Source organism: Cricetulus griseus (assembly GCF_003668045.3).
Source record: "Cricetulus griseus strain 17A/GY chromosome 1 unlocalized genomic scaffold, alternate assembly CriGri-PICRH-1.0 chr1_1, whole genome shotgun sequence".
Classification (NCBI taxonomy): domain Eukaryota; kingdom Metazoa; phylum Chordata; class Mammalia; order Rodentia; family Cricetidae; genus Cricetulus; species Cricetulus griseus.
In genome coordinates, this window is record NW_023276807.1 from 84,222,492 (window position 1) to 84,294,580 (window position 72,089).

Here is a 72,089-nt window from a genome sequence, read left to right on the forward strand (position 1 = left end):
TACTAAACATTCTTCTCTTTGAGGCTGCACTATTGAGCAGTACATCTAATCTCTTTCAGTTAGAATATAAATAACTCAAGGCCAGGAACTAAGAAAGCCTTTAAAGATAAATCGATAATTCCACTCTCCTATTAGCCAAATGCAGGGCTATTGCAGTTCTGAAAAATTAAAGACAAGACCACTATTGGCTGAGTGGCTGAGTACTGCTTTTAGAGGTCTACATTTTTAATGTCTGAGAGCTAGCCTCGGTGTCTACATACTGAGGAAGGACAGCTGAGACACTTGTGACTGTGTGTATGGAAGTTCAGAAGCCACTGCCCACCCCACCCCATCCCCCAGGCAAGGGCTTCAGCTGTGGGTGAGCCTGCTTTACATTGGGCACATTGCAAAGACCAGTTTCCGGTATCTTTGGATTTTCACAGAATATGTGTTCCACAGTATCCTCTGGATTTTAGTTTTTCCCCAAGGAGCTCTGTCCTTTCCTGGATTTGGTTAGAATGCTCACACACTGATGCCTAAAATCATTTTCAGAAAACTAGAAATCTATGTGCCAAGATTTATGTGTGATTTAGCTTGTATTTAAACTCCAGGGACTGAGTATTTAAAATGCTTAAAGTTGGAGGTAGGGGGTGTGCTTTGAAATAATTTTTACCATGTCCAGCAAAAATTTTGGTTTTTACAACACAAAGTTTCCAAATAAGAGTTTTTAGAACTAGAATGGAGATTCACACCTTTAACAAGTGAGGACTAAGTGAGCCTCTCAAACACAGCAGTGCTGTCTGAACCATTGCGGTGACACCTTTGGTTAACTAACGAACGAGAGAGAGAGAGAGAGAGAGAGAGAGAGAGAGAGAGAGAGAGACAGACAGAGAGAGACAGAGAGAGAGACAGAGAGAGAGAGAGACAGAGAGAGAGACAGGGAGACAGAGACAGAGAGACAGAGACAGAGAGACAGAGAGAGAGAGTGAGCTGCCCCGTTTGCCTCATTGTTTCCTGCCTCCATGCCTATTCTACTATGCAAAAGCTTTATGTCAATTTACTTTTTGAGCTGTTTAAGACCAAACCAAATCATTCCTTCAGCACATCTTAAACAATCCCTTAAAGACCTCTTTTTCTTGGCTCTGTTTCCAATCTAGGCTTATCGCAATAATATTTCATGCTCTGTGCTTCTGAAGAAATTCAATATTGAAGAGCAAAGTAATCCAGAGCTTTGCTTCATTTCAGTTTCTTTATGTCCTAGGGCTGTCCCAACTCCATGACCCAGTTTTTATTGTCACATCTCACTGTCTGTTGCTGTGACCAGCTTGCCTAATCCTTTTCTCATCCCTTATCAATTTCCCCTTAATTCAAAAATCTTATTTTTTAATTCTTTGCTTTTCTCTTTTCTCAGCTTTTGGATTTTTTTCTCCTCCCCAGGAGACCCAGTATTCCTGTGGTGGATACTTAGCAATACAAAGACAAACAGATAACTGAAGTCTTTAAGGCTCTTGTCAAAAATTTCATTTATTGTTTTTAGAGTAATAGGATGTGGACATTATAATTTGACAATGATAATGGTTTATATCTGAGGCAAAATATCACATTTTCTCATATATGTATTTGGAGTTAACAATCTACATATGAGACAGTGAGTTAGCTTGATCTAACCAAGTAAGGGGGGTTTGAGAATTTGAGGGGGACTATTAGGTAAGGAAAGAGGACCAGTGCAGAAAGAGACAAGATGGGAAGAGTGACCGAAGGGACAAATATGAGCAAAGTTCAAGATATATATATATATATATATATATATATATATATATATGAAGATGTCAAACTAAAGCTCATTATGTGACAACCAAGCAAATTGATTAAAGAAGATATTTTAAAATGTGCATAATTTTGTATGAAGTAATATTACTTTTGGGAATCTGGCTTATTAATTATAAAGAACCCCCCAAGATAAGTAAAAATCTGTGTAGACAAGATATCCTTTATAATGCTACATAAGCAAAAGAGAAAAAACAATATAAATGTCCAACAATAGGAAAGAAATGTAACAAATTATAGCCCGTTTACTTGATGCAATAATATGTAACCATTAAAGGTGATGCTTACATGATTATTTAGTAATGAGGGTTGGAGGGTTTCTATTTATGTTTTCAAAAGAACAGAGTGCAAGATTGTGTTTCCGATTATGTATTTCTGATTTATTAAATGATTTGTTTGTTTGTTTTTTGAGACAGTTCCTCCCAGACTGGCTTAAAACTTTTAGTCCTGCTCTGTCTCTCTCCCCAGTGGTATGTAACAACTTCTCTCTCTCTCTCTCTCTCTCTCTCTCTCTCTCTCTCTCTCTCTCTCTTCTCTTCCATTCTTCCTCCCTCCCTCCCCCTTTCTTTCTTTTTTCTTTCTTCTCTTTTCTCCCTTCCATTCCCTTTCCCTTTCCCTCCCTCCCTCCCCCTCCTTCCCCTCCCTCCCTCCTTCCTTCCTTCCTTCCTTCCTTCCTTTCTTTCTTTCTTTCTTTCTTTCTTTCTTTCTTTCTTTCTTTCTTTCTGACTTGGTTTTTTGAGACAGGGTTTCACTGTGTAGCCCTGGCAGTCCTTGGGCTCACTCTGTAGACCACTCTGTAGCCTCACAGAGGTCCACCTGCCTCTGTCTGTGCCAGCACTTCCTAGCACTATTTATTTTAAGACAGGGTCTCACTGTGTAGCTCTGGATGGCAGAAACTCCCGGAGATCCATCTGTATCTGCCTCCTGAGTGCTGGGATTAAAGGTGTGTGCCACATTTTAAGAGTCGTTTTTGTTGTTGTTGTTGTTGTTGTTTTTGTTTTTGTTTTTTTTTTGAGATCTCATCAGAGCTGTATCATAAGGTCCTGCCTTCAGTTAACTTCTGCCTTCCATGTATCCTAGCACTTCTCTTAAGACCTCTACATTTGGGGGACAGGAAAGGGTAGAGGCTGGAATCCCAGGTGTTGGTCCCTCGAGGGAGCATTAACAGCCCATTACCATCACCACAGCTTTAGCTGTTTCTGTATTGTTTTGCCTATTTCATGTCCAGGACTCTGAGGCAGGCCTTCTACAGACTTCTCCTCCATGATGGCACGATCATGTCATGACCAGAGAAAAATTACTTTACCCCCAAATAAGGGAAACCTTCCAATACATATTTTGAAACAAAACACTGTTTTTTAAAAACCTTAGTTGTGGGCCTGGAGAGATGGCTCAGAGGTTTTGGACATGTACTGTGTGCTGCTCTTCTAGGACCAGGGTTTGGGTATTTATATAGTGGTTGCTATGCGCATGTGGTACTCTTGCATACAAGGGACCAAACACTCATATGCAAAAGCTAAAATAAATAAACCTTAAAAATAAATTATAACTTTAGTTAGGGCAGGAGGATGGGGTACTGATAGGGAATGTACTGTGTATGTTCATCTTATTGATTGTTGAATAAAATACTGTATGGCCAATGAGACAGAAAGTTAGACGGGACTGGAAGTCAGGGAGGATTCTGGGAAATGTAGTAGAGAAGTGATGATCTAGGCAGGAAGTGACATAGCAAGGAGACTCATATTTATTCGAAGGAGAAACAGGAAGGGCCCTCTTTTCCCGTTCCTGCTCCAGTGGCGGGATGTGATTCATCAGCAAGGAGGGACGCCAGTAAGGCGTCCAATAAGATAAGTCTCATAAAATATATAGATGTATGATAATTGAGACTGATCTAACAGATGGGAATCCTAGTCATTGGCCAAGCAGTTTTGTAACTAATACAAGTCTCTCTATGTATTCATTTGGGCCTAACTCGGGCAGGCGGCTGGCGTAAAGCTCACATATGGTGGTGGGGCTCAGGCAGCTTTTGGCGGAAAGATTTATCATAACAGGGTACAGCTACAATCCCAGTACTTGTAGGAAGATGGAGAATTGGAGACCAGCCTAGGCTGTGTATAGAGTTCTGGGCCTGAGCTAGAGAGACCCTGCTTCAAATCACTAGGGCTGGTGATGTGGTTCATATCAGGAAGTTGCTTTATCCAAATTCAGGGTAGCATACTTTAGATTCACTCCTTAGCATAACACACATACACACACACACACACACACACACACACACACACACACACACACACCATAAAAGCCCTCACAATTGTGTGTTACTTTATTTTCAAGTTTATTTTACCAGCACTTTCCAAGTATCTCTACTTTATTCTGTGCCATTTCCTCTTTTTCTATCAGTTGTACCAAACTGTGTCTAAACGTTTTTAGGATAGGAACCAGGACTCCAGGAGCCCTAACAGCATAGGCTTGGATGACTGTCCCAACATACCTACTGAGGAGATAACCACGGAAGAGAGAGGACATTTAATCAACACAACCACATTGGGAGCAGGAAGAGATAAAGGGATCCAGGTCATCTTTGATGTACTGACATGAGTTTGGGGTTCAAGCAGAAGGCAAAAGGTATAGACAGTCAAGCAGTCCTGGAGAGAGAGTGGTCCCTCCCATCATTGTCTCAGTCCCAGACTTGCAAGGTGGTCCATAAATTGCTTTTGTTGTTGTTATTGTTTTGAGACAAGGTATCACTGTGTAGCTCTAGAACATGATATAAACCAGGCTGGCTTTGAACTCACAGAGATCTGCCTGCCTCTGCCTCCTGGGTAGGTTTAAAGGTGTGTGCTGCTGTGTCTGCTAGGTCCATAAACTGTTCATTTACTAACCAGTCATCCGTAAGGGAGCCTGTTTGCTCACTACAAGTTGATTACTTCTGCTCATTTCATAGATAATTGTCCTTGTGGTGAGAGAGGGGAGTCCATCCTTCGAGATTTGACTTTTGGACTCCAAGGTGGCTCCAAAGTGATTTATCTCTGTGTCTTTGTATGGACTCAGCTTTGGGAGCCAGTGTGCTTAACCAAAACATCTTCTAAGTCCTCCTGTGTGCTCAAATATTCCTCAGCTTTGATAGAACTTTGTAGATTTTCTGATTCAGTGCAGTGGGGAGGTGAGGGCATGTGTGTGCCATGGTGTGTATTTCACAATACACACAAGACAAACTTTTGTGGAGTGATTCTATTCTGCTTATTGTTGGTTTTGAGACAAGGTTTCACATGTTGTTCAGGTCAGCCATAATCTCATTATTTCCCAATTCAGCCTCCACCTGCTGAGATCACAAGTGTGTGCTACCATACCAGACTGAGACTACAAGTGTGTACCACCATGTCAGTCTGACACAACAAGTGTGTGCCACCATGCCAGACTGACACACTTTGGATTCTGACAACTTTCCCCTCTGACTCTGAAAACACATGACTACATGTCATGGTTAGTTTTGACTACTCTTTATCCCTGGGATGACATCTGTCCCAGCTGGGCTGACCCCATTCAGGTGGGAGTGACAGATGACAGTGGTCAATTCTGGTAAACCCTCTTGGGCAAAATTCAATCAACTAAGATGAGTAGAGAGAATGGCTCTTAGGTTAAACTTACCTGGAGGCCATTCCCATGTCTAACATGGTCTTAGTGTGGTGGTTTGATGAGAATGGCCCCCAATGGCTCATGCCCAGTATTCTCTCTCTCTCTCTCTCTCTCTCTCTCTCTCTCTCTCTCTCTCTCTCTTCTCTCTCTCTCTCTCTCTCTCTCTCTCTCTCTCTCTCTCTCTCTGTCTCTCTCTCTCCCTGCTGCCTGTAGATCAGGATGTCCACTCAGCACCATGCCTGTCTGCTGCCCACCTTGATGATCATGGACTAACCCTGAAACTGTAAGCAATCCTCTTATTAAATCCTTTCTTTTATAAGTATTGCCTTGGTCATGGTTCTCTTCACAGCAATAGAAAAGAAACTAAAATACATACCGTCTCAAAAACATTGTTAGAAGTTGTACTTCCATAGAAGTACATGTTCTTCAGGTCATCTGCTGCTAAATTGACAGACAAGCTGCTAAATTCTGCCAGGAAATTATCAAACATAACTGGTAAGAGCATATAGAGAAAAAGCAGTTTTAAGAAGACAACACTTAGAAGAGCCACTTTCCATGGAAATGATTGTAAACACTTTGCAGAAATATCTGAGAGCTGTGGTTGACAAAAAACAGAATAGCTGTGGTTAAAAAACTGGAGAAAGTTTTTCAGTTGACAGCAGTCTGATCATTTTAGTTTCACAGGGCATTTTTGGATGATTATTATAATTGACAACATAATGTCAGGATCATCAACTTGTCTTAATTCTCTTTTCAGATAACAATTCATTTTGTTTCACTTTAAAGGATGGAACAATTTGTCAATAATGTTTTATTTATAGACAAATTCCCATTTAGTTTTGTCTTTTAAAATAAATTAAAATGTTTTCTAAATCAAACAGAATGTAGTTTTTTACATGAGCTCCCTAGATGAGCAGTGTCTCGTAGCTGTTAACTACCTCTGAGGCACTGCGTAGGGGTCCGGTGTCTAGGCATGTCTAATTATCTTTGCATAAGATAAAATTCATGTTATAATTAAGACCGTGCAAACACAAGCCTGGGAAAGGTTAGGACCACTAACAACTCCAGTTTTGGAGAACAGCAGCTTGGTGTTTTACATTTTAGCAGGCTTGAATACTTGAAGAACATGAATATTCAAAATATAAATGAGCCCACAACAATTAGTGTTCCATCTATACAGAAGTCCTTAATGTATCAACTCAGCTTCTACTTTTGAAACAAAACAGAACCTTTGACTTGGTAGGATGTTTGGTCCACAGCACTAGCCAAAAAAAAAAAAAAAAAAAAGAAAGACAAAGGATCCATATAGCTTCATGGCTCATTTGCCAATGCTCAATTGCATTTCAAGACTATCACAAGATTTTTTAACAAGATTTTAAATGTCAGAAATCCAGATATAATGTGCATGGGTAAAACTGAGCATTATTGTCCACTTTGCATGTGTTACACTCACAGGCCCTTTAACTTCAAACTTTTTTATGACATTTGTATAAGGGTTAGGCTCACACCTCTACACATTTCTGGTCACAGATATGTAGGCTATGAAATGTGCTGGAATCATCTTAATACTTGTTTATAAAGTGGTTATTCCATAAAGCTTTTATATAAATAGATATATAAGTAAACCAGGATTCAAATACCTGAGAAAATCAGCAGGAAGCAAGGAAGCCATGTTAATAAGACGAACTCCTTGTCCCTTTATACAGATTTCTTGTAAATGTTACTTAGAGTAGACCAAGATTTGGAGGAAGACCTTGCTGCTTTATGTAGACCAGGCTGGCCTCAAACTCACAGAGATGGACCCACCTACCTCTGCCTCCCTAGTGCTAGGATTAAAGGCATGCAGCACCGTGCTCAGCCTTGCTGCTTTAAACACAGAGAAGTAAGTTCCAGTTTTGTGCCAGGGCATTCATTTAGACATAGATTTACGCTTGACGCACTGTTTGACAAAATATTTTTAGACAAATGTATTTTTAATAAAATATGTTTTTTCATAATATTCCTTATTAACTAGCTAAATTTTTTGCTGCTATTGTAGCTCTGGCTAACATGGGACTTACTGTGTAGAGCAGGCCTGCTTCACACGCTCAGAGAAACAGGGCCTGCTTCAGATCCCCAGAATCCACACAGAAAGCCAGGTGTGGTGTTGAGAGCCATAGCCCTGTAGCCTGTAGCCCTAGCCCTGAGGTTTGGTGAACACAGCTGAAGCTCATTGTCTAGCCACATTGGACCAATGGGAGCCGCAGGTTCAGGGAGAGAGCCTATTTCCAAAGGTAGTGGAGAGTAGTCCAGGGAAGATGCCAGATGTTGACCTCAGGCCTCCTTACACATGTGTATGTGCACCCCTCCAGTACAGACAGCAAAGCAAACAAAATAAAACATAAATGATAAAGAAAAGAAAAAGGCTCCAAAGCTACACAGAGAAACCCTGTCTTGAAAAACCAAAAAGAAAAAAAAAAAAAAAAGAAAAGAAAAAGGAAGCTGCTGAGAGGAAATGAAGAGAAAGGACAGAGGGACTAAAAACTTGAAGTCCCAAAATGTCCCCCAAATGCTCACATTTGTATAGGTTTCAAGTTAAGCATCTCAAAAATAGCAGTTTTACCACAAAATGTTTCAGAAAATGTAAGAATGAAGTTATTCAGTTATTTTTCAGAAGTTGTGTGCAGGTTCCGTTCCGCCAGCGGTCTGACCCTCATGTGGTTGGAGAATTGTCTTGGTGGCTGAAACAAGTCTAAGCCAGAGCCATACTGGGGGTTAGATTTATCTCTCTTAGAGTTTCACCAGTGGGACAGATAGCTCCTCTATGTCTTAGGGGGCCCCAACCCAGGCTCATGGGATAGCTCAATGTGTGCGGTGACCAGCCTTTATGTGGACCCGCCAGACGGGCTACTGGAATTTCCACAAATTCAGGGGCAGAGTATGGTCTTCTTACAGGGTTTCTCAGGTGACTTCTAGATGCCTCGGGGTCATACATCCATGACACCTCCGTTAAGACCCTAGTCTAGTTGCCCTGAGTAATCCAGAGAGGGAAGAGCAGCCAGTGCTCTTAACTGTTGAGCCATCTCTCCAGCGCTATTAACCCATTTCTTAAGGCTGAATGTAGTATCGCCTCATTCTTCAAATGTGACGTGCCATCTTGTCCTGCAGAGCTTTCCAGATTCCTGTCCCTTGAGATGTTGCTCCCCTGTAAACCTCGGTGCCCACTCCACATTGTAAGAGTCCTGATTTGCTCGTTAATCCTTCCAGGCAGATAGTAAGCTTCTGTTCTACAGGCTAGCGGAGTGTGTAGCACCTCTAATGTCACTATTAACCTCTCCCTGCTGTGTGGATCAGGGTGAATGCTAAAGTAGGCTGATGAGGGTGCTAAGTGCTTGGACCAGTGTGCACGTCAAGGACTCCTCTGTGAGGTACGTGAAGGTTCGATGCAGCCACCTTGGTAAAGTTACAACCCCAACTTTGTCTGTGGGTTGTTGTGCAAATGTTTTACCTCCCAGGTCACACCCCTGAGAACTGAGAACCCATCTTGTCCATAAACTCTTGTATTTGAGGAAGTGTGTCAGGCAAAATCAGGAATGGCACGTGCAAGCAATTGTTTTTTTTGAATCAAGTCACTGAGTTTATGTCCATAAACAGTTTATGTTCTTTGTAAAACACACCCAGTTGACAATACCATCAATCAGGTACCCATTCCTCAAACAACAGACTTGTTCTTTCTAATACATGTAATTTCTGTTTATCTAGTCTATACCTGCAAGCATTTTTTTAAAAGTAAGCAATGGAAGAATTAATAAGGAAAATCAAGGATCTCCTCTGAGCATGAATTGCAGTAACAGAAAACTGATGTTGCACACCTTTAATCCCAGATTTTAGGAAGCAGAACTCTATGAGGCCAGCCTGGTCTGCACAGGGAGTTCCAGCCAAGACTACAAAGAAAGAAAGAAAAAAAAAAAGACCAGTTTTTAATGTAGTGTGTACAACCATTCCCTCAGCAAAATATATTACTTATAGGAAAGAAGAAAGCCTGAGGAAAAAAAACACTGTCCTTTAAACACTTAAAAATAATGTGTGGATATACGTAGGAAACTGTTTTCAGCCAAATTTCCTTAACGAGGTGCCTGTTATTCCCAAGGGAACATGCTCAGGTAGGATTGCGAGTGTAGTCCATTCAGCTGTCCTAACTGTCAATCTTAGCTCTCACTGTGTAAAACAAGGTACCATTGTCTTCAAACCAGACTTCAGATGACTCTAATAGCAGTGTAGCAGTTCTTTACAGAATGTGGCAAAGAGCATGAATGACCACAAAGTCAATGTGCCCACCATTGCTTGCTGTATAGTGGCTCTCCCATGTTACATCTCCAATTAAAAGAAACTCATGGGCTCAGTTATTAAGAACACAGCCTAAAATGGACAGAACTAGAAAAAAAAAAAAAAAAACATCCTGAGTGAGGTAACTCAGAACCAGAAAGACAAATATAGTATGTACTCATTCATAAGTGAATACTAGACATAAAGCAAAAAGATACCCAGCCTACAATCCACAACTCCAGTGAAGCTAGAACCCTCTTCCAGAAACAGATGGAAGCAGATGCAGAAATCCACAACTAACAGTTGGGTCAAGCTCCTGGAGTACAATCAAAGTGAGGGAGGAGCAATAATATAAACAAAGGAGTCAAGACCATGATAGGGAAACCCACAGAATCAGCTGACCTGAGCTTGTGAGAGATCAATGACTCAGATCTGACAAAGGGGGGACCTGCATAGGACCAAACTAGACTCCCTTAATATAGGTGACAATGGTGTGACTGGGACAATATGAGGCCACTGGCACTGGGTGCAAGATTTAACTCTAAAGCACAAACTGACTTAGTGGATGGAGCCCATTCTATATGGAGAGGTACCTCGCCCAGCCTAGATACAGGGGTGTGGGGGGTGGGGAGGTGCCTTGATCCTGCCTCAACAAGATATTGGGACAGACTTAGTAGACTTCTTAGGGGAGGCCTTACCCTCTCTGAGGAGCAGATGGGAGGTGGGGGAGGAAGTGGGGAGAGCGGGAGGAGAGGGGGGAGGGGGATCTGGGATTGGAATGTAAAAAATAAATAATAAAAAAAAGTTTAAGAAAGAAAATATTTGAATGTTTAAAAAAATTTAAAAAAGAGCACTGCCTATTTTTTCAGAGAACCCAACTTTGATTCATAGCACTCACATGGTGGCTCACAACTTTTTATAACTCTAGTCCTGGGGGATCTGACACCTTTTCTGGCCTCCATGGGCCCAGGCATGCACATGGTACAATTACATATATACATGCAGGTAAAACATACCCATATACATCACACACACACACACACACACACACACACACACACGTACACACATACATACACACACTCACACATACACACTCACACACTCACACATACACACATGCACACACACTCACATACATACACACATACACACACACACACACACACACAAGCCAGTTGTGGTAGTACACACCTTTAATCCTAGCACTTGGGAGGCAGAGGTAAGTAGATTTCTGAGTTTGAGTCTAGCCTGGTTTACAGGTCAAGTTCTAGGCCAGCCAGGGCTACATAGAGAAACCCTGTCTTGAAAAACACAAAACAAAACAAAACACAAAAAAATAAAGAAAAAAAAAGACAGTTAAAAAAGCTTCATAGTTGAAAAGAACTGCACAAGATAAGTATGCACTGCTGATACTTTAATATAAATAGCTTATGATCCATGGTAAAAACAGATGTCTCCATCACAAATACTGAAGCTGGTTTCATGTCAAAATATTTTGTAAATACCATAATATGCCTGCCTTCTTCACCTCAGGATAAACTCTGTAAATACCACAGCACAACCACCTCCCTCACCTCAGGACAGCAACTGAGAAGAGATTTGGAACTGAGCACTGGCACACCCCAAAATTTGTCTCAGTTAAAAATACCGTCTATTGCATGAGCATGCTGATGAGCAAGCATTTTCATATGTTCCAAGAAACCCAGAGCGGCCAATTAGATTGCTGAAAGTTTAAAGGAGATGTTACACATTTCTTTTTTTTTTTATTAAATTTTTTCTTCATACCATATATTTTGCATGTTTTCTTCCCTCTTTCCCAACTCCTCTCCAACGTCCTACCCCCTAACAATAAGATTAAACAAAAGCAAAATGAAATAAAAAATCCACAAAAATACCACTGAGTTTGTTTTGTGTTTTCCAACTACTCCTGGGTGTGGGGCATGTCCTGGAGTGTGTTGATATACCCAGTGAGATTCCGTTGACCCAAACTGATTTTTCCTGAAAATCTGTGTTTCTAGTTACAGATTACAGCTAGAAACATTACCGAAAAGGTGGTAGATTACAACTACCAATGGACTTACAAATAAATACCTGAAAAGTCAACATCAGAAACAAGAAATTTAGTGTCTGTTGGACATCCCCTGAGCTTCAGGGTTAATAGATTGCTTTCATGGACCACAGTGCATCTTAGCATTGTCGCCATGGGATTTCAGGGTGTATACAACCCAGAATACATGTGCCCTTTCTCAGGCCTGATCTCAGATGCTCTGTCATTCTCTCAGTCCTGAGTCGTCTTTCGGACGGACTCTTCAGTGTGGGGTCAGAGCTCTTCTGTAAACGGCCTCCTCCTCCTCAGAGCCGCACTGTTTGCTGACAGCCGGTCAAAGTCCTGGAGGTGGAAGCGGGCTGCTAGCTGATTGACCATTTTCTTCAGGGTCAGGAATGCTGAGATGACTTGGAAAGTCAGGAAGATGGTGAAGATGATGTGTATTGCTTTCTCCAAGGGTAGATTTCTTAGGCCGTCGTTAAGGAGCAAGAAAAGGATTAAAGGCAACTGCAGTAGAAGGCTCAAAAGCCAAAAGCCAGCCAACTCAGGAACCTGCAGTGATATACATCAAGAGTTATAAGATTAGTAAAAGACAGCTTTGTTTTAGTTATGCATACAGACAGGTACTCAGCACTAGAAAGAACCTACAGTATGGGCTCCATGAGTAATGCAGGAGTACACCACAGTCTTGTCCCCAGAGAACTGTCTAGATAGAAAGCCAGTGTAATGTACAACAGCTCACACTTGGTCAGTAACGGAGTGCAGTATTTAAAGGCACTGAGAAACTGCTGCAGAGTGTGGGAAAGGAAGTCTTCAAGGGTGTGTAGAGAGGGAGACCCCAACCCTGAAGCTCCAGCATGACTAGAAGCCAACACATCGGCCTGGCCTGGGTAGTTGGCTTAAAAATGGCCAGAAAAACCAAGAATTTCTGGGGGGGGGGCTATTACGAAGGGCTTAGCAAACCACAGAATAATGTAAAGACTTTAGAAACTAAATACTTAGGCAGGGTGATGATTCAGAAAACATGGGCCTGGCATTGGACATGAATTTATAACTTTTCTTAAGGTTCCAAACAGACATTTAAATGACCACTTTTTAAAACTATATACATGTACAAAATGGACTTTGGTCATATTCACTGCCATCACCTCCCTTGTCTCTCCCCCACTCTTGCTGACTCTCCTTCTTCTCTAGCACTGACCAAACATTTCCAAGACAAAGAAGTGAGAAATGTTACTGATTGTGAAGAGTTTGCTGTGTTTAGATAACTTCATAGCAGCCACTGCACTTCATCTCAGTAAACTTGTCAAATGTTACTTTCCTTGTCTGTAGAAGAAACCAGAGCTTAGAAGGTTAAGCAGTGACAGACATCTTCAAGCTGGAGATGCTGCTCCTTAACCCCAGGCTGGTGCCACCTCCACCCCGGCCATTGCTTTGGTCACATGAAACCTTAACTGTCTGCAGCACAGCCCTGAAGGATGAGAGATCTCACCTTCTCCTGCAGGTTCCCCATGCAGCCCAGGTACAGCCGGATAGCTTCGATCAAGGTTATGAGGACGATGACAGTGATCACAATGAATTTGTAGTAATCAGGCAAGACTGAATACTAGAAAGAAAAGGGAGAGCATGGTTGCAAAGTCTTTTCGTCAGGTAACATGTCCATGGGGTGTTAACCTTCTCAGGGATGTGAGGGAGCAGAGCAGCGGGGGTGGAGTGAACTCACCTTCATGTGGAGCATCACGATGCAGCTCACCCACCACAGCGGGAAAAAGTAAGAGTTGAAATACAGTGACATCTGCAGCGGCAAGCTGGAGACCATCTCATTATCTGTGGAAGAGGTAGAAAAGGAACAAATTTTAATCCTGGCCAGTGCCCTCATAGTCTTGAGCATTAATATTGCTTCAACAAAACTCTACATTCTAGGACTAATTATAATAAGTAACAGTATATTCATCTGTGAACCTTTGACTTCAGGCATTAGTTGCTTGGGGATGTGTTTCATGTCCTTCAAGGATTTGCCTCCACAGTCTGCTTGCATTTTGCAGACTGGGGGTTTGGATTAAGTATGGACTATCAAGATGGACATGGTGGCACATGCTTTTAATCACAGCACTTGGGAGACAGGGGATCACTGTGAGTTTGAAGCTAGCCTGGGCTACATAGTAAGAAAAGGCAAAGAAGAGAGCAAAGGACTATTAGCTGGAATGGTGGCACATTCTTGTCACCCTAACACTCAGAGACAGGGAAATAGCAAGTCTGAGGCCAGTCAGGGCTACAGATCTGACCTTGTCTCAGAAAAAAGTAAAATCCCAAAGAGCTATGTGAATATGAAATTCTATCGCCTCCTTTATAGGATTTCTATAAAGAGTTTTAAAATGAATCTCTTATAGGTTAGCTCTTATATAATAATCTCAAATTATAAAAACATCCCTCTTCCAGCAAATTCTAATCCTGTACATTACTTAATGCTTCATCTAGCGCCATTTCCCCTCCAAATCCTTCCTTGATTACATTCCTGAAGTCCAGTAGAAATCTTTCCCCTCTTGGCATTTATCACTCTAAACTGTGTATAAGAAGTGCTGGTTAGGGCTGGAGAGACAGCTCAGTGGTCAAGAGCACTTGCAGAAGGCTGGGTTCAGTTCCCAGTACCTACAAAGTGGCTTATAACCACCTGTAACTCCAGTTCCAGGACATCTGCTGCCCTCTCTGGACTCTTTGGGCACCAGGCATTCATGCAGTACATATACATTCAAGCAGGGACACAGTCATACACACAAAATAAAAAGTAAAAAAGAAATTCTGGCAAAGAAACATATTCTTCTCATCTAAGATGCAGTGTGATGTACTGAAGAAACCATGGGCTTTAGAAGCTGTGGTGATTAGAATGAAAACAGCCTCCACAGGTCCATAGGGGGTGGCACTCTTAGGAGGTGTGGCCTTGTTGGAAGAAGTGTGTCACTGGGGGTGGTGTTCCAAACTCTCAAGCCAGGCCCAGTGTCACCCTCTTTTCCTGCTGCCTGCAGATTCAGATGTGGAACCATCAGCTACCTCTCCAGCATCATGCCTGCCTGTGTGCCACCATGCTTTCTGACATGATGATAATGGACTAAACCTCTGACCTGAGCCCCAATTAAATGTCTTCCTTATAAAAGTTGTTGTAGCCAGGCGTTGGTGGTGCACGCCTTGGTGGTGCACGTTGGTGGTGAGTTTGAGGCCAGCCTGCTCTCTAGAGCGAGTGCCAGGATAGGCTCCAAAGCTACACAGAGAAACCCTGTCTCAAAAAACCAAAAAATAAAAAAAAAAACATAAAAAAAATAAAAGTTGTTATGGTCATGGTGTCTCTTCACAGCAGTAGAAACTCTAAGACAGAAGCCAAGAGAATCAGGTGCCAGAGTTGGGATATAATATTACATCTTTCTGAGCATTCATTTAATCGTCTCTGGAATGATAACACCACTCAAAGGCTGCCTGCCTGTAAGGTTATTTCACTCTTACCAGTGTGCCCATCATACTTAAGGCATACTCAACAAACAGAGCCTTTCATTTTCTTATTTGTATACACACAGTCTCAGTGTAAGCACAGATTTACACTTACATTTCCTATTCGGAATTTTGCTTTACACACTGTGAATACTATGCATGCATAAGCAGAAAGAACAAATTTCAAACGCATAATGACATACATATAGCCATTTGTGACACACAAATTCCATTTATCAGATTGATTACCCAATATCTTTGCTTTTGTATAAGGGAAAAGGTCCCACAACAAGAATTTGATTTTAAAATTGAGCCCTAGAAAACACATTATAAACTTAACTACATTCTTATTTTAAATCGGTTTCTCTAAATGTAATAATTTAGAAAGATACTAACATAAATTACTTTGTAACTTTTTTCCTTTTTATCTGCATAGTTTTTTTTTTTTTTTTTAATTGACATCTAATGCTTTTTGAGACAAGCATGGCCTCTAGAAGCAAAAGTTTCTGTAGCAGGCTTTCTTGAACCACCAGCCCCCAAATCATGACACAGAGATTTGTTATTAGTTATGAATGCTTGGCCTTACTTTAGGCTTGTCCCACTAGAGCCTGTAACTTATTTTAACCTGTTTCTCTTCATCTATGTTTTGTCTCAGTGATTTTTACCTTTCTTTCTATATGTCCTACTTTCCTGCTTCCTCCCTGTCTGCCTGACTGGTTGGCCCCTAGTGTCTCCTTTTGTTTCTCCCTCGTTTTCTTTTTCTTCTCTCTTGAGCCTAGATCCCTCCTCCTAAGTATTCTTTCTGCTCTCCAGCCCCACATATCCCTTTAATGCCTAGCTATTGGCCATTCAGCTTTTTATTAGCTCAATCAGGTGTGTTAGGCAGGCAAGGTAAAACAAATGCAACACATCTTCACAGAGTTAAACAAATATTCTATTCCACAAGTTTCCTTTAAGTTTTAAGGGAATGCCTGACTATTGTGGTCTGCTTTTACTTGCCTTAATTTCTTAAATTATCCCTAATATAGGAATAAAATTTTAAAATCTTTTAATTCTGAAGATTGTGGAGGAGAGGTGTTGTGGAGCTGAGGTGTTGTGGAAGTGAGATGATTGTAGATGTGAGGTGAGGTGGATGTGAGGTGAGGTGGATGTGAGGTGAGGTGATAAAAATTTTTACAGCCTAATATTAAACTCACTAAAAAGACAGGAAAATAATTATATATTGGTTAAGCTGACACTTTCAGAGCCTTTAGAGCAGAAACTAGCTAAATGTTTGCAAAGAAACTGAGGCAGGGAGTATTTCACATTCAAAGCCAGTCTGGGCTACACAGCAAGTTAGTTTCAGGACAGCTCAGGCACTTCTTGATTGCACTGTAACAACAACAACAACAACAACAACAACAACAATTTCGTCGTTGTTGTTTAAAAACCTATGGGGATATAGTTTGGTAGAGTGACTGCTTAGCATGCCAGGGCTTTTATTTTATTTTCTGTAGTGTCACATCCATACTTCAACACATCAAACTTAGGCAATTGAAAAAATCAGGCCAAAATATAAATGAGGCACAAGATGCAAATTCATTAAATTTTACAAAAGTTCAAGTTGAATTCTGTAATGAGATAAAATTAAAGCATTATATATTGGACAGGCAAATTTCACTAACCAATTAATTACCTGTCTTGGCAGAGACAGTGAATTAAACAGCTTTTCTCGAATTTGAATGGTTGGGAAAAATACTATATGATATATGAAAACCATATGAATTTCCAGTTTCTGGTCTTTAGCGATGTTGGCATCCAAACAATTAACACTACCTAAGGCTGAGGCTCTGCAGCCTACAGAGCTGCAGAACAAATAATTTCTCCAGTAACTGCACTCTGACCCCAGAGACCTCAGTGCAAGTTAAGGCTCTTAGAAGCATGGAAATCTAATTTTTCAGGTCGATGGGAAGTGGCTTTGCTTTTCAATTTTCCCTTTTAAACAGTAGCCAAAACCAATCTGGAGAAAGGATTTCTCCTTCCTTGAGTTCATTGGTGAAAACGTATGCTGTAGTCAAGATCGAGGAGGCTGACACTGTGGTCAACTCGACGGTGTTGACCCCAGTGTTGGATGGAGCCGGGAAGAAGGCGCAGGCCGAGGAAGGCCACGTTAGTTTGGCAGCCGCCAGTCGTGTGGACAGTGGTTTAAAAGGCTCATTCAATGAAAAAGCAACCCCCTTTTCTTCCCTGTACCCGGCTGGGAGGCTGGCTGGGAGGAACGAGCCTATCCTGCCAGGAGGGGTTTGACACAACAAAGCTATTGTCGGGGTGGGAGCGGACGCTCTCCCCTCAGCCTGGCCTGGAAGGCCCGGCGGGCGTCACGGAGGAACGCAGCGGGGGCCCGTGTCGGGAAGCAGGCGTTCCTGCTCTGTATTCCAATTCTCTCGGCGACAGCGCCCCCGCGGTTGAGGCTCGCGAGCGCCCGGGTGGGTCGCAGGCCCGCAGGCAGCCTCCCGCACGGGGGATGCGCCATGGCGGAAGCCGAGGCCGCCATTTTTCACCCGGGCACGGCCCGTGCGTCCGCCCGCGAGCCACACCCCCGCGCGGGCCTGCGCCCTCGCCACTCACCCGCCGCCTCGCTGGACTCCGGCCCGGTGCGGCTGGAGTCGCCGAACACCGTGAGGCTGAAGTTGCCCAGGCGCTGACGAACAGGGTCCGGCAGCTCCATGCCTGGCCTGCCCGGCCTCGCCCCGCACACACCCGCTAATCAGCCAGCGCAGCGGCGTGCTGCAGTTCCCCGGGCAACGGGGCTGTGCCAGCCGCTAGGGAGTGGGTGCCCGGGTTGCCCTGCACGGTCCAGAATCTTCCGGAGGCTTCCCTTTGGAGGGGCGAGCAGAGGCAGCTGGGCCTGCAGCTGAACGTAGCCTCGTGGTAATGCAAATGGCGGGTTCCTTAGTCCTGCCTTTTAAGCCGCGGGTCTTAAAATGTTCACATGTAACAAGCCATTCCAGCCTGGGCTGAGCCACAAGGAGTCCTCACACCATGCCACTTTGTTTGCAAAATTGGTGCTTCTTCTCTAGAGGGAAATGAAGAACGAGCACAGATCTTAAAGAATGCCCCTCCCAGAGATTCTTTTCTAAGGGTATATACAATCTGGGGTAAGACTAGGTTAGACCAAGTGCACCTGCTTCAGAAGGGAAGGAAGTAACTCAAAGTACAGAACAGTTGTTTCTGGATCATGGGTTATTTTAAAACTTTCAAAAAAAAAAAATCAGCCTTTTCTTGCTTTCACTTACAATGTATCATTTTTAGCTCTAAGGAGGATCCCCATTTTGATCTCAGCCTGGGCTACATTGTAAAACCTCAAAAACCAAACCAAAACAAACCCTTAAGTGTAATAGACATTACAGAAAAGCACAATCCAGTTGCATTAGGACCCGAGTCAGTCAGCCTTATAGCTACCTCTTTCAGTGGCTGATGGAACAGCTGGCCTACTTAATACTTTATAGTAGACTAATTGCATAGAAAAAGTTTAAGAAAAAACCTGACTCTGCCATCAACATTTTTATTGGTTTTCTTCCTATTTATGATCATACCAACAAGCTTATCAACAAGCTGTGGATATGAACCTGTGTATTTTGTAGTTGGGAGCAGGTATGGCTGGCACCACTCTTGGTGAAAGTGCCAGCGGGTAAACATACCCACAGGTATATGCTGAATGTGTACCCAGGAGTGGAGAGGCTGAGTCAAACAGTATGTAAAACCAGTTTTGTTAGGTTCTGCCATCACCTTTCCAAATTGTCTAACCTCCAGCTACATATGAACATCCCTGCCACTCTGTGTGTTTTACCAACACTTATATTCCATCCTTTAATCTTTCTGGTAAAGTGTGGTGGAACTGGAGTTGTTGAAGCTGTTACCAGCACTTGTAGTTCTTGCAGAGGACCCAGGTTTGATTCCCATTACCTGCATGGTGTTTCACAACCACCTGTGACTCTATCAGATACTGTGAGAGCCAAAGTTACATTTTAAGTTTTAATTATTATGCCGTAGAGATCCATGAAACAAAATGCCATTGATCAGCAATCCCCTTGCCCAAGGACAAATAGTTCCTGAAATGCTAGAGGCCACTGTTTATGGGAGACAACAAGCCACAAGTTTTTCACTCCCCCAAACAAATTTGTTTGACCCATCTACACCAGATGTGCTTGATCACATGTTGGTGGGAGGTTCACAGGCAGGAAATACGTCTAGATGATGTATGCTTGCTCCTGATTGGACCTGATGGGAAATATTTAGGCCACTGCTAACTGTGACTCAGGGCCATTTTCTGGAAACCCAGAGATGGACCTGGCCAGTATGTAATTAAAGCTTGCTTTAAATTTGGTTTTAAACTGTAGTAGTGGTCTTCTCGATCAGTGGGATTAGCAGTAGCTGACCTCCATGGGCACCAAGCACACATGTAGTCTACAAACAAAAATGTAGGCTAAATACACAGAAAATGAATAAATCTAATTCTAAAAATGAAAAGCATGTCAAGAGTATAATTACAAAACACAGTTCTTGTTCCAAAGGGAGTGAAAAGAAATTTATTCTGAACTAAGTATGAGTGCCCATAGCCTGGGAACATGGGATTTAGGTTGTCCTAATGCCCATCATCCAAATCTCAATATGAATTTATATTACCAAAATTATATTTATGGCAAGACAGCCATAAATCAATGCATCTTCTAAGTACATTAATGGGGACATCAGATAGGCAGGTCACAGCAAAACAGGGGCATCTCTGCTACAGGTCTCAGGCTGTATGAGGACATTCTTAGCTTTCTGGTTAGTGAAAGCCCACAATCAGCTAAACTAACAGATTCCAAAGGTTTTACCGGTTAGTTAGATAAGATACAGAGGCGAGTGGTAAACAGACATCAAGGGAACCAAGGAGAGCCCAAAAATAATTTTGGCTTTTGTTCTGCAACATTTCAACTAACAATCACAAAAGTTCAGGTCTATCAGTGTACACACTCTTTAATGAAGGGGTTGCTTTTCCAGGAGCTTTAGTCCGCACAATGAAAAGGGAAATTCACTTAGAGATTGTCAAGGGGAAGAGGTAGAAGAAAATGGCTTTGTAGTTAGGTTTTAAAAGTAATTCAAGAAGTGTTTGTTTTCATCAAGATACTTAGCCCAGTGAGACACCTGGAGGCCAAGGAGACACAAAGCCACAGTTTCTCTGGTCAAAGTCCACAGATAAATTCTAGCCAGGGATGACTGGGAGAAGCTGGCTAAATTTTGCTTCAGTTCAAGATGGAGCTCAGGCCCCAGTATCTGCAGAAAGGACTCCAGGACCTCCCTATAGCTAGATTAGCTGCTCAGCTCTGTGACAAAATCTCACACTTGCTTTGTACTAGCACTGTCCCGTCTGTCGTATAATTGTATGTTTATGTGTCTTTCATCTTAGGGTGTTTGGTTTAGAGTCAGAGAAGGGTAACTGAATGAATAAGGGGAGGTAAAGGCCTAATCACTTTCTCCACAGCTTCCCATCCCCAGTTCAACGACTTCACTAGCGTGTGTGTAAAGTTTATTCTGTAGAATCGATAATCCATGAATTAAAACCAGGTGGAGTCTAGCTATTTAAAATAAATGCGAACAACCACGAATCACTTTTTATCTCTTAAGTGAACCAAGATTTTTATAGAGGGGACGATGAAACTCAAGGCAGGATGCACTGCTACCTGGACTGTAATTTGGACAACCGCACATAGATAAGCAATTGGCAACATGTAGAAATAGCCTTGAAAAAACTGTTTCTATCTTGGGGCTGGAGAGATGGTGTTGTATGGGGGGTATTCAATCACAATTGCATGTGTGTTAATTAAATAAAATTAACATTGGGTTAGGAGGCTGAGTTAGCAACTAGTTGACAGAAAATAATCATAGCTCATCAGAAGGCATCTGGGAGAGGTAGAGAGATGCCCCAGAAGTGGTAGGTAGGGATTTGGAGTGGTGCAGCTTTTTTTGTTTGGCAGAGTAGAAGGACCATCTCTTTGGGAGATGCCAACAAAGAGAAAAGGCTAGCTAGTTGGGACCCAGCCTCTCTGGGCTAGCAGGTTTTCACCCCAGCCTTTGAATCTTAAGTCTTATTTATAAATAGAGCAATATAGATTTAGTGGCAGTGACAGAGCTGATGCCTGCAGGAACAGAATTCCCACCATGGCCAAGCGGTTGATAGAGAAGCAGGCTGGTACTGCAGAATCATAATTGCTAACTGAAATAGTATTAGATTAAGGCATATCTACCATGCCAAAGTTAAAACAACAAGATGATGCAGGGGTTAAGAGCCCTGGCTATTTTTCCAGAGGACCTGGGTTCAATTTCCAGCACACATATGGCTGCTCACAACTGCCTAAGGCCAGTCTGAGGGGATCTAACGGCCTCTTTTGTCATCTGAGAGCACCAGGCATGACTCACACATGGTGCACAGATTCCACACGATTCGCAGCTCACACAGGGTACACAGACACATATGTAGACAAAGCACCCATGCACATAAAATAAGTAATTTTTAAAAAGTGTTTCTATCTTTAATAAAATAATACAAAAATCAAGACTCTGCTTGTAAAAAATAATCACAGAAATAAAGTTTAATATACCTGCATTCTATTTTCAACATTACTGATGTGAATTTTGAAAAGAGGAGGAATGAGGATTTTAAGAGCTCTACCACACCACTGGATTGAGCAGATAATGATACCTAGGGTGGCATGGCAGCCTGTTGTGGAAAGAATGCTCTGGAAACAGAGGAGACAAGGTTCAAGCCCATTAAACTCCCAGAATCACCCAAGAACAATGAACTTCAGGTCTTTTCACAAAGAGGGAACGATGATATCTTGCTGTCATGAGTGATACAACGGTTGTATCTTTGAATGTATTCTATATACTTGGTAGTTATTATCTGCACCCCTGTTTATAAAAAAATGAACACCTAATGTGAAGTCAACGCTAGTGTTTAGTTTCCAAACTAAACCACTCTTGCTAAGTGACATGTCTACTGCTTTCCTAGTAAAGACCTTGAATGCAACTAACCGTTAAGGCATTCCATGTATATTAACCAAATTTACGTGAAGTCTGAATGGTTTTTAGAAAAGCAAACATGTTTTCTCTCTAACACTGAAATAGAAGTATTGTGAAATACTTTGTTCAGTTTATAATTATTTAATCAAAATCCAAGAGGAAGAAATTAACAAAATTGTGGGTATTTCCCCTTCTATTTTTGTTACTCAAATTTCCTAGGATAAACATACATTTTATAGCCTAGAAATACCATTTAAAATTGAGAGAAAGAAGCAAAGTTGAGTCAAGGGGCAGGATGTGAGGGGACAGCAGTATGGGCAGGGATAGTCCTGCACTGTTGATCTCACAAATAGTCCATATGGCTCAACTGTTCAGCACATGGCTTTGCTCGTTGATGTTCACAGTGTCTTATAGGTAGTCATACCTGAGAGTACTGAGCTACACAGGAAGACACCCATCCACTTTCAGAGAATCAAGAGACTTGTGGAATTTGGGTTTCCCATAATATAAGCCAACTACTCACTTAAAATCCCAAAAGAAGTGTTAATCTGTTCTTAAAACCATGGAATAATTCAAGCAAAATGAATAAAGTCTTGCAGAGGTCTGTAAACTTAAACAGTTCTTTAACAATTCGTTTACTTATTATTTTATGTGTTTAGATGTTTTGTCAATATATATGTCTGTTCATCACATGTATGCCTGTTGCTCTCAGGCTGCACAAGATCCCCCTGGGACTGGAGTTATAGATGGTTGTGAGTCACCATGTGGATACTGGGTTCTCTGGAAGAGCAGCCAGTGCTTTTAACCACTGAGTCATCTCTCTAGCCCCAGTTAGGTTGTTCTTATACCAGTGCTGTTTCAGAGAAACTCTTCCTCTTCGATGATTGCTTAATGCATATCATGGAGGTTTAATTACATATGTGGTTTACTTATTTATTTTCATAAAAATGTCAGTCTAATATGATAATTTGTTTCTCTTTTATAAGAGGCAGTGCTGTTCAGTATTACCGTATGTGACAAGAAACTGATTTTAGGGGTGATTTTTTTTTTTTAATTACTTCTTGTGGTAGAAAGATGTGAATTCTTTCCACTTGATTCTAACAAGCAGTTTAGCAGTGATATCTTAGGTGACTATGTCTCTCAAGTCATAGTCATTCAGTGTTTGGCTTTAAAATGTACTTGAAGACATTTCCAAGTGCATAGATAAATTTAAAAGATAAACTCATGCAATGTGTTTTTTTCTATCCTGCCAGCCAGCTCCCAAATAATGACACAAAGACTTCTCATTGATTATGAAAACTCAGCCTTTAGCTTAAGCTTGTTCCTAACTAGCTCTTATAACTTATATTAACCCATTTATGTTAATCTACATCCTATCACATGGTGTTACCTCTCTTCCAACTTGCACCTCCTGTTTTCTCTCCATGTCTCTTGGTGTCTCCCTTGAGTGCCTAGATTCCTCCTCCTCTTTCTTTCTCTCCCCAGAATTTCACCCATACCTCCTGATTAGCTATTGGCCGTTCAGCTTTTTATTATACCAATCACAGCAATATATTTTCACACAGTGTACAAATAACCCACAACAATTATATGCTTGGGCACAGTGTCTTCAGATATGATTCCATAAGAACATCCATATCAAAAGTCTTGCTCTAAATTACATGAAATCTGATTCTATAATCTTCCATTGTTAATGGACAATCAAAGCTTTCTGACTCCCTCACACAGTCTATTCACAGAACTTTTCAAAGGTTTATAAACAGAGTCCACTACGAGTTATGAGTTACAGGGAAATCAAGATCTTTTAAAGGAAATTTAGGCTATACGAAGGGATATTTCAAGGCTGACTAATATGTTGCCTTCAAACTCAACACCACTGAGTATTTTTATTAGAAAACACACACACACACACACACACACACACACACACACACAGTTCTGTGGCATTTCTCTCTGTGTCAGCCCACCACACCATCCCTCTGCTCTGTCAGATGCTGCTGCTCGTGCCACACTCTGAGAAATGGGAAATGTCAAGACAAAGGAAGAGACGGGAAAAGCAAAATCCCGTTTAAGGAACTCTCGGATCTGTCAAGTGAAACTGTGAGTCTGGGAGAAGCACTTGGTCATTTTAGTAACCGTGTCCTATTATTCATGGCGATAACCTAGCGCTATACCTTATCCATTGCACTGTGTGAAATATAAATCATGTTCTCTTTCTGGGAGAAAATTAATTTTTGCTGCTACTGACAGTAATAAAATATTGGTTTCCCACTAAATATTGATATATTAGTCCCTGCTCCCTCTGCTTGTTTTTCAAACATTGTGGTTCTTGTTTTAATTTCTTAAACAGTTTACTTTGCCTTCAATGGCATACTTTGCAATGCTTAGACTTGTTTCATTTTGATCATCCATCACATTAGGGCTGTGAGAGTAGAAACGCTGTCAATGGACAAGGTATATTAAAATGAGAGGCCTACATGCATGTAGAATTCAGGTAAGCTTGAAGTATTCATATTTCTGTTGCTGAATAACACAACTCTCTTGATACTTAAGATGTTTGTTTTGCAAAACAGAGATCGTTGCAATCTTCCACTGCATTGTGTTTTCAGTTAGTATGGAATTGTTCTTTCCCCTTTTCAACTCATGCTGTGGAGATGAACAAAAGTCCCTGGTGTCTGGGTCAGTATAGTAGGGCATCAGCAGGGACGCCCTAGGCCCTGGCTAAGGTCCAGACCGGTGAGCATGCCTTCCACCTACAGTCCCAGTCTTCTACCACGAAATGACAATTATGGGTAAGCAGCCCTGCCACAGACATCCCCTCCCCCATCTACCCTACTCAGACTCCCTGGAGTTTAAGCGTGGTAGGGAGGAAGTTAGCCCTTCCAATAAACACCCACACGGATATTCTACTCCCTGAAATCCATTCTCAGGCTAAGCAGATATCTGCACTTCCTCCCCTCGGAGTCTAGAGAGGGGCCACAAGAGACTGGCTCATAACATTTAGGGATGCCTAGTCCTCCTTGCTCTGTTCCAGTGGGAATGCTGACCTCCCAGCACTCCTGGACCAGGATGATACAGCTTGAATGGGAGCTGTGTCGTGTGCACCCCCACCCCCCCGCCCCGTGGGCTCATGCATTTGAATGCTTGGTCCTCATCTGGCAGGGTTGTGGGAGCTTTAGGGCTGTGGCCTGGCTAGCATAAGCGGGTTTCTGGGGTTGGGCCTTAAAGGTCGCATTTTCTTGGAATCTGTTATTTTAAAAAGAACTTTATTTTTATTTTATGTGGATGAGTGCTTTGCCAAATGTAAGCACACTGTGCCCCCAGAGACCAGAGGAGGGTGCTGGTCCTTAGAAGGAGCTATGGTTGGTTCTGAGCTACCATGTGGATGCTGGGAAACAAACCCAGGTCCACTGGTGGTGCAGCCAGTGCTCTTGGCTGCTGAGCCAAAGTCGCTCCAGTCTGATGTGCTTGTGTTCTTCTTTCTGATTTGACAAGATGTGAGGACCTATTCTGCCTCATGCTGCTGCTGCCATGGATCTACCGGCTCCCATTCTGGTGCCCTCCTTGGTGTGATGAGACTGTCCTCTAGAGATCGTGGAGGTGACAAGCCTTCCCCACTTAAGTTGTTTCTGTAAGATATTGGGTCACAGTGGTGAAAAAAGTAACTAATCCACAGGACGAGTAGGGGGTGACAGTGAGCGTGCCTACCTGTGAAGAGAGGCAAGGACCACAGTACTCCATTCTTGCAGAACAGAGGACAGAAACATTGGGCCAGGCTTCCTAGAGAAGCACCCTGTGAGGAGGGAATTATAGCCTTCTTAGGGGAAGCCTGTGAGACATGCCCAGCCCCACTCCTCCCACCAGTGTTGGAAGAACACACAAAGTAAAGGTAGAGCACCCAGCTCCCATCCACGGCAAACCACTGGTGAAAATAACCTGAAATTCAGTTTGAAGCTTAAATGGGAAATTAACACAACCAGAACGTGATGATTTTTAATAACTTGAAGATGTAGCTTTACTAATGAAATCAAGCAAAAAAATATTTTTAAAAGAGCTGACACCAGAAAGAACTTGGGTGTGGCTAACACAACTAGTCTCTGTGTGCTGATTTGAAGCTTTAGCCGGTTCATATTTTACTCCAATAAACTGGTCCTCAAGGAAATAACCACAACAGAGTCTGACCTCTAGAGGGCAATGGGATGGTTCTGAATAGCAAAGACTGATGCCAACCCAAACAAGAATTGACCAGTTACTTAGAGACAGGTTCTCTTGTAGCCTTGCCTTACCTACACCATGTTATATAGCCAAGGATGACCTTGCGTTTCTGATCCTTTTGCTCCCTCCTCCTGAGTGCTGGGATCCAGCATGCCTAGTTTTATGTGGAGCTGGGAATCAAACCCAGGGCTTCCTACACAAAGGCAAGTGACCTACCAACTAACCCACCCATACCCCAGCACTAGGATGGCTTCATTTTTAAAGAATTTTGTTTTTGCTTTGTTTTAATTGAAGTGTGACATTCAGACAGAAGAGTGCATGTCATAAGAACAGAGCTCTGTGGGTTTTAACCAAGTGGCTGGTCTGAATGATGATATGCATAGGCTCACATATGTAAAGCCTTGGTGCCCCTTTGGTGGAGCTCTTTGGCTGTGAACCCTTTATGAACCAGACCGTTGCTGGAGGAAGACAGGCACCATGGGTGGCCTTTGAGAGTCTGGAGACTCACTCTACTCCCAGCTCCTTCCCTCTGCTTCTTGCTTGATGGTGAAGATGTGATCTCTCAGTTTTCTGGTTGGCAGCTAGCCACCAAGCCTCCTCTGCTATTACGAATGCTCCCCTGGAACTGTAAGACAAAGCAAACTTTTTATTCCAGAAGTTGCTTTTGGTTATGCTACTTTATCACAACAACAGAAAAGTGACTGCCATGCCACCTATGTAATCAGCACTCAAAGAGGTGGCTAACCCTACAGCTGTGGTCCTCACTCTCCCTAACACTGCCACCATTTAATACAGTTCTTCATGCTGTGATGACCCCTGGCCATAATGATTTTCATTGCTACATCATAACTGCAATTTTGCTACTGCTGTGAGTCGTAATGTAGATATCTGATGTGCAGAATATCTGATACTCGACCCCTATGAAAGGGTTGTTCAACTCCAAAGAGGTTGTGGCTCATAGGTTGAGAATCACTGCTCTAGAACCAGTGTCTTAGAAATAAATACCTGTGTTGGTGTTGGTTAGTTTCTGTACATTTGACACAAACTAGAGTCAGCTGGGATGAAGGAACTTCATTTGATGAATTGCCCCTATCAGATTGGTCTGTAGGTAAATCTGCCTGGCATCTTATTGATTAATAATTAATGTGGGAGGGCCCAGCCCACTGTGGGTGGTGCCACTCCTGGGCAGATGGTCTTGGGTGTATAAGAAAACAAGTTGAACAAGTCTGTGAGTAGTGTACCATGGTCTCTGCTTCTGTACCTGCCTTCAGGTTCCTACCCGGGCATCCTTCAGTGATGGACCTGTAAGCAAGATAACCCCTTTCCTCCTCCAAGTTGCATTTGGTCAGTGTCTATTAGAGCAACAGAAAGCAAACCAGACCAGCACTTGCTTATGTTCCCTTTTGGTGGTCATCCCCCTGCTGACCCCAAGTCACTATTATCTCCATTTCCGTATCTGTATGTTAATTTTTGCCTGTATTTATTCATGTATAAAGGCCTATGCTGCATATGTATTGACTTTACTCCTTTCAGCCCACCATTACATTTATAAATTATGTTGTTTTGTGTAATAGTAGCCTGTTTGTTTTCCTTGTTGTTTTGCTGTTTGACTACACTATGAGTTTTATTACCACAAATGGTGGTGACAATTCATGATTTATAGGTTTTTTTCCCCCAGTTTGGACTATTACAAAAAAGAGCTACTGGGAGCTGGAGAGATGGTGCAGTGGTTAAGAGTACTGGCTACTCTTCCAAAAGACCCGGGCTTGATTCCCAGCACCCACATAGTGGCTCACGAATATCTGCTACACAAATTCCAGGGGATCTGAAGCCTTCTTCTGGCCTCCAGAACACATGTGCGACTACTCATATATACAATGCAGACACAATACCCATATTCATAAAAAAATCAAAGTGTGATGCTACACTTGATGGCTAATATTTCATTTATGACTTCTCTCTTTTTTGTTTTTGTTTTTTGGTTTTTTGAGACAGGGTTTCTCTGTGTAGCTTTGGAACCTATCCTGGCACTCGCTTTGGAGACCAGGCTGGCCTCGAACCCACAGAGATCCTCCTGTCTCTGCCTCCCGAGTGCTGGCATTAAAGGCGTGCACCACCAATGCCCGGCTTAACGTCTCATTTTTTGTTAGTGAGAGAGACTGACTGTATTTTCTTTTTTTGTGATGTTTTTGCCAAGTTTTTGTAACAGTGTTGCACTGACCTCAAAAATTTTTGGAATTTTCTCCATCTTTCTGTACTCTAGTTGACTTAGTAGAAGATTAGTAATTTTCCTGATAGAAAGAACTTTAAAAATGTGCTATAGAATCCATCTGTGCCTGTGATTTTCTTTGTGGGCAAACTATTTTTGTTTGTGAATGTAGGGCAATTCAAATTTCTGTTTCCCCCCTTTCCCCACTTTGATACAGCTGTGTATGTCTAGGAATCTGTCTGTTCTTGGCATGAAGTTGTTTATAATTTCCCCTTGTCACATTTTTAATGGGAAAGGATCTTAATTGGTCCTTTCCATTTCTGTCTTCATAGTAGTATTTGTTCTCTCTCTTTCTTGCTCCAGTATTAACAGGAATTTGTTAATTACATCAGTTTTTTTTTAAAGAACCAATATTTGGCTTTTTGCTGTTTTCTGACAGCTACTTTTTCATAGATTTCTAACTTTTCTTTCTGTTGTGATTATAATTTTCTGTTTTCCCCTGTTTGCTTATGACCTTTCATATGGATCATTGGCTTTTAGATTTTCTTTTTAAACTTAAAAAATTACTATAGTGTGCATGCATGTTTGAGTGTGTGTGTGTGTGTGTGTGTGTGTGTGTGTGAGTGAATGCATGCCAAGTGCACGAACAACTTTTAGGAGTCAGTTACCTCTTTCCACTGTGTGTAAAACTCACAATTTCAGGTTTAGCAAGTGCTTTTATTTTCTGAGCCATTGTGCTGCCCATTACAATTTTTTACACTATTTTTTACTCTGTGTGTGTGCGCGCGCGCGCGGAGTTAATGGTTACTTTGTTCCTAGTTCAATTCCATAAAGCTGTTACTTTATATTACTCCATTGAGCTGGTATTTGTTGAAACTCACCTAAATATCATCCATTTTTAAAATGTCTGCATTTTCTTGAAAACATGCTTGCTTCAGTTGTTAGATGTAATTTCTATGTAAGTTTAACTCAGTCATATTTATTAATGATGTTTTTCATTCTCTTGTATTCTGACACACACAGGCATACACACTGTATTCTACATGAATGTATACATATACAAGTATTTTTGTTTGTTTTTTTGATTGGTCGCAGAGGTCTACCAATTCTTCCATTCTCCTATCAATATTATTTGTGATATTCTTTTTGGAATTAAGTTATTTGGAATTGTTGTCCCTTCCTAATCATTGACCCTTTATATCATGAAACATCTTGTTTTATCTCTTAGGCTGGAAGTCTGGCTTAGGGGCAGTGTTGGTCTAACAATCTTGAGGATTGCATTGCAGGAGAGCAAAGTATCCATAGATTTGTGGTGCCAGAGACGCGTAAGTACACCCCCTTTTAAAAACTTTTCCTTGTGTTTTACAACTACTGACTTTTCCGTTTAAGTCCTCTACTTTTAAGTCCTCTGTTTCCTTAAGATGTGCTTTGTGCCCAGCATGCCAGTGTTTTTCAGTTACTTAGAAGATTTAGTGCTTTTATACTTTTAATGATGACTTAAATATTTGGGTCATTTTATGTCTCTGTTATTCAGCTCCCCCTTCTTTGTGATTTATTCTAATTATCCTTGTATTTATTGTCAAGTACACATTATTTTATTATTTTTTATAGTTCCTCTAGGGTCTGTGTGCAAACTAATATCATTCCACCTCCATGGCAACTCAATGGAAGTTGGATGTGCTACTTGCCCTGTTTGTTCTTTTGTGTAAATGTTGTTTTACTTCTACCCAGGGTTGAAACATTGTGACATGGCATTATTATTTTAGTTTCCATTTCCATTTTCCCTGGTTTTTATTCTTGTCATTTCTCTCAGAATCTTCCTGCATTTCAGAGTCTCTCTCTGGGATTCTGTTGCCCTGTGCTTCAGTTTATTAGCAACAGACCCTCTCAGAGTCTTTTGAAATACATCATTTATTTATTGTCTGGAATGTCTTCATTCAGTGTTCATTCTTGAAGAATACTTCACAGAGCATGAAATTCTAGGTTTATAGGAATTTATTTCTCTTTTATTTAAAGAAGATAGTCCACTGAGTTGCTCACATAATCTCTGATACAGTCAGCAGGGGACCTTCTTTCTTTGAAGGTAATGAATTGTTTTCTGACTATTTGGAGAGTTTTACTCTGCCTTTGGGTTTTGGTGTTTGGCTAGATGTCTTCAATGAGTTTTACTATGCATACAGGCTAGAGGGCAACCCCAGATGCCATTCCCCAGGGGCTGTCTTTTTTTGTGACAGTCTCTTAGCTGAAACCTTACTAGCAGGCTAGGTTGGCTGGCCAGGGAGCTCCAGGAATTTCCTGTCTCTGCCTCCGCAATGCTGGGATTGCAAGGGTGCCCCACGCCTTTTTTTATTTGTTTAAGCATAGGTTCTGGGGATTGAACTTGCATTTTCATGCTTGCAAGGCAAGCACTGTACTGACTGAGCCATCTTCCCAGCCCTAGGGCGTTTTCTTTTTGTTGTTGTTGTTTTTTGTTTTTTTTTTTTTTTTTTTTGTGTGTGTGTGTGTGTGTGTGTGTGTTTTAATACAAATCTCTTGATCTGCATTGTACATCTTGTGTTTTGATACATTTTTGGTTTTTGGAAAAATCCCAAATTCAAATGCTACTTCTTCCTCTATGCTTCGTTTCTCTGTTTATTTTTGGAACTCCTGTTATATTTAAAATTAAACCTTTTGCTGCATTAAATATGTCTGAAACTTTAAAAATGTATTTTCTCTCTTTTTTCTCTCCATCCGTGCTTTGGCAAAGTTCATGCTTAGAACAAATCCTGTCACTCTAACCTCACTTTCTCCCTTACCAGACACACTGCTGACTATACTCAATGTTTCTTTCTAGGTAAAAACTCCTTGCCCATAGCCCTCTGGTGAGGGGAGCAGCCCAGCTACTCTTTGTCCAGAGGAAGCCCAGCTCTCTGTGATTTGGAACAGGATAGTGTATGAGGACTGTCCAGCCAGCAACAAAGGCCAACACAGCAAACTCTAAATTAGGTACCAAGTTGGCAGGTTCAGAATAGCAATTAGCTAGGCTTTGTACAAGTGAGTTTGCCCAAATGGGTGTGGTCAGCACCACAGGTACATAGTAAGATCTCTCACTACAACAGATACATAAGAACCATGTTGTTTCTATTTGCACAGCTAAGGTAGCTGGAGGCTGTCTGCTATGAATACCACAGGCATTACAGTTAAACACTTGTCAGACACTCCCCACCCCTGTGCATCTCTAAGCCACATGTCTATTTCCAACAAGGATATCTGCTGCTGAACCTCTCTTTGATTCAGCTCTAAAACAGGCAAGAATAGAAAAAGAACTAGAAGTTTTAAAAGTAGGAAATTAAGTTGAAAGACCCCCGCCCTTAGCTTTCTCTTTTAAGTTTTCCCGCATGCAGCTGGCAATACATCCTCTCCTGCACCCCCTGACCCTTGATACCCACAGCTGCCGGCACTTCCCCGCCGCCGCGCAAGGCCGGCCCCGGCCCCCGCCGGACCGCTCCGTCCCAAGGTCTCCGCCCCCAAGGTCAGCCACCTGGGCGCGGAGGGAGGAATCAAGTCTGTTGTACCAGACACCAGACCTTGAGAATATGCTGATCTGGAATGGCTCTGTGCCTCATTTGAACCATCAAATAGAATCCCTGCTCCTAGCTTGCGCCTTTTTCCCTATATAAGGACGCCTTTCCCTTGGGGCGGGCGCGCTTAGCCACACAGAAGCTAAGTCGCCCCAGGTACCTGCGTCTCCAATAAAGCCTCTTGTTTTTTACATCCAGTTCGTGGCCTCGCTGATTCCTGGGTGTGTGGGTCTCCCTCTACGAAAGTATCCCTTCGGGGTCTTTCATTTGGGGGCTCGGTCCGGGATCGAGACCCGCCCAGGGACCACCGACCCACGTCTGGGAGGTAAGTGTTGTGCGGATCCGCTGTTTTGTCTTGTCTGGTCTGAGTCTGTCTTGTGAATTGCGCTGGCGTTTGTAGTATACAGCTGTGTACATTTGTAGGCGGATCCGAGGAGGGACTGACGGGTCCGAACTCCCGGCCGCGGCTCCAGGAGACGTCCTGGTAGCGTTTGGAGCCTCAGTGGGCTCATTTGTTTTCTGGCTAGGGTAGATGCCTTAGCGTTTGGAGCCTCAGTGGGCTCATTTGTTTTCTGGAATCTTACTTTCAGACTCTCTGTCGAAACCGCGCTGCGAAAGCCTGTTCTGTGTTGTTTGGTCTTTGTTTTGTAGTTGATGTGCATAAACGCAAATGGATTACTCTTTGTTCCTCAGAATGGCCAGCCTTTGACGTGGGCTGGCCGCGGGATGATACCTTTAACCCCCAAACTATATTTCAGGTAAAAGACACCCCAAGGGCCCCCCTTCCTTTCCCCCTCTAACCGCCCGCCGCCGCCCCCGCCAGAGGCAGAAGCGGCCGCCGCCGCCTAGGTCCCCTTAACCTCGGAGGAGAAACAGCTGCCCAATGAAATTGATGCAGCTTGCCCTCTTAAAAGACCTGAATGGGATTTTACCACTGAAGCAGGTAGGACGTCTCTATCACCGGGTGTTCGCAGCGGGTCTGGGGGGGGGGGCCGCTTTTCTAGAGAGACTAAAAGAAATATATAGGATGTATACTCCCTATGATCCGGAAGATCCAGGGCAGGCCACCAGCGACCTGGACAGGGATCAATGTGCTTTTTGCTATACTTCATGAAAAGGGGACTTTGACAAAATTTTTATATTGACTAAAAAAATAAAAAAAAAATTGTAGGAAACTTAAAAAAAAAAAAAAGAAAGCTTGTCTAAGAATGTCTAAGAGAGTCAGAGAAATGAACTAAAAGGTTATAGAAAATTAAAGCAAGCAAGTCATAGCAGAAAAGATTGTTATAAAAGGTTATAGAGGGTTAAAGCAAGTTGTTGGAGGTCACAGAAAGTTATGGAGGGTCAAAGCAAGTTGTAAAAGGTCAGAGGAAAATTGTTAAAAGTCAGAAAAAAGGTTATTATAAGTCAGAGAAAAATGTAAACTGTGCTATGGTTTCTCATGTCTAAAATTTTAACCATATTAAGCTAATTCTGTTTTATATATACTTGTTTTAAAATGTTCATATGACTTGACTGGTCGCCATTTTGCTAAAATTAAAAAAGGAATACTTAAACCGCCATCTTGACTAAAGATGACCGCATGGAAATTAGAGGTACCATCTTAGAAACAAGTTTTTCAATTGAGATTTACAATGTTAATGCTTCTATATATTACAGAAAGACCTTAAGGGAATTTAAATTTCTTTTTAAAACCAGTTTTTTTATGTTTGTTTTTATTAATGTTTGTACTTAAAGAGCTTCAATTTAAAATTATTTTTGAGCAAAGCCTGACAATGTAAAGTTTTTATTTTATAAAAGATGCTGATCTATTATAAGATATTACAGTTTATATTTTAGAAATAAGTTTAGGATGTTGATAACACACACCTTTAAGCTCAGGATGTTGGTAGCACACGCCTTAAGTTTAGAACATTGGGGATACACGCCTTTAATCCCACCACTCGGGAGTAAGAGGCAGATGGATCTTTATGAGTTCAAGGCCTGTCTGGTCCGGCAGATCGAATTCCAGGACAGGCTCCAAAGTCACAGAAAAACCCTGCCTAAGAAAGAAGTTAAGCTACTGTTTAAGGAATATAAGGTAGCTCTATGCAGTTTTAAGTTCAGCTGTGCTGTTTCAAACATCTTACTAAGTTAAAACCAGTTACAGTCAGACTAAAAATTATTTACAGAAATAAGACCTTACCTAGCCACCTGTATACTTAATGTGTGCTTAAGGCAAGTAATTAAAACAGACAAACAGACCTCTAATGCTTCAGAGATCTTCAGAATATGGCATTTAAATTGTTATCTTTAAAGTTTATAATGTCAGACAGACTGCCAGATCCTGACAATGACCCGAAGATTACAGGCACCTCAGTTCCTGCACCTGGACCAATGAGCAGATGCTCAGATATGAAACCTGCCGCCTGCCAGAACCTGGCCGAGACTGTGGACAAAGCTGCTGGACGCTGGAAAATTGATTGTACCCCTTTGCCTAGACAAAACAAGGTCAGTCTTTTCCATGTCCCTCTTCCACAGAGAGAAAATAAAACCTCTCACAGATAGGCCTGGCGAAGATTGTTGTTCTTTGAGACAGCTGCCTCCAACGGTAATGGAGAAACTTGGGTTTGGCTAACTGTATATGGACCTACTTCTAACTGGCTTCTGTCACTTTTTAGTAGATTCGGATAAAATATACCCTTCTCAGATCTCTGAAATATTACTGGTTGTCAGCTTGACAGCATCAGACAGTTAGATCCACTATAGACTAGTCAGTATGTTAGCTGATAAAATAATGACTATCTACTGTTCAGGCACAAGCTCAAGGTTTTTAAGTTTATTTTGGTTGTCATCTAAGTACAAACTTAAAGGGCTTTTCATCAGGCCAAAGGCACCCCTGTCCAATCCATACCTAGCTCTCTGGACAGAAGAAAAATGTACATGCTTATAGCCCAAATCTGTAGTTTTTGCTAGGACTCAAAGTTATAAATGTGTTCTTGCTGTTTGAACAGATATCCAGATATCTGCTTTTTCTGCACTGTGGGCTTCTATAAATAAGTTTTAACCTCTGTTCCTAGTTTAAATATGTCTTAAACAGGTTTCTGCTTCTGACAGACATCTGAGTACCAGTTGCTGACTTCAGACTGTTCTAAGTAGACTGCGAACCCTAGACTTGCTATGGATGTGAACTAGTCTGCTGATATGGACACCCCCTATCTCTGCAACAGTGTCTGCTAACCAGAAGCCCCTGATGGATTCCCCGTTGCCTAAATTCCTTTTTGTTTTTGACTAGCATTTCAACCTTCTGGGGTCCTTAACTTCGTCCCAAAGTCAGCAGGAAGCAGTTTAGAAAAGAATTTCGCCGTCCATTCTCCCTGGTTGAAATGCTAAGTCAAAGGGAACTTCCTTGCGAGGGGATGCCAGTACCTATCACTCCCTGATGGGGACACTAGAGACTGGGTCCTCCTACTCCCCCTAGCATACCCCTAGGCCATATGGGCTCACACCTTTTAAAAAAAAAAAAAAAAAAACTTATAAAGACCAGAGGGACCATCCTACCATTCCCCATTCCTACCAGATCGGGGACACTGTCTGGGTCCGGCGTCACCAGACCTCAGCGCCTACCAGTTGTAAAACTGCCATGCAGCACAAGCTCACATTGTCTGAGGTCTCAGGAAAGGGGCTATGCATAGGCAGTACTGGTTTGACCCCCTGCGTCTCTACCACTGTTCTCAACACCACCATTGACTTTCGTATATTGACAGAACTTTGGCCCAGAGTCACGTATCACCAACCTAAATATGTTTATAGGGTACTAGAGAAGTCAACCCGACATCAGAGGGAGCCAATGTCCTTAACTGTGGCCCTATTATTCGGGGGAATAACTATGGGAGGTATAGCAGCTGGCATAGGAACTGGTACGGTTGCCTTACAGGAAACTAGTCATTTCAAACTTCTACAGCAAGCCATGCATACCGATATCCAGGCCCTAGAAGAGTCAATAAGCGCACTTGAGAAATCCTTAACATCACTCTCTGAGGTAGTCCTGCAGAACAGACGAGGGTTAGATTTATTATTTTTAATAGTTAGAGACAGCATGGCCAAGCTTAGAGAAAGACTTAACCAGAGACCTCTGAATGAAAGATTCCATTCAGTTACAAGAGAAATGGGGGAATGAAAGACCCCCGCCCTTAGCTTTCTCTTTTAAGTTTTCCCGCATGCAGCTGGCGAATACATCCTCTCCTGCACCCCCTGACCCTTGATACCCACAGCTGCCGGCACTTCCCCGCCGCCGCGCAAGGCCGGCCCCGGCCCCCGCCGGACCGCTCCGTCCCAAGGTCTCCGCCCCCAAGGTCAGCCACCTGGGCGCGGAGGGAGGAATCAAGTCTGTTGTACCAGACACCAGACCTTGAGAATATGCTGATCTGGAATGGCTCTGTGCCTCATTTGAACCATCAAATAGAATCCCTGCTCCTAGCTTGCGCCTTTTTCCCTATATAAGGACGCCTTTCCCTTGGGGCGGGCGCGCTTAGCCACACAGAAGCTAAGTCGCCCCAGGTACCTGCGTCTCCAATAAAGCCTCTTGTTTTTTACATCCAGTTCGTGGCCTCGCTGATTCCTGGGTGTGTGGGTCTCCCTCTACGAAAGTATCCCTTCGGGGTCTTTCAAAGTCTTGGAAAGGTGACTACTCAGAGTTGGGATTTCATTCACACTTAACTGCTGCTAAGCACTGGGGGATTTCATAGGCTCTCACACCAGTTTTTAGGAATGTTGTGGAAATAAACTGATAGAGCTGTGTGGCAAGGAGTCAACTGGTGACGAGGGCACTTGGAAAACATGACCTCTCAGGAAAAGATTTTGAAATAGTTGACCTTGGGAAGACAAGATCGAGGCAGAGAGAATCAAACTAGCCTGTTTGGTCTGATGGAGAACTGTGGTGTGGAATGGGGCTAATCCCTAGGCTTATCCCTCTCAGGCTGGGAAGTACAGCCAGGGCCAAAAGAAGGATGTGAGAAGACAGAGAGGGAGAGCCAGGGTGACAGCAGAGTTCATTGTCACTGGGGGCTTTCAGCCAAAGGCTGGACCACATGCTGACAATGCTGGATCACATCTTGAATACTTGATCTGTGTGTCTACCAAGCCACTGAGTTACAGCAACACAAGAAATGCACTGTTTCTCATTTAGCAGTCAAAAAGAAGGATAGAGAAATGCAAAGAATTGCCTGTTACCACACAGGTGGTAAGTAGGCAAACCCTAGTTCAGGGCCACCAGTCTGTTTCAAGATCGCTGACTCAGCCGATGGTTTGAGTAACCATTAGTTTCCTGAGGTTGTGTGGAGGAGGGTAGGATCAATAGGGTTTACATTATTATACACTTTGCGGTGGTTCAGTGGCACTTTCTTCAACATCCAATCTTTAAGTTACCAACAAAAGTTACTGAAAAAAAAGCCTACCTATCGTTTCAAAACAGAAAACTGTTGGATATTCACATGTGTAGTAAAGTACAAACAGGTTGGTAGACAATGGCAGAGATCCCAGCCAGACACTCCTGGGGTTTTGGCATAAAACTAAGCCTATAAATACCAGATGTATTATGTCTTACAAAACAAATAGCAGCACTCTAAAGTATTGTGGCTTTGTTTTTTCTTCTTCTTCTAAGCAGAACAAGTAGTTGATCTTGTGTTATTTTAATATATTGTAGAAAATTATTTGATTTAGCAGTTTGCATTTATACCACTGAGTTACAAATTATTTCATAGCAGTCACAGGACATGCTTGAAGTCTGCAGCTGGGTGCATATGTATTTTGTGCATATATTTCCTTTAAATATAAAAACTAGATGAAATATGCATGGAAGTAATGTGTGTGCAAGAGATAAGTACAGAGATTGGACATATGCCTTTGTTATGAGGAAGGAAGACACACAGACTGAGAGTTTAACAAATTACAAATGCCAAGGAAGAAAGCAATGTGTCTGTGTTTGAAAAGACCATGCTATTTACTTGACAAGCTGTGCCAGGGTGAAGTTACAGCTGTGGCCCTGCTTTGGATCATTTAAACAGGCTTTTCTTGATGTCACTGACACTTGGGTCGCATCTACTGAGCTTTACCATTAGTAAATAATAATTATCATATAGAGAAGCTGACCTGCAAGCAGGGCCTGTGTTCATACTACACAACACTGTCAGACTCACTGGAAGAAAAGCATTGTGCCTTATAACTTAAAATCATGGTGTTATTTGCAAAGACAAGCATGTATTTGTGTGTGTATTAATAAAAATATGGACTTTATGATCTTTTAAATACTTCTATATTCTTCACATCTGAACACATCTTATAGCAGATCCTTTATAATCTACCATCCTTATGTTCATCTACCTCAGGAAACATGGGGCAGGAAGAGTCTGAGTTTGGCCTAATCATCTTTGCCTACTAGCTATGTTCTTTGGCTGAGACTATTAGTATGGTTGTTATTTTACAAATGAAAGGAAATCATGAATGCAAAGGTACTCTGTCACACCAAAGGCAGACCCAAGGGTTTAGTTTTTCTAGCTTGATGTTTGATGGAAAATCAAAAGATCTATATACTCTCTTTAAGTACAGCTAGACTTCAGGCCCATGGTATTGTAAGCAGTCAGAGATGACTGACTATTCTTAAGTACAGCTGGACTTCAGGTGTAGACCCATGGAATCCATGATATTGTAACCAGTCAGAGATGACTGACCATCTGTAAGTACAGTCAGTCTTCAGGTGTTACCATAAATCTTTCTGCCAAAAGTCGCCTGAGCCCCACCGCCACATGTGAGCTTTAGGCCAGCCGCCCGACTGAGTGAGGTAGGCCCAAATGAATACACAGAAACTTGTATTAGGTTCAAAGCTGCTTGGCCAATGACTAGGATTCTCATCTGCTAGCTCAGTCTTAATAATCATAAATCTATATATTTTATAAGACTTATCAGACGCCTTATTGGCGTCCCTCCTTGCTGGTGGATCACATTGTGCCGCTGGAGCAGGAACGGAGGGGAAAAGAGGCCCTTCCTGTTTCTCCTTCACTTAAATATGAGTCTCCTTGCTATGTCACTTCCTGCCTGGATCACCACTTCTCTACTACATTTCCCAGAATCCTCTTTGATTCCTAGTCACATCTAACTTGCTGTCTCATTGGCCAAACAGTATTTTATTTAACAATCAATAAGATAAACATACACAGTACATTCCCCATCATCTCCTCTTTTCTGTCTAAATAAAAGAAGGATAACTTATCTTTTATAATAACTGAAGAAAACTACAACCATAGCTATCTGTCTTCAACTCTATCAAAGACCAGAGAAGGATAATATATAAACTCTAGAATTGACAGAGACATCTCACTACCTGGACAGTCACCCAAAGTTCCTCTGTAACGTTGGGGCATCCATCTTCAGCCTATAGGCCAGTGTGTCTGGCAACTTCTCCATTTCAACAGGAACCCCTCAGTACTGTCTTGTTTTGTAAGTTCAGCAGTCACTTTTTTGTGGGTCCTGCATGTCCAGTTTATACAGCAACAAACAGTCCAGGAAAGAGCAGTTTCTTGCCCAAATGGCTATTCTTGCCTTGTTGAAAGCAAACTCCATAACGAGTTTCTTCGATGCCCATCCTCCTTTCTGACGTAATTGGTGTACCAGGAGCAGTTGTGTCTCACTGCCAAGATAAACCCTAAACCATTTAAATGCCATATTTCTGTAGGTCTTTGAAAGGTGTGAAGGATACCCAACCATCTCAAATACATCTCTGTAAATCTAGAAAACCTAACTAACCTAATTATAAGTTCTGACTATCATAGGTAAAAGATCTGTATAAACACAATACCTAAACAAGAGGAGCAAATACATATCACATATCACAAAATTGACCTTAAAGTTGTATCAATAAATGAAAATCTATACCAATGCAAAGTATTCATTCCTATATCCTATTCCCCTTTTCTTTCTTTAAAAAGAGATTGACTATGCTCATTATCATTTATAACTAACCTCATTTAAATGAAAACAAACATTTATAAACAATATTTGGGAATATGGGCATCGTTCTTTCTAAACTGCTTCCTGCTGATTGGGGACGATGTTCATATACCATAGGGATCATGATAAAACATAGAAACCTGACCAAGTCCTTGTTTTTGTAGTCTGTAAGGCTGTATCATCTCAGCTTCAGGGGGTCTTGCTTGATCAAACCATATTAGTCTGGAAGCCTGCCCCAGTCACATCCTCCAACAAGGCCACACCTCCTACTTCTTCCCAAACAGTTCAACCAACTGGAGACCAATTATTCCAACATGTGAGCCTATGGAAGCCATTCTCATTTAGCTCCCCCACAGTTGCCTTTCTTTTTATCTCCCTTTGGTTCCATCCTGGCCCCCAGGTTATGAGATGGTGCCAGTCATGTTCAGAATGGGTTTTTTTCTCTTGGTTAATCCTGTCTGAAAATGCCCACACAGACATAGTCATTTACTCTCCTAGGGATTTTTTTCGATCCAGTCTCATTGATAACTAAGGTTAATCATCTTAGTCATGTTTGTTCTGGTGAAACTCTCCATGGTTATTATTGTAATTGCTCTAGTGATATAAGAAATGCTAGGGGCAAATTGCTTGTAGTATGTGTTTTGTGGGGTAGATGGGATTCTCTATTGATATTGTAGCTGACATCTCAACACAGGAAAGGCATTAGCAAGAGGAAAGCATAGCAGGTCTGCTTTCACAGGAGACATGAATGTTCTGACTGAAGACATAAAGACACAGAAATCTCTTTGTGTTTATGTTTATATTTGATTAAATATAGACAACCATGTATAAATATGACTAGTCGACAGGAGTGAAGCATCATGCTAACAGACAGAGTGGAAAATGCAGCAAGTCCTGTCTGTCCAGATTCTTCTTGGCCTCTCTGTCCAGGAACCTCCGCTTGGGGTGTGGAGCTGGAAGCCTTCTGAAATGAGAGGCAACGTGATTTATTTCCTATCAGGCGAGAGATTACAGAATTTCCTTCTGACCTGTGCCACACAGCCAGCCAGGAAGGAGACTCACAGTTTTAGGTCTGTGTCTTACTTTGGGGGCCAGGATTCTAGTTTTGGTCATCTGCCTTAGGGAAGAGAAATTTTAGTGTCTATGTGTCAGATTATCAACAGCAGATGTAGAGAGACAGAAGGTGGAAAGAAAGAGCAGCTTGGTCTGACTTTAGTCCGGATCATGTTTATTCCCAGAGGGAGCATTTTTGTCACTGACAGGATGCCGACAGGGGAAGATGGGAGGCAACCCATTATAGTGGTAGAAATGACTTCTACAGTCCATGAGGGAAACTGGGAAATGTAGTCTTTCAGCAGGAAATTATCACTATGGCTTCCCTTGGGAGGAAAGAAGGTTGGAGGGCAAGGCTTCTGCTGCCTGGATACATGCGCCCCTGGCATTTACTTTGGGGTGTTTTGTTTATTTGTTTGTTTGTTTTTTGCTTCAATAACAAAGAAAAAGGAGAGACTACAACTGTGGGTGTGTTTGAAATATAATATCTGTCTGCACTTCCCATTATCATTATGTATAAATCTGGAGTAAGAAAGGACCTGGCAATTGTTTTAAGTTGTGATTTTTGTCTCTTTGGCTCTAGGCCCTACTGGAGTAGGCAGGGTATCAAAGGTTGGATGGAACCTCTGAAGCCATTTACTGCCTAAGCTTCTCTCAAGTCACACAGGGCCCTAGGGGAGGGGGTGGGGTGGGCCCAGGGTCCTGTGGGAAAATGGTCTCTCGAGTTTCTTTTCAAGATGTAACTAAACTTTCCGATTGCTTGGCTATAGCAAATTAATCGGGTTTGATTTCTTTTATTCCTATGTAAAAGGAATGCCATTTCCTTTACAGTCTTTGGGAGGGACAATTTTAGTTGTCCCTTGGGGTGGAAAACTGGATCAAATTTGAAAGGTACAGTACTATACTATGCTTTCACAGGTGTTTGGGAAATCTTTGAGGTCTGAAAACTCCAAGACAAGGAGACGCTGTTACCCAAGTGGCAGGTTCTCATGGAAGCAGGTGCAGAGTTGGGGCTGGGGAGAGAAGGCCTGCTGTTTGGTCTTGGAGTAGACAGTTGCTTGGTGTTACTCACCAGGAGTGCCTCTTTAATTCACTCTGTGACTTTAAAGAAAAACATCCTCAGGCTTTAACTTCACAGCAAATTATCAGTGTTGTTTGTTCTTTGTATGCATCTTTACAGATTTGGATTACAATAATTCCTCCCATTTGTATGAGGTTTTCCCATTTTTAAAGAACCTTATGCTTTAATCCTCACAATAAACACTCGTATGAGGGTTCAGATGGCTCCTAAACTCACAATGACTTAATACCTCTGCTTGTATGACCTTAATTATAAAAGTGACTATCCTGGTGTTGGCCAAATCCTATTTTAGTGTCTGACTACCTGACTCTCGTAGGTGATGAGAAATAGAGAGCTTCTTTGATGTCAGTTCTAGGAGTAAGAAGAAAAAACTTTAGGTCCCTGGATGCAGGCGAAAGTGAAGCCAATCCACATACCTCCTACTCTGGAACAACCTGGAAAGGGCTGGTGTGCATCCCTGCTGAAGATATGCTGTCTTTTGACATCAGAGGGCTTCCTTCCAAGAGCACCTGTGGGGTCACTTTTGGAAGATAGCTGGCAAAATAGAGATGGTTTGGGAAGAAACCATGAGAACCATTAGCATTCCACCAAATAATTTGCCATCAAAATAATGTGTCTGCTAAAAATGAAGCATACTATGTTGGAGAATATTATTTTAACTAGGTACAGACATCTTTGTTTATGCTGTGGAATATTTAACTATGTGAAGGTGTGTTGCATTTATTTATGCTGTATTTGTTTAATTATGTAAAGATGTGTTATTATTTCACCTTGCCTGCCTATGGCACCTGATTGTCTAATAAAAAGCTGAATAGCTAATAGCTAGGCAGGAGAGGGATAAGTGGGGCTGACAGACAGACAGAGAGGATAAGTAGGAGGAGAAATCTAGGTTGAAGAGAGAACAAGGAAGAAGAGAATGAGGAAGAAAGAGAGGGACAAACCATGGACCCAGAAGCCAGGTAGCCACCAGCCAGTCAGACACAAGAAGCAGGAAAGTAGGACAGAGAGAGAGAGAGAGAGAGAGAGAGAGAGAGAGAGAGAGAGAGAGAGAGAGAGAGAGAGAGAGAAAGTTATGAAGGAAGGAAGGAAAGTAAAAATCCCTAAGGCAAAATATAGATAAAGAGAAACAGATTAAAATAAGAGCTAAGGTAAGGACAAACATAAGTGATAGTAGTCTCCATGTCACTATGTCAGAGCTGGTTGGCAGCATGAAAGAAAGCCTGGTAACAGCACTATGTGCTATAGGCTTGTGTCTTAGTTAGTGTTTCTATTGCTATGAAGAGACACCATGACCACATCAACTCTTACAAAGAAAAACATTTAATTGAGGTGGTGGCTTACAGTTTCAGAGGTTCAGTCCATTGTTATCATGGCAGGGGGCATGGTGGCATACAAGCAGACATGGTGCTGGAGGAGTAGCTGAGAGTCCTACATCTTACAGACAACAGGAAGTCTACTGAGACACTGGGCGGCATCCTGAGCATAGGAAACTTCAAAGCCTGCCGGCACAGTGACATACTTCCTCCAACAAGGCCACACATCCTAACAGTGCCTATGAGATTATGGGGCCAATTACATTCAAACTACCACATTTTGCAACATGAATAAATCAAGAGCAGAGGTGGGGAGAGGATTAGGAGTACCAAGAGTGGAGAAAAAAAGAAACTACATCCATTGATGGGGTTTCAGCTTCCAGGGAAAGTTTTCTTTACTGCATCTACAATGGTGTTTCTTTTGATCATGGTTTGAAAATGTTTAGCACACTGAAGCATTTATTTGCTCCATCGAGATTTATTAGGAAAAACAAAAACAGAACAATTTAATTAGAATACCTTTGGATTGGCATTTTTACAAGCCTTAGCCAGTTGGTAAGGAAACACCCCCACAAGGGTTCCACACAACACTGGCCTTTTCCTTATAAACTTTGAAGATCATTGTAAGGAATTCCCCCCATGACTGATCTACATTTGGTAGTATAGAATTTGTCTTCAGGAACATTAGCTTCAATTTAGCCTTATAGGTAATAAAGCTTTAATTTATGGAGGCTCACCTTGTAACTACTGTGAGGAATAAGTTAGCTCCTACATGCCTATGATGTTAGTACCAGTCTACAGGTGAAGAATAGATCACAATGCAACAGAAAGGTTTGCTGTCCTGAAGGAGGCAGCTGAGGCCACACGATGCTGAATTTAACTCCCCTTCTCTCTCTAACCTGAACAACACATACTTCTCTCTGATCATTGAACAAATGCCCCATAACAACTGATGAGCCTAAACTTGATATCATGGCACATTCATGAACATTAACTGGTGAGTGACATACTATATTGGCTATTGAGTTTTATTGATGCTTAAGTACAGTTGAAGTCTACACATAAAGACAGTTTGGAGCAAGGGGAGCACTCCGTTGTTCTCTGAAGCCATCATTTCCTTCCTGCTTTCAGCTTGTGTCTAATCTGCTCACCCAGAACCCAGCCTTTCCTACCTGCTTTAGGTGCACATTCTCCATTTTCCCTCCTCCCCCACTTCCAACCTTCCTCTACCTAGATGCAGGGAAAGTTTTCTTTCTCTGCCCTTTATAACCATGTCTCAAAACAAACAAAACAAAAAACCCCAACCAAACAACACACACACACACACACACACACACACCCCAAAAACAAACAAACAAAAGAAACCCAAGAAACTAAAGAGAATGAAGACTCCGGGACAAGAAGTGTGGGTATGGTGGTCAATTGCTGTCGCAGTGACATAATGCCTGAACACAGAGAACTCTAGGGAGGAGGGAGGCAGTGTGGCTCACGGTTCGGAGGTTTCAGTCCTTGGATACTGGGCTCCATTGCTCTGGGATGAGGAGGACAGCGTGGTGGACAGCATGTGATGGAGCACATGACAGAATGAGCATGGGGCCCCAGTGCTGTATCCCCAAAGGACATGCACCAGTGTCCTACTTCCTCCAAGTAGGTCCCATCTCTGAGAAGTTCCACCCACCAATGATGACATCAACTCATAAATTCATCAATGGCTCCATCCATTGATGAGATCAGAATCCTTGCTCTCTAGTCATTGCTCAAAAGACTGTCAGCTGGCAACCAAGCCTCTAACTCATGAGTCTTTTTTTGTGGGACTTTTTGTATACAAACCACAACTCCAGGGAAGATGGAGGGAATTCTAACACAGCCTGCGAAGTACTAGATCCTATGAGATTAAAGTTGATTTATTAGTTTTAATAGCCCCTGCTGTTCCTTTTATTGTCCTTCCTGTGGTGGTTTGAGTAAGAATTAGGCCATAGACTCATCCATTTGGATCCTATGTTACCAGGGAGTGACACTATTTGAGAATAAATTGAAGACCTTGTTGGAATAGGTATCACCTTGTTGGAGGAAGTGTGCCACTAGGGGGTGGGCTTAGAGGTTTCAAAAGCCCAATCCAGTCTCTCTTGCTCTGCCTGCTGCCTGAGGATCTTTCTGAAATTAGCCTAATTCACCCAATATGATTTATATTCAGCTGTGGCCATTTTTCTATAAGCAACATAATTTATTCTTCTTTGTGGCTGAAATACAACTCCATTGTGTTTACACATCACATTTCTCTGTCCATTTTTCTGTTGTTGGACACTAGATTAGTTCCCTGATTTAGCCAACTGTGACTGGAGGTGCAATGAACCTGTTGTGCAAACATCTCTGTGACCGGCTGCCTCAGAGTCCTTCAGGGAAATACCTAGGAGTGAGGGAGCGAGTTCATAGGAAGGAGTGTCTGATTGTAGTTTTTCGGGAAGCTCCATTCTGACTTTCATAGTGGCTCAGTGACTAGTTTGCATCCCCACCAGCAGTGTATAAGGGGTCCTTTCCCCACATCCTCACCAGCATTTGCTCTCTTACTGGCTGCCTTTTTGACTGAGGTAAAATAGAAGGTGGTTTCGATTTGCATTTTTCTGATGGCTACTGAGGTTGAACATTCTTGTCATGTGTTTGTTAGCCATTTGTATTTCATCTTCTGACAAATATCTGTTCATTCTGTTAGCGCACTGTTGATTGGCTTGTTTGGTTTCTTGTTGTTTAGTTTTTCTGTGCTCTTTGTATATTCTGGATTTTAATCCTCTGTCATTATTTAGTCAGCAAAGATTTTTCTCCATTCTTCAGGCTGTCTCTTCACTTGATTAACCGTTTCTTTGGTGATACAAAAGCTTTTTAGTTTCAGCAGGCCCCATTTGCCGATTGTTGGTATTACTTTCTAACTAAGCATTGGAGCCCCATTGAGAAAGTCCTTGCCTATGCCTATACTTGGAAGTATTTTTCATTTATTCTCTATCAATTTCAGAGTTTCAAGTCCTACTTTAATATATTTGATCCATTTGGAGATGGTTTTTGTGCAGGATGAGAGATAGAGATTTTATTCTTCTCCACCTGGATATCTACTTTCCCAGAACCATTTGTTGAAATGTCTGTCTTTTCTCCCATCTGCATTTTTATATCTTGGTAAAAAATCATGTGACTATAGTTGTATGGGTTGTATTCCATTGGTCTATATGTTTTGTTCTAGTACCATGCTGTTTTTGTTGCTATGGCTTTGTAGTATAGCTTAAAATCAAGTATGATGATACATCTAGCAGTATTCTTTTTGCTCTGAGATGCTGTGGCTACTATCCCAGGGTCTTTTGTGCTTCCGTGTAAATTTTGTGATGATGATGATGATGATGATGATGATGATGATGATGATGATTTTGGTTTTTCGAGACAGAGTTTCTTTGTGTAGCTCTGGCTGTCCTGGAACCTTCTCTGTAGACCAGCCTAGCCTTGAACTCACAGAGATCCAACTGCATCTGCCTCCCAAGTGCTGGTATTAAAGTTGTGCACCACCACCCGGCATGATTATTTTTTATATTTCTATGAATATTGGTATTGGGATTTTGATTGAGATTGCCTTGTGTTTCCTTTTTCTTTTTAGTATGAATGCATGTATGTATGCTTGTGTGTGCAGGTGCATGTGAACATGTATGCGGGTATGTATAGAGGCTAGGGAGCATCTCTGGTATTATTCTTCTGGAGTTCTACCTTGGGCCTCTGTAGGTTCACCAGTTTGCCTATGCTGCATGGCAAGGGACCTGAGGGACCCCAGTCTCTGCCTCTGCAGCCCTGGGATTACAAGATGGTGTCACCTGGGGCTTTTTATGTGGGTGGTGGGGATCAAACATGGGTCCTTAGGCCTGAACGGCAAGCACTTTACCTACTGCGCTGTGGCCCCAGACTGTTCATTGGGATTGCACAGAATCAGGAGATTACTTTTGATAAGGGATATTCTTACAATATTAATTCTTCCAATCTGCTTTTTAATCCTTTGAAATACATTACTATGATAATAAAGAAACTTCAAAGGTCAAACATTAATACAAGCAGAACCCAGGAGATGAGCATGTACTTGAGGAAGCTTTTGCTGGAGAACACTTGTCTCAGTGAACACAATGGTCAAGATGGACACCAAGTCAGGGGTGACAGGGACGCATCTGCCCGAAGCTGAGTCTGCTGAGGATGGCAAACTTTGTGCAGGGATGAACACAAATGACCTTGTGCTTTTCCTTCATCCTGAAAACAATTACAAGAGAATTGCCTGTCCAAGAGTGAACAGGAAAGCTCCAAGGGGATTTTTAGCTAGCCAACTCCCTCCATCTTGCAGTCCAAATTTATGCTACAAGGACCCAGGGGTCCAAAAAGCTCAAGTCAAGAGATACATTTAAAGTAAACTTTAATTTGTAGTTTCCAGGAAAGTATCGGAACAAATGCAAGTATGTTCTGGGGGCGCCATTTTCAACAGAAGATTCCACGACTAACCATTGATAAATTCTAAAGAAACAAGAGCACATGGTCAAATCTGAAAACACGAAAGTGTCAGGAGCCAGCCCTGGTCAGATATAAAAGTCTCCTTTACAGAAGGCCTGGCGATTTCCATGCTAAACCGCCAATTTAGTCAAGCACCCCACCCCTTAGGTTAGTATTCGAGATAACCACAGGAAAGTTAGGGGACACCTGCTCAGGCCTGAGGGCATTTAACACCCATTCCTCCCTCCTCCCTTACTTCCTTTTTCTTTACTTCCTCCTTTCTCTTTAAAAAATCCCTTGTTTATAATCAATAAAATTAGACCTTGACAAGGACACTGCTTGGTCTCGCTTTTCTTTCTCACCCATTTATTTTCAGGCTCAGACCCCCTCGGACCCACAAATTACCAGAACCCCGCGGGCCGGGGCACAAAAGGAAATAAGGTGCCACGGAATGAGGAGGCACCAAATATAAAGTGTATGCTAACTATGCTGAAAAAAATAAGTGAAAATTGAAAATATCCAGAAAGCATGACCAGAAGGTTTGACAGACACAAGAAAAAAAAAAAAAAGCCTAGAAGTTTAAGGTATCATATGTGAATTTAAACACATAACAAGATGCTAGAGGTGTCTCATAGGTTAAGAGCACAGTCTGCCCTTCCAGAAGAACTGGGTTTGATTTCCAGCACCCACATGGCAGCTCACAACCATCTCTAACTCAGTTCTAGGGAATCTGCTATTCTCTTCTGGCCTCCACGGCTACCAGGCACAGAAGTGGTGGACAATCATGCATGCCAACAAAACATCCATGCACATTAAAACAAGCAAACAAGCAAACAAACAAACAAACAGTAAGAGCACACGAATGGGCTTAGCATCAGGATAACTGTGATGGGATTGGAGGATAGACTGGGAAGGACAGATCCAAGAAAATGTCCAGAATGCAGCCCCAGAAGATGGAAAATATGAACAAGATTTTATGCAACCTGAGATATTGTGAGAACCATCTAATTGCAGTTCTATCAGATGGGGAAGAGGGAAGAAGGCAAGCAGTAATTCAAGGGATAACTGAAACAACAAACAAACAAACAAAACAAAGGAAGGAAAGCTTTGAAGGTGTGTTCATATAGGAGTTTGGTGCCAAAGGGATCTGATGCCCTCTTCTGGCCTCTGCTGGTATCAGGTTTGCACATGGTGCAGACACACACACACACACACACACACACACACACACACACACACACACAGTGTATAATTTCTTAACAAAAAAGAAAAATATGAAAAAGTGGAGATTATAATAGACATACAAGTAGATGAGAACAGAGCAAAACAAAATATGGAAGATTTAAAACCCACTAAAACAAACCACAAAAAAATGAGGGGGTGGAGCCAATGTTAAAAATATCAAAAGTTTAAGCAGCTAGAGATAGATTGCAGCTCAGCTCTGAAGGAGTCAGAAAAAAAATTGGGACAAGACTGAGAAGAGGAGGAGGAGGAGGAGGAAGAGGAGGAGGAGGAAGAGGAGAAGGAGAAGAAGAAGAAGAAGAAGAAGAAGAAGAAGAAGAAGAAGAAGAAGAAGAAGAAGAAGAAGAAGAAGGGCAACCTCTATACTTTGTAGACAACTTCAAAAAAGTTGGTATTTCTAAAATAATACTGGACTAAATAGTGTCTAAAGCCAAAATTGTTCTGAGATAGGGAGCCATTTTCCTGAAGGCAAGTCAGTGTTTTGGGAAGACAGGAGAGGGCCCTCAATGCAGACAAACCTGGATGAAGCTGACAAACCAGTGAAAGGACAGCTTAGAAGAGCTGAAGTGACAAGAACACTGCCTCTCACCACAGGAGATGATTATACACCCTTTTCAGCTAACATGCAGGCTTTTTGAAAATATGCCCACATTTCTAAGATTATAAAGCCACCCACAGTAATTTTAGAGATTGAAATTACATAGACCAGAATTTCTGATCACTGTGCAATTAAACTGGAAATTACTAAAAAAGAGTGATGGTAACTCTGTATGGGGTAGCACTGTCCTCTCTAAATAACCTAGGGTCAAAGAAAAACATGATGGAGTTAGAAAACACTAGAAACCTGACAACAAAAGCATCATAAATGAAAATGTATCTGATGAAGCTAAAGTAAGATTTATTGAGAAGTTATAGCCTCAAATATTATTAGAAAACTAGAAGGCTAATAACTGATGAGCTAAGAAGTTAGAATGAGAATGAAATAGAAATAAAGATAGAAGGCAAATGGAAACAGAGGCAAGAATGAGCAGGGTATGTGACTTGCTCTGGAAACCCTTTTATTTATATGTGTTAGGACACACAAAAGGCCGTCACAGCCATGCTGTACACATTAAAATGTTAATACAATGGGTTATGGATAGTCTAGAAACCAGATAAATTTCTGAAAAAAATATCTAAATTTTCTCAGGAGGAAGTAGGAAATTATAGCAACAACAAAGAAAATGAGATTAAAACTGTCCCACTAGGTAAATTCCAGGGGCTGAAAAGATGGCTTAGCCGTTGAGAGTTTATGCTGTTTGCTCTTGGCAAGCACCTTGGTTGTTTCTGAGCACTTGCTGAGGCAGCTCACAATTGCAACTCCTGCTCCAGGATTTGATACTCTCTTCTGTCCTCTGTCGGTGCTGCCGGTAGACAGACCCACAGGCATGTGTGCATACACACACCCACCCACCCACCACCCACACACACACAGTTTAAAAAATTTTCTATCATACAAGACAAACATGTAATATATACTTGTATGAAAATAAAAACAATCAGAAAGCAAGCAAAAAGTTCACTATTTATAATCTCCATTCAATACATTAATAATAAAATGTATTTTACTAAAACATGTCAAGAAGTACTTTGTTGCAGGGACACTTTGTTGGCCATTGGTTTTCAGTGAGGAGGTCGCTGGGTGTCTAGTTTGTCATCTTCTAGCGATGGGCGCCACTGTCCCTAACTGACCAAAGTTGACCTGCAGGGTTCCTTTTCCCGTCTTCCTCCCCTTTTATCCCACATGCTCACTTCCCTAGACAGTTTTGTTCATCCCACCTGTTTTAGTATTTTCTACCAATTATCTCCTGAAGTAGACACTTCTGTATTAGTGTCTTACGAGTGCTAAAACAACTTTAGCAAGTGTTTGCTCATTTAAAACCATCTACATTTATTTTTTTGTGGTTCTGGAGGTTAAAACTCTGAAATTAGGCCCACTGGGGTAAAGCTGAGGTTAGAGCAGGGTCGATTTCCCTGGAGGCTGACCTTTCCTCCTCCCTATTCCTCAATGCTCCCTGCTTTCCTCGGGTATGCTCTCTTCCTTGTGTCACTCCACCCCATGTTTCTCTGTCACTGCACTGTCTATACTTATAACTCCTTCTACCTTTCTTGATAAAGACCCTTTGACACTTAGATTCTACAAGACCATCTATCTCAAGATCTCAAGTTTAGCCGGGTGTTGGTGGTGCACGCCTTTAATCCCAGCACTTGGGAGGCAAAGGCAGGTGGATCTCTGTGAGTACAAGACCAGCCTGGTCTACAAGAGCTAGTTCCAGGACAACCTCCAAAGCTACACAGAGAAACCCTGTCTTGAAAAACCAAAAAAAAAAAAAAAAAAAAAGATCTCAAGTTTGAAATTGAAGCTCAGTGGTAGAGTGTTTGCCTCACATGTACAAGGCCCTGCAGCACTACAAAAAAATTACACAATAAAAACATAAGTAAAAACTGAACCATAGTTGGCCTTCCACATCTGTGGGTCTCGCTTCTGTCCACATCAGTGATGTGTCACTCAGCTTTCTGTCTCTATGACAAAATACCCAAGAAAATCGTCTTCAAGGAGGAAGCAGGATTTGGGCTCATGGTTTCAGCCTTCGATCACTTGGCTTCATGGTTTCTGGGACTGTGGTGAGGCAGAGGATCATGCTAGGAACATGAGGTAGAGCAAAACTGTCAGTGCATAGTGTCCAGGAGAGAGAGGGAGGGAGGAGAGAGGGAGAAAGAGAGAAAGGGAGAGAAGGTGGAGCTTCCAGGGACCTACTTCTAACTAAGCATTGCCTCCTAAAGTTGTGCTTCCTTCTGGCAGCCCTTAAGCTTCATTTAAGTACTCACAAGGCTAAGTGCCTCTCACAGGAGCCACACTGAATGGTGCTGCAGTAGCAATCATGAGTTTTTGGGAGACATTTGAGATCTAAACCATTGCGTGTATATTCAGTCACAGATAGAACATATTTAAGTCGTGTCTATGCTGAATGTGGACTTTGGCCTTGTTAATATTCTTGGAACAGTATAGTATAATAACTATGTTAGAGCATTTAGATTGCACTATGGCTATAAGTTATTTCAAGAGGACATAGCTAAGCTTTATGCAAGTAATATAACACCCTATAAAAGGTACTTGAGCATCTGGGAACCAATCCCCAGCAGATACCAAGAGGCAACCTCATATATTTTTACAACGTATTTTAAGTTTTTATTAATGAATCACTATTACTCACATCCTCTGCAATTTTTTTTTGTTTTGTTTTTTTGAGACAGGGTTTCTCTGTGGCTTTGGAGGCTGTCCTGAAACTAGTTCTTGAAGACCAGGCTGGTCTTCAAGACTCACAGAGATCCTCCAGCCTCTGCCTCCCGAGTGCTGGGATTAAAGGCGTGCACCACCACTGCCTGGCTCCTCTGCAATTTTCTCCTCTGCAGAGACTTCACAAAAATATTTGCTTATGGTCCCATATATCTGAAGGGCAGTGCTGAATATTTGGATGTTTTTGCATTAGTTTTCAATTTGTTATCTAAGTTTATTTTTTCTGAAACATACTCAATATTTGGTAAAAGCTACTTTTCAGAGTAGGAAACATGCATACAGAAGAAGAGCATCTATCAGGGAGGCACGGTGATAGCTGGACCGCTAATGGGACTGTGCTCCATTGAGGGACAACAAGTGTTTCTGACTAACAGTGGATGGATGACCAGCAGGAACCTGAAGAGCTTTGGAGCAAGGAAGGTGACCCACTTCATCATACCATGTCCTGTGGGTTCTACACACTATGAAACCTGCATTAATTTAGACAGCCCTATTCCCAATACATCTAACATCATCCACAATACCAGCCAAAGGTAGTTATGTTCCAAACTAAAATCATCTCACAATCCCATTGCAAGCAAAGTTTCTGTGAAAAACATCTGTGTAAGCGTAGGGTTATGAAGTAGTCTGGGTGTCTTCTCTACAAGATCACCACTGTTTTGAAGCTATCTATAGTTTTACTTCTGCAGTAGATTACCTTTAAAAAATGTATTCTAATTTAAAGTGAGACCACGCAAACAAACAAAAATGGATGGTATCATGTTGCCCCCTTCACTTAGTGGTTGGACTAAGTGGCTACTTAGTTATTTTTGTGGTTGACTATGAACTTAACCATGGATGATAGTGATTTTTTTTTCTATATGATTTTATCTCTTCAATAGATTACCAACTCCACTTACTTCTTTTAAATACAAGGTAGTTGGACTTTAGTGGACTCTCACCTTTTATTCCTTTTTCCCAGTTGAGACTTGTTCTTAAGCATGCCAAGAGCTTTCCACTACAAAGCCATGCTCTCTACTATACCGGGGGAACCTCAGTAGTTTGGATATGAAATGTCTCTATTGCCCTGTTCTCCAGCTAGTACTGCAGCTTGGGAAGGTTGTGGAACCTTTGGAGGTGGGGGGCGGGCAGAGCCTTGCTTCAGAAAGTGGGTCACTGGGGGCAGGCCTTTGAGGTTGTAGAGCCTGTTCACACTACCTGCTCACTCTGCTTCCTGACTGCGGGTGCAGGGTGCAGTGTCATCAGCTGCCTCACTCCTGCTGCCATCATGAACTGTATCCCCTAAAACTGCAAGCTAAAGGAAACCCCTTTCCCTTAAGTTGGTGGTGTTGGGCATTATGTCAAAACAACAAGAAAAGTAACTAATACAATTGTAGTCTTTCAGTGCCCAGGAAGCCCCTCACTCCTCGGTCTGCTAGCTGGGATTCCAAACTTCCCTTCCCAGTCTTTGTGAATTCCCTTGTCTTTTCTCCCTCCATCCCCACACCTACCCACTCGTCTACATCCACACCCTTGCCAACTTCCTGGAAGATCCCTCAATTTTACCACTATCCAATTGTTTTCTCCCTCCTTTCCCCCCATTTTACTGTAAATAGAACTTATTTTGTTCATGATTAAATACTCCAGTACGTTCTGATCCAGTCTATTCAGAAACCTCATATTCTCCACCATGTGCCCCCCACATACCCCACAACTTCTCTGCCTTTCTTATGACTTTTCCCCATCAACATACAAGTAAACTAAGTCTTTCTTAGGACCAAACAAATGTAATGTATAAAAAACTCTTCCTTAACCTAGCATCCCTCTCAAAACCAGACTGCCAACCTGTGCTATGAATTACAGGCCCCCGGTAGGCACATTTATTGTCACCCTGGCAGTCTCTTAGGACTGAGCATTTTACACCCAAACTATGCCCTGTAGGAGCCCTCTCAAGTGACCCATTTGTCTCTTTCTGTGTAGTGACTGGAATAGTGACAAGATATGCTGGAATGCATTAGGAAAACAGCCTGGGACTGGAAAAACTGCTTCTAGTTTCAGTTAGGCTTATGATGGCTGTTGAAGCCCGTCATCTTTGCAGAGAGCTGTAGGGGTTTTACTATTCTTTGGAGAAAGAAGAATTGATTACACAATGTTTGAAAGCTGATACTACAGCAAGTTTTTGTAACCATTCCTAAGTTACTTTAAATTTGTGCTTTGGATCAAGGTCAGACTTTATATTGGCTAGGGTGTGTTCCCAAATCTCCAAAAAGCTTTGCTTGGGGCCTGCCAACTTCTGAACATCTTATCCTGTGACAGCATTATATTATATATGGAGGCTCTGATGCTTGCTAAATGCCTATGCCCTTCCAAAGAGCTCATCCTGAGTTCCATAGCTTTGTTAAGAAAGCATTCCTCCACAGGTAATGGCTGCTCTGGCACTGCCCATGCAGAAGAGAATTAGTCATCATTCAGTTGGGAAACCCACTGGATATGTGAACAGTCCTCTAGGATAATGAATGGCATCACAAGCACTTCTATTTTTCTTTGATGAAGAGAACTGAGCATCTCCAAGGATGCTAAAGTTCTTTATTCTGCTCTGGGATCAAGCCCATGACACACATGCTCAGCTTATATTTTGTATTCCAGGCCTGAGGACCACTCAGGGTGAAGCCCAGAAAACTGAGTTGATGATCAGCACCGGAACTGTATTAGGGCCAGTGTTCCGAGTGCCAGCGAAAATCACACCACTCTTGGAAACATCCACTGGCTTGGAGAGAAAGGGTTGAGGATGCATGGCAAACCAGCACTTGCTGCCTTGACAGCCGCTGTATTGTCTCAGTGGAACAACACCACATAGAGGAGGCACTGAGCTGAGGGTTCAAGCATTTGGACGTGAAATTTTCATGTCCCTCCCAAATTTGGGGGAGATGATGCTCACAACCCCAAACTTCCTGGCTTTTTTGTGCAACGTTAACTGACCAAACTCCTGTTGTCATGCATTTAGCAGTCTTTTGACTTGAGGTCAGATTTAAGGAGACAAAACTGAACAGCTAAAACTGTGTCCTTAAGGACACAGTTTATACAAATAAAACCATCCTGTGGCTGTCTGAAATGTCGAATGCTTCCTACTCGGGGCTCTCTGCATTGCTACCTGTTTTAGTGCTATCGAGTGACTTGGGGCTCATTTCAAGAATGCTAATTGCAGTGCTAACTGTAGTCAGAATTCCTTTCCCCTCTAACAAACACCAAGCATGGCAGCCTGGTGGGAGTCCACAGTATTCACTGAGCAGTGAAGGTTGGCAAGTCACCCAGGGAGGACCCCTCATGGGCAAAGTATGTCTTTCACTCTTTGTTTTTAATCCATTTTTTAAAATTTGAATTAGAAACAAGATTGATTTACATGACAATCCCAGTTCCCTTCTCCCTCCCTTCCTCCCCCCCCCCCCCCGCAACTAAAACCCTACCTATCACACATACTTTTTCTTCTAATCTACACCCGACTCAACCTTTCTGCTTTTCTTATTTATTTATTTTGTGTGTGTGAACATGCGTATCATAGCATACTTGTGGGTTCAGAGGACAACTTCTTGGAGTTAGTTCCCACCTCCCACCATGCAAATTCTGGGAATCGAACTCAGGTCATTAGGCTTGGCAGCAGAGCCATCTCACTTCTTGTGCCTCTTTAATCACACATGTGTACAGCACACTCGATGCTTACCTCCAGTGTTCTGAAATTTTTTTAGGTTAGTTCAACTGGTGGTTTGAATGAGAATGCCCCTCCCCCATAGGCTCATATTTTTGGTTCCCAGTTGGTGGAACTAGTTGGGAAGGATTAGGAGGTGTGGCCTTTTTGAAGGAGGTGTGTTGCTGGGGCTGGGCTTAGAGGCTTCATAGATCCACACTATTCCCAGTTCTCTCTCTCTCTCTCTCTCTCTCTCTCTCTCTCTCTCTCCTCCCTCTCTCTCTCTCTCTCTCTCTCTCTCTCTCTCTCTCTGTGTGTGTGTGTGTGTGTGTGTGTGTGTGTGTGTGTGTGTACATCAAGATATAAACTCTCAGCTACTGCTCCAGTGCCAGGCCTGCCTGCTGCCAGTTCCCCACCAAGAGGGTCACAGACTCTAACCCTCTGGAACTGTAAGACCCACACAAACTCTTTCTTCTATAAGGTACTTTGGCCATGGTGTCTTAGCACAGCAGTAGAAAAGTGACTAAGAGGACACAGAAAGTAATGGATTTCATTGTATGTGCCATGTTGGAATTCTGAAAACATACCGGGAACACGTATTTTTGACTTGCTTGTCTGATGATGCTCTTTTTCTGCTTGGATCCTTTAGCACAGTTGTTCTCAACCTTCCTAACGCTGTGACCTTTAATACAGTCCCTTGTGTTGTGGTAACTGTGGCCGGGACCCAGTTAGACTCCTCTTCACACTCACATCCTTGGTGGCTTTGGTCTAGCCACTGTGTTAGCCAGTCCCCTGGAAACACTTCATATCCCAACCATGAAGGGCAGCAAGTGAGCAACCGCAGTGTTCCAGTCTCACCCAGGACTCTTCTGGTTCCCTCCCAGAACCTTTCCCTCTTTCCTCATTTCCAGCTCATTTACCCTTAAGACTCAGCCTGCTGTGATCTGCCCCGAAGCCTCCCCTCAGGGCACTGGCTATGTTAAGTCTCTTGTGTTGACTACTACAGCAGCACACATCCTAGATCAGTCTCCATTTTCTTGCTGATTTCTGAGACCAAAAGTTAGACTGTAAACTTTCCAGTGAAGAATTGAATCGACTTGTTTTATAAATCCTTATATTCTGACTGTACTGATTATTAAGAAAATAGGCAAACAGTTGCTTCATCTGCCTCTGAAAAAACTCAATTTTTAATAACAAAATTATGTTGGGTTTACTAGGTGTCACAATAGATTAGAATGTAGCTTTTCCCCAGAGGCCCTAGTGTCAAAACTCAACTGTTATTACAAAAGCTCTTTCCTTGGTTCTTTCCTAATATTGTAGTTAATAAAAGAAAATGAAAATTTAATCATACTGTTGCCCAATCATGCTGTTGTTCCCTGATACCCATTAGATGGTTATTAAAATACTGGGGATTTTATTCATACTTCAAGCTTTGCCTATAGTCAAAATAAGCCTATTAATAAACTTCAAAAACATCCCCATTTTCCACACTAAATCATGAGGAAGCAGTTGCTTCCCAGATTTCAGGCTGAGAAGTCCACGGGTTCAAAGCCCTGAACATCTGAGCATGCAGGTTCAATTCCCAGAATGGCAGAGAGTATAGCGTCACCCAGCCCCGTGTGGACATCTATTGGACTTCTCTCCCAACCACTTCAAAGTTTGGAGTGGTTGGGATTTCCTGTTGACAAGTGTCCTTTTCATGTCTGCTTTTCTACACACTATTCTGTCTGGAGCAAGTCAGTTTCCTTTGTTAGGAAACACAATTCACAAGAGAAACTTTGTGAGGCAAAGAATCCTGAATTTCAGTTCTGGGTACATAAGGGAAAGTACCACAACAAAAGGCTTAGAACTCTCAATGTGTTGCTGAAGACACAGCTCAGTGGCAGAGTTTCTGTCACCTAGCATGCTCCCGGGCTGTGGAGTCAGTCCCCTCATCACCACCACCCAGAAGAATTTTCATATAGACTCTGGGCTCCAACGGAAGCAGCGAGCTCCAGGGTGAATCCTTGTACTTATCCTTGGGCAGAACCATCTCTCATGTATGTCTGTGCCATCACAGCTGCACTCTTTAATAAAATCTTTGAGAAAGTGTCTTTCCTCAGTATGCCTTAAAACAGCATCAGGGAAGTCAAATCAGACTTGCCTGATGGCACCATTTAGCCTCCTTATTTCTTTAGGGAGGAAAATCCTAGTAATAGAAGCACCTCATATTGCTTGTGTCATATTCCACGCCATGTGTCAAGTGCCATGACTGTGTCTGTGTGTTGCAGCAGGATTGTCTGGGTTAGTAGTTTGCAAATGAAGTTCTAGGTGTTCTCATGGTTCCTTGGTATCTCAAGATTGAGAGTGATCCCAAGACCCAGTTTCTACATGAGAAGCTCTGTTCTGGGGCACTTTATATAAATGTTACATAATGAAATCTAACACAGGTTTCATTTGGACAAACAGATTCTATTGCTTAAAGAGAAGATTAAAAAGTGGAAATGATGGCTGGGTCCTCTTACAGGTCAGTAGAATGTTTGCCTAGCAGAAAATGAAATGGATATGTTTTTTTTTTTTCTTCAGCAGTTAGTTTACATTGCGCACAAATAAAGTGGGGGTAGATTCCCACATTGCTGTTGTTTAAAGTGGTGGTGCACTTAAAACATTATTTATTTTGCAAATCTGTATAGAGCTCCTGCATGTTCATCACAGCGCTGAGTGCTGAGATGGGGCATGGACTACACAGGAAAGTGGGCAGCTGAGTGAATATTGTGGGCATTGTGATTGTCTGATGCTAGCCTTGGGGGTGTGCGGGGGAGGGAGTTAAGAAGTGTTTCTGGATGACGGTGAAGCAGAAGTAGGGAACTAAAATGTTCAGCAAGTAGGAATGATTGATGGAGAAGCCTATGAATGAGAAAGACCATGCTATTTTGAAGGACTGGAGAAGTGTATTAAACCTGGAGTACAGAATACAAGTCAGAAACCTTGATCCATCTCAACAATTCTGGATTTGTGTGTCAATCAATATTTTTAAAACAAATATACCCCTGACATATGATTATAAAAGGTAAAGTAAAAAATATCTTCTATCCTGTGATTCCATTTTATAAATGTATGTTTATTATTCTAAAGTAAATGCTACTCATGGATTTTTATGTAATAAGTCAATGTTTGATTAATGTTTTCTTTTAAAAATTGTTTGCTGTTATTTACAGTTTCACACATGCACCATTTGCATGCTGACTTCTCTCACCTTCCACCTCTCTCCCACCACTTTTCACCCTCCTGCTCTCCCACAAATATCTCTCTCACACATTCACTTCTATTTATTTTGTTTTATGACCCACTAAGGTTAACCAGGGCCATCTATTTGACTATGGGTTTGGAGCTACCCAACAGAATCTTGAATTTCTTAAATCTTAAGAGCCATAGAAATAGCAAGGGGAAATCATCACACTTCTGCTTGGAGGGAAACACCCACTTGGCTATGGAAGAAAGAGGAGCAGGGGAGGAAACTTCTAGGGTTTTTCAAGTGTGAAGGGGTTTGTCTAGCTAACAGAGCAGATGTGTACAGGAAGGGACATGGGCAAATTCCAGTGATGATACAGGGATGGAGCCAGCTGAGTCTGATGATTGATGGTTTGCCACTGGTATGGAAGAAAGAGAACCAAGACTATATAGTCTGGCTCTTGTCTGTCTTGGGCAGCCAAATCAGGAGGAAGCTTATGATAAAATGAAATTTGGTTTTATGTGTTGAGTTGTAGACCCCTGTGAGGTGTCCAGGTATGTGCTGAGTAGGCAGTTTCATAGTCTGGCTTAGAGGCACAGGTACCTTCTAAAGTCAGCATAGGTAGAAACGTTGGGCAACTCTTGAGACAATTCCCAGTAAGAAATTGTGGAAAGAAGGTGGCTTTGGAAAGTGGCTGAGAACTAGAGGACAAATAAAAGAACATGGTGTCACATAAGCCAAGAGGAGGAAGATGTTCCTGTATGGCTGAGTGAGAAATAGGTTAAATATTGCCGAGATCGAATCTGAAAAACATCTCTGGGGTACATGTCTACAGTTTCTCAGAGGCAATAGTCAGAAGCTCTCTGACCATCTATGGCCTAATAGAAAACTTTCACATACTAGCTTTGGAAAAAAGTCTCCCCTGTAATTGTACATAGTTAGTGCTAGATATGGTGGCTCACACCTGTAATCTCCAGCACTTGGTGGATTGTTATGAGTTCAGGGCCAGCCTAGGCAATATAGTGAAACCCTGTTTCAAAAAGCAAACAAAGAACAAGCAACAACAAGAAAATGACTAGGATGCAGTATACCCTCCATTTCCAGCTGACTCCTATACCATTGTTTAGTTTCTGTAACTACCAGAGGTTTATAGGCTGAACAGCTGAAAATTGCTATATCTTTACGGCAAGTAGTTGAGGTGCTGTCCAATGTGCTTTTATTAGAACTCCAGAAAACAAAAATAAAGGGTCTCACACGGGTTACTTTTTAGCTGATTATGGTTAAGATACAATAAGTACAACTTGGAAGGACCCAACCAGAGGAAGTAGGATGTACACACAACCTAAGTCATGTTAACTCACTACATTTTCCCTAAAGTTACTTTCATCTTCTGCCTGACTCTGCTTATCCTGTTCTTTGTCTTCTTTACCCTTCCCTTTTTGTGTTCATCTTATTGGAGGTAGAATTGCTGGTAGATATAATGAGCCTGGGATTCTTCCAGAATGGAAGGGTAGACTCTCACAGCTGTTTACCAGTCTCTTACTCATAGCTGTTTACCGTTCTCTTACCACATGGCTGGAAAGGAACCCAGGAATATCTAATTTACCGGCTTCCTCTTGTCGTTGGAGAAATGCGGATAGAAAGAAATTCAGTAGCTTGAGTAAGAAAGACTCCTCCAGGCACTTAGTGGGCAGTGGAGGAAGTCCACGTGCAGCCTGTCCTGTGTGGATAAACACAATACATCCTGGAGATAACAGGGAGAATTAGTTATGTTCTGTCCTATTTTAGATTCCAAGGGTAAATCTGTTCACACCGAGTTGCTAAATCATCTAGATACAGAATAAAGAAAACAACTAGTTTTGTATGTTTGGGAGACATTGTGAGAACTGGCTCACAATACTAATCCTCTTTTATTTCCAATTTACGACAGTTTGTTTAAACTTTGTCTTTAAAGAGATCAAAGATAGAGAGATGGACACTGATTTATTTTGTACTTATTAAATTTTGCCTTGACCAAATGTCTGTAGTTCCTTCCACTACACCACTTAAACCCTTGTTCACAGCAATACCTTGTCTCTTCTCTGAGAAGCCAGGAAGTATGTGGCTGCTTCAATAAGGCTGGAAATCCAACAGGAGCTATTCAGTCAGATGAAGCTGTTAAATCTAGCTATATCTGTGCCAGGCTACAGTAAAAGAGTGTCTGAGTTAGGGGTTCTATTGCTGTAAAGAGACACCATGACCACAGCAACTCTTATAAAATAAAACATTTAATTGTGGTGGCTTACAGTTCAGAGGTTTAGTCCATTATCATCATGGTGGGACATGGAAGTGTGCAGGCAGACATGGTGCTGGAGAAGGAGCTGAAAATTCTACTTCTTGACCCTCAGGCAACAGGAAGTGAACTGTCACACTTGGGTGGAGCTTGAGCATAGGAGACCTCAAAGCCTGCCCCCACAGTGACACACTTCCTCCAACAAGGCCACACCTCTTAACAGTGTCACTCCCTATGAGCTTATGGGAGTCAATTACATCCATACTACCATAGAGTTTCAGGAAAGGGCTTTTTGTAAATAATGCAACTCTGAGCTGACAAGAAATTTGGTGGGATGGTAGATGAGTTTGGGAACTCAAACTCATTAAAGATAATAGAGCATACAAAAAAAAAAAAAAAAAAAAAAGACCTTGGACTCTGGAGTCCCGGGCCTGCCTTAGGAGTCCAGCTGTGCCTCCTATTAGCAATAAGACTTCAAAGATTTATTTTAACTTCTCTAAAGAGCACTCCATTTTCTCATCTGTGAACTGTAGCTCTGAAGATACAGTGAAGAAATGAATGGAAGGACTCCACACAACACTGCCCATGTTTCATATTTTCTTTTTCCTAAATTCTTTGTTTCCCCCCCCCATCTCATGTCCTTTCATCAGATCCACATGAAACAATTCTTCTAAAGAAAGATTTAAGCTTTCTGCTGGACTGTCCTTGAGAAAACCCCCCTTGGAATTTGGACTCAGAATTTCAGCAGGAGTTGGCATGCTAAACCAACTGTACTGTGACAAGTGAAAAGATTATTTGTGACCGAGAAAAATGACTTGCAGTACATAATACCGAGCTGGCTCCAAAAGTCCTTTGTTTGCTGAACTGAATCGGGTGGGGTGGGAAGTGGAGGGTGAGGAGGGGCTGGGTGTATGAGGTGCAGAGTTAAGAGCCCACTAAATTGCTCAGTGTTAGAAAACCTGGCTGATGGAGTGGTCAATTACTGAGGATGCTGAAGGAGGGCAGAGTCAGATGAGACTAAGGAAGAACCAGAAGAATCAGAGAATGTAGGCCTTTTGTGTGGGCAGGATCCAAGGGTAGGATGGTATTTGGGGAAACTTGTTGTGGAGATCCTAGGTTTTAATTTCTATAAAATTTTGCCCTTGCTGTGCTTGATCAAGCCTTTGCCTGTATTGATCCATGAGATCTACAGAAGAAAAAAAAAATCAGTGTTTCTTTTTCATGTGTTGGAGAAAGTGAATTTGTTCTTGTTGAGAGATGAGAAGTGTTGAGTTCTACCTGAAGGCATTTGAGAACCCAAGAAAGTGCTGCCCAGGAGGCCCAGGCAATCAGGGTCCCATCCAGGCAATCAGGGTCCCACCAGGCTCATCAGGGTCCAACCCAGGCACATCAGGGTCCCACGACTTGGCATCTGCTCCTCCAGGTGCAGATACACACTTTTCAGAATTAGGAAGAAGCAGCCAGAAATCATTGCCACTGGACTAGGATGGCAGCTCAGTCCTGAGGGGCAAAGGTCTAGTTTTACCTGGCAATAGCACAGCAAGTCCAAAATATCTCACAACAAGTCTGAAATATCTGGGTATCCTCAACAACAGTCACCAAACCTCTGCTCCAAATCCTCTTTGTTCTTGATATGTAGCTGCAGCTGCATAATTTGTGTGACAAATCAAAGAAGGAAAGTGTCCCGTAAACCCCAAGCAGCTGAGAATTCTTTCCATGCTCATAAAAGCCAACAGCAGCCTCTCTCTGAGTTTGCCTGTGAAGTGGCCGGTCATGGCTCAGATTTTCAGAGCTTCCAGCTGAGCTTGTGGTCCCATTAGCACCACAGCGCTACCTCCCCACAAGCTGCTTGCTTTTGCACAGCGGAAGAGGGCCCATTAGCAAGCAAGAAGCCGCTTTTCAGAAGGTTAGTGAAAAAAAATAGCCCTTGAAAAACTGATAGGAGTGAAAACTGGATATAGAGAAGGATATTGGAGTCCAGGAGCGAACACAGTAGCATTAATGCCTGAGAGTGGTATGCAGTGTACTGCCTTGACACAATAGCTACTCAAATGAGTAGAGTCAAAGGAATTTGTTGCTGAAGCTTAATTGCTTCAAGCTTTTGGTGCTATGTCCAGAATGCTTACCATTTTAATCAGAAAATTGGTGTTTACAAAATGATTAACAGGTCTGAATGAGTGGATGATGCTTTCTTGCAAAGTAACAAAAGATATTCTCAAATATGAATATGCTATGGTGAGCTGTCCTGGAAATCAGCTCTAAGGACCAAGTCTTGTAATATAGAGAACAGGATAAGATTTACACATGGGAGCTGAGATTTACACAGAGGAAATGGCTCTGTTGGAAGGATGCTTGGCTCACATGCCTGAGGAACTGAGTGTGGATCCTTAGCACCCATGCAACAGGTTGAACACAGCAGCACACACCTGTGTACCCTACACTAGGAGGCAGAGACAAGCAAATCTCAGTGAGAAACCCAGTCTTAAATCAAACCAAACAAGCAGTACCACCTACAACCAACCATCTAATCACCACCTACAACAAACCAACCAACCACCACCACCTACAACAAAACAACCAACTACCACCTACAACAAAACAACTAACCACCACCACCTACAACAAAACAACCAGCCACCACCTACAACCAACCAACCAACCAACCAACCAATCACCTGTAACAAAACAACTCCAAAACCACTCTCCTCAGAAAACCACCAACAAAAATCACAAAGAAAGAAGTGGTGGAGATCTACAGAGGAAGGCACCTACACTGACCTCTGCCCTCTGTGTGCTCACACATTCTCAGTTTTCTAAATGCATATGAGAGCGCACACAGAAAGATTGCAGATGGACTCAAAGAAAACTCAAGCTCTACTCTTTGTCACCTATCCCATTGTAGGATATTCAGGTCCTCTGAGCCGCAATATCTATGAGATATTGTAGCTCCATAGGTACACTAGGAGAAAAACCAAACAACAATAAACCCAAATGAAGCCACTCTAAACTTTTTTTTATGATTACAAAGGCATTAATGTGTAATACAAGAAGCTTGGGGAACAAGAGAGAGAAGGGGCCTGAAGAGAGAGAGTTTTTTAACTTCTTCTCCATGTATGTACAACACACACACACACACACACACACACACACACACACACACACACACACACACTTCAAATGAAATGTAAGGTGAACAGGATGTCTTTTGTGGACCTTTTCTTATTCATCTTTTTTCTTTTTTTCTAATGGCTAGGAGGACCCTTGGGCCAGCACGTTTGGCCTTACATGTTTCTGCTTGGGTGATGACCCAGGGCTTCTGCAGAGCTGCTGCCTGTGCACCAGAGAGTTTCCTGTGGACAGGAGACTCTGCTGCCTGTCTGTTTCCTTTGTTCACCATCTTCTGCTTCCACGGAGAATATGAACAGTTTTTCTTTTTCCAGAAACTTAAGTCCTTAACTTTATTGATAAAATAGGTGCCTATGCAGTGTATACCTTCAGGTATAAATTCAAAGTTTTAAATTACTATTATTAATTTTAATTTATGTTTATGTATATGTGTGTCTATGTAAGTGAATGCCATGTGTGTTCAGGTGCCTTTACAGGCCAGAAGAGGGCATCGGACACATGTTGAAATAGATGCTAAGTGACTGTGTCTGTCTTGCCATATCAAACATTTGGTCCCTGTCAGCTAAGTAGTCACCTTTAAACTGCCACCCGAGAGGAGGAAGATTTTTTTTTAATGATCCAAAAACTATGATTTATTCTTTGAGAGAAGGAGTTTGCCTTTGTAAAAGTGTTCTATAAGCTTGTGTTTCTTCAAAAGTTGTATTCTTTTCTTTGACTCTTGAACTGGTGTTCCTAATATTTAAACCATTTGTGGCGGTTGGTTGCTAAATATTGGTTAGGGTAAATTTGCTCTAATTGAATTGCCTCTTTTACTAGAACTGGAGTTACAGATGGTTGTGAGCCACTATATGGGTGCTATGAGTCAAATCTGGTTCCTCTGCAAGAGCAGCAGGTGCTCTTAACTGCTGAGCCATCTCTCCAGTCCCTTTCTATTCCACTCTTAAGTCTTCCCCGTGAAGTTTCCAAAGCTTCCTTAATACCGGCCTTTCTCCATCCCAGGACACTACCAATTGCTTGTAACTGAGGGACCTCTAGTTGGCGTCTGTCACAATGGGTAAGTGCTCAGCTGTATCAGTTTAAAATATCTTGAACATCCCTCTTTATATATGGAACATCCCCAGTTCCCCGCTTCAGGATGCTTCCTGCTCATCACCAAGGCCACATCATTCTGCCTCTGGACTAGACCCTCTGGGGTTCATAAAACTGGAAGCACTTTGCAATCAACCATTTTTATCTATAATTACTTAAAAAATAGTCATGAAAGTTTAGTTTAAGACTCTAAAACAACAAGACATATGAATTTACCTTTCTGTTGTTTGTTTAAAACAGTCTCATTCTGTAGTTCTGTAGCCCTGGAATTCACTGTCCAGGCTGGCCTTGAACTTGCAGTGATCCTCCTGCCTCAATGTCCTGAGTGCTGGGATTACAGCTATGACTGGAATGTAACTTGTTTTAAGCTCCTTTATTTACTACTACTATTATTATTAGTTTGTCGGGGGAGCAGATATGCATGTGTCATAGTGTGCCTGCAAGTTAGAGGACAGCTTCCAGGAGTCAGTTTTCTCCATCTACCACGGGTTCTTGGGATCTAACTATTGTCAAAGGCTTCTGTGCCTTTTACCACTAAGCCATCTCACTGGCTTTAAAGCTTCTTTGTTGAGGTATAAATGAGATGCCATAGAGCCCACTGATTTCAAATGTACGTTTCAGGATATTTTAGTATCTTGGCAGAGTTTTACAACCATTGATAGAATCCAGTGTTTAACATTTTTTTTTTCTTTTCACACCAAAAGCTTGGATCCCCTGAGCAGACACTTCCCGTTTCTTTCCTCCTCAGCATTTAGAAATGTGTGCTCTAGCCACATGTGGTGGCACACTCCGTTAGTCCCAGCACTTGGGAGGCAGAGGCAGGTGATCTCTGAGTTCAAGTCCAGTCTGTCCTACAGAGAGAGTTCCAGGACAGCCAGGACTACCCAGAGAAACCTTGTCTCGAAAAACAACAAAAACAAAGGAAGGAAGGAAGGAAGGAAGGAAGGAAGGAAGGAAGGAAGGAAGGAAGGAAGGAGGGAAGGAAGGAAGGAAGGAAGGAAGGGAAGAAAGAAAGAAAGAAAGAAAGAAAGAAAGAAAGAAAGAAAGAAAAAGAAAGAAAGATGTGTGTGCTCTTCTTTGTCTTCACAGAATGGCTTCATGCGGTTGATGGCACTTGACTGTGTCACATTTTGTCCTCAGCATCAGGAGTTCATGAGATGAGCAGAAGAGGTGGGTCACACCTGCTGGCTTCCAGTAAAGACTCCTCCATCCTGTGAGCCCTGGAAAGCTAGTGTGGGTGATGAGTGGAGAGGGGGTATGGTCAGATGTAGCTTTTAGAGTGGACGATTGTTCCTGAACATAAGGCTAAGACATGGACTCTTGCCTCATCTCCCCAAATGCTGGACAACTGACCCGTGCACTGGTGCTGTGTAGTTCTTGGCTTCTTCTTCTTCTTCTTCTTCTTCTTCTTCTTCTTCTTCTTCTTCTTCTTCTTCTTCTTCTTCTTCTTCTTCTTCTTCTTCTTCTTTTTTGTGGTTTTTCGAGACAGGGTTTCTCTGTGTAGCTTTGGAGCCTATCCTGGCACTCGCTCTGTAGACCAGGCTGGCCTCACAGAGATCCACCTGCCTCTGCCTCCTGAGTGCTGGGATCAAAGGCGTGCATCACCAACGCCCAGCCCAGTTCTTGGCTTCTTAATGAGGTTAATTAGGATGTGAGACAGATGACTGACTCAGTGGTTAAGAGTGTTTGCTACTCTTGCAGAGGACTTGAACTCAGTTCACAGCACCTACACTGCATGGCTCATAGCCACCTGTAATTCAGGTTACACACACACACACACACACACACACACACACACACACACACACACACACACACATCCCTAAGTATAGCCTTTTTGGTCCATATAATGTTCGTTTGTATGTATGTTTTCAGGGATGACCACTTGGTATTAGATAACCAACTGGTGTGCTTTAACCTGGGGAAGACTATTTCTCCTGCTCTTGGCATTCCTTAGTTGCCTGTAGTTCTTTGTGTAGAGTTGAGGCCTTTTCCCCCATCTACTTTGGCATGTCTGTTGTCCTTGTTCAGCTCATGTCTAGGCAGTCACACTGCTGAGATGTAACTTCTGACATTAATAGGACACAAAGTCTCACAGCAAATGCTCTGATCCTCTGGCTCTTACATTCTCTCTGCCCCCTCTTCCACAGTGTTCCCTGAGCCTTAGGTGTGGCAGTTAAACACATAGTTTCTAGAAGTCAGTCCTCAAAGAAACAGCGAAATAAATGTTCATGGTCTGTATTAGTTAGGATTTCTATTGCTGTGAAGAGATATCATGACCACGGCAACTCTTGAAAGGGAAAACATTTAACTGGGGCTGGCTTAGAGTTTCAGGGGTTTAATTCGTTATCTGTGGTCATGTCTAGAAGCATGGCAGCATGCAGACGAACAAGGTTCTGGAGAAAGAGCCAAGAGTTCTACGTCTTGATCTTTAGCAGCAAAAGCAATTCTGTGCCACATTGGGCCTAGCTTGAGCATAGGAGACCTCAAAGCTTACCACACAGTGACACGGTTCCTCCTACAAGGTCACACCTACTCCAACAAAGCCACACCTTTTAATAGTGCCACTTCCTATGGGGACCATTTTCACTCAAACCGCCACATGCCCCCAATATAGAATTGAGCATATTTAAGAGGTAAGTAATCCCCCAAAGTCACAGTTTATTGTGTGATCCAGGAGACAATCTGTAATCCGTAAGGTCGAGATATCTTTATTGAGATAAATACCAGCCAAACGCAAGCCAGAGCGGCGAGGCCAGGGAAAGGAGAAGAAGAGGCCTTCCATGTGCTCGAGGTTCCTTAAGAGCCCATCCCACGTCATCTTGACCTCACCTTGACCACGCCTTGACAGGTGTGGTCAGGCACACCTGTAGCCAGCCCTTAGGAGGCGTGGTTACGGTGTCTCCCTACAACAGTTACTTAGTTTTAACCAGGATTCAAACTGGGTGTGGCTGACATGATAAAATGATCTCTGTGTGGATACTGGGAACTGAACTCAGGTCCTCTACAAGCTTATTATGTGCTCTTAGCCACTGAGTCACAGCTGAAATCATCCATCTTACACTTTTAATGTTTTTGTTTCTATTTATTGTATTTATTATAAGAACCACAGTCAATGTTAATTGCTCAAAATAAACCCTAGTTAATTTTGTCTATGTACTCTGAGCCGTAGTTTATTTGTCCATGTATTCTGTGTATAAACATGACTTATCTAGATGACTGTAACACTAGCAAACTGAAGCTGGGCATCAAGTCAGCAGGTCAAGTGTTTTAGCTCCACTTAGAAGAGCCTGCATAGCAGCTCGGCAGTGAAACATTTGGTTATATTTATTCTGTTTTTCTCTTGGCATGAAATAAGCTTGATTAAATAGATTTTTTTCATCTGGATGTTTTGATAAAAATCAGACAATCAGAATAGGGAAGACATATATGCAAATATGTTTTTGAGGTGGAATTGCACTTGGAGTCTCCAACCAGCATGGAATTTGGCTTCTGAGCTTTGAGCTTCGTGAGCTTAAACTTACAGGAAAGAGTCAAATATTAGAAATTATAAATTGTTAAGTGTTTCTACTTCCTCACACCAAACTTAAGCCAGTTTTGATGAAAAAATTGTATAATATAGAAGAACAAACAGTCTTCTTTTAATAACATGAGACTTAGGAATTAAACATAGCAGGCAGAAGATCCTGTAGGAATTCCAAGTGATATTTTCCAGTGGTTCACTAAAGGGTGTTTTAAGTCGTGGCTTGTAGAGCATGCTACTTTATATAGTATTCTTTATTCTTGAGATCTCTGCAGGAGAAGATATTATATTGATATACATAATCATCTTTACTTCCTTCACAGCTGGCCACTTGGGGAGGGAATAAGCAAAAATTAGTGTCCAGCTCTTGGAAGAGGTAAGGAAAAAAGTTTACAAAGATAAAAGACGAGCATAAAAAGGAAACGGGAAGTAGTGATATGCTATGGATATCCCAAATGACAGATACAAGCCTAAAATTTACTGAATTGATTTAACTTTTAGAGAGTTTATAACTTTATGACCTTTTCAAGGAGACATCTACCATATTTTATAATGCATCATCAAGGGACTTATATTCATTTATATTGTAGTTTTAAAAGTTGTATAATTACTGATTATGTATATGCTGAAGATTGAAGGTTTTTACACTCAGATTACTTACCTGGGGTTTGGTTGGAGGGGTCAGCAAGACAGAAGCAATACAATGACAGTGAGTCATTGAGGAGGTTCTGCTAGGGGTACACTGAGAGAAGCAACATCTCCACTGACTTCTAGAGAGGAAGAATCCACAATGGAAATCCTCTTGACAAGACAAGCACTATAAAGAGTTTGCCCCACGGTTGGGAAGAGTTGAAAGACAAGACTAATGGAAGTAAGTAATGAGACATTCTTGGTGCAGATCAGGGCCAAGCATGTAGAGATGAAGAACTGAAAGAGAAGAAGGGTGGTCTGTGAGGTAAGGCGGAGATATAGCATCAAACCACAATAATGTTTGCTGTGTATTTTGAAATTGTTTGCTTCCTTGGAACCCAAATCCTCCTGCTTCCAGCATGGCACAGTATGTTGTCTACACCGAGTTCTGTTTTTTAGCAGAATGTTTTAGTGGAGTAGTTAGCTGCTGTCATGTGTGACTACCAATGAAGAAGCTAGACTGCATGGATGGATCTGGGAGAAGGTACCTGGGAGAGCAGGAGGCAGAGAGGATATGAGGGCCTGTTGTGGGAGCTTGATTTAATTAGCCAATGACATTTGGGGTGACTAGCCATATGGGTTTTTCCCTGATATGTGACTGGTTAAGATGACTAGATAATTATAGCTGCAATCCTCTTGTATCTTAGTTAAGGGCATATTAGGTACAAGACTTGGACTCTTCAGGATAGGACAGCTATTGGAATGTTACCTATGATCTGGACATGTAGTATGTGTTTCTTGCTTGATGTTTTTGTTGGTTGTAGCTTCATTTTTGTTTATGTTATTGCGTTTCCTTTCATGTGGACAATACTTGGTAGTTCTTACTGTGTATAGTTTATATTAGGATTAGAACCTTCTTTATTAGAAAAAAAGGGAAATGTGGGAGATTGATTCTATTAGCCAATGACAATTGGGTGACTAGCCATAGGGCGTGGTTTTCTCTGATGCACAACCGATTAAGAACTGAGGTGGGGGAGTGTCACACACTCTCTGGCTTGGACGTGGAAGGCTTCCTGACACACCGTTCAGTGACCTGGTCCAGAGCTTTCTCCATCCTTTCCTGGTGGATGAAGAGGCAATGGTGTCACTTCCCACTGTATCCGTGTGTGTGTGTGTGTGTGTGTGTGAAAGAGAGAGAGAGAGAGAGAGAGAGAGAGAGAGAGAGAGAGAGAGAGTTCCCTAAATAAAATCTTCTTTCCAAGCATCCATGGATTTCTCACAATAAGGACCCAAGGCTCAGAGTAGTTCCCTGCAATCTTAAAGGATCATGAGATTTTGTTTCGATTTTAGGGCAAAGGAGGCCCAGTTTATACTAATAAAACAGAATAGGATATACACAATGTCTTAGTTACTTTTCTGTTGCTGTGATAAAATACCATGACCAAGGAAACTTACAGAAGAAAGCGTTTATTTGGGGCTCACAGTTCCAGAGAGAAGAGTCCATGACCATCCGGCAGGGAGCATGGCAGCAGGGTGGTGGGTGTGTGTTGGGCAGCAGCTGAGAGCTTATATGTTGATTCACAAACAGGGAGCCGAACACCCTGGGAATAATGCCAGTCTTTTGAAATCTCAAATCCCTCCCCATGTGACATATCTCCTCCAATGAGGCCACAACTTTTAATCCTTCCAAACACTTCCACTAACTGGGAACCAATTATTCAAACACATGAGCTTATGGTTGGTTGACTTGGTCTGAACAT

The 72,089-nt window shown here is 42.1% G+C and overlaps 1 protein-coding gene and 1 long non-coding RNA gene across 2 annotated transcripts; one reads left to right on the forward strand and one right to left on the reverse strand.

Moving 5' to 3' along the window:
* Positions 1 to 11,270: 11,270 nt before the first annotated feature.
* Positions 11,271 to 18,231, reverse strand: Tmem17 (transmembrane protein 17). The gene is made up of 4 exons (XM_027388035.2): positions 17,885 to 18,231; positions 13,521 to 13,624; positions 13,290 to 13,403; positions 11,271 to 12,349 (listed from the first exon to the last, which is right to left on the reverse strand). Exons 1-4 carry the CDS (start codon positions 17,982 to 17,984, stop codon positions 12,071 to 12,073), a joined length of 597 nt encoding a protein of 198 aa, XP_027243836.1. The 5' UTR covers positions 17,985 to 18,231; the 3' UTR covers positions 11,271 to 12,070.
* A 14,352-nt stretch (positions 18,232 to 32,583) lies between these two features.
* On the forward strand, positions 32,584 to 35,817 carry LOC118239675. Its single transcript, XR_004772454.1, has 2 exons — positions 32,584 to 32,630; positions 35,402 to 35,817. It is a non-coding gene; the product is annotated as an uncharacterized LOC118239675 (long non-coding RNA).
* Positions 35,818 to 72,089: the final 36,272 nt, after the last annotated feature.

Coding starts and splice junctions, on each gene's coding strand:
- Tmem17 (XM_027388035.2), bottom strand. CDS start 17,984: ATGGAGCTGCCGGACCCTGTTCGTCAGCGCCTGGGCAACTTCAGCCTC. Junction 13,404..13,520: donor TCGTGATGCTCCACATGAAG/GTGAGTTCACTC, acceptor TTTTCTTTCTAG/TATTCAGTCTTGCCTGATTA. Junction 12,350..13,289: donor TGGGGAACCTGCAGGAGAAG/GTGAGATCTCTC, acceptor ATATCACTGCAG/GTTCCTGAGTTGGCTGGCTT.